Raw genomic sequence first — 72,089 nt, forward strand, 5'->3', positions numbered from 1 at the left:
ATCATCACGTCTTTCAAATAAACTTAATGCCTGTTTCCATTAGGAGTTTTGATGTGATTATCGGCATGGATTGGTTAAGCCCCCACCATGCTGAAATTATGTGTCACGAGAAGGCCGTTCGCCTTCATCTCCCAAATCACAAAACCCTAGTTATTTATGGAGACAAAACCAACACGAACCTTCGTCTTATTTCGTGCATTAAGGCGCAAAAGTACCTACGAAAGAAGGACTTGACGTTCCTAGCTCATATAGTGGATAAGTCCAAAGAAGAGATTAATATTCGAAACATCCCTGTGGCTTGTGATTTCCCGGATGTCTTTCCGGATGATCTTCCGGGGATACCCCCTGAAAGACAAGTCGAGTTCCGAATAGATCTAGTGCCAGGAGCTACTCCCATCGCCAAATCGCCCTACAGATTGGCTCCTGCGGAGATGCAAGAGTTGTCCAGTCAACTCAGCGAGCTTTTGGACAAAGGATTCATCCGACCCAGTTTCTCACCTTGGGGAGCTCCGGTTCTCTTTGTCAAGAAGAAAGACGGTACCTTCAGGATGTGTATCGACTACAGAGAACTTAATAAGCTTACCATCAAAAACCGCTATCCACTTCCACGAATTGACGATCTATTTGACCAGCTCCAAGGAGCTAGTTACTTCTCAAAGATAGATCTGCGGTCTGGTTACCACCAACTCAAGGTCCAGGAGGAGGATATTCCTAAAACCGCCTTCCGAACTCGTTACGGACATTATGAATTTGTCGTAATGCCCTTCGGTCTAACGAATGCTCCTGCCGCATTCATGGACGTAATGAATCGAATTTGCCGACCATTCCTCGATAACTTTGTCATCGTTGTCATCGACGATGTCCTCGTCTATTCTCGAAGCGAGGAAGAACACGGCCGACATCTCCGACAAATCCTGGAAACCCTGCGAACCGAGAAGTTATACGCAAAACTCTCTAAGTGCGAGTTTTGGCTCCGAAGTGTGAACTTTTTGGGACATGTTGTTAGTCAGGAAGGAATTCATGTGGATCCTTCTAAAATCCAAGCCATCGAAGGATGGGCAATTCCAACAACACCCACGAAAATTCGCCAATTTCTAGGCCTCGCAGGCTACTACAGGAGATTCATTCAAAACTTCTCCAAAACGGCAAAGCCACTCACCTCGCTTACACAAAAGGGCGTACCCTTCGTATGGACAGACAAGCAAGAAGCTGCATTTAGAACTCTGAAGCAAGCACTCTGCAATGCGCCGGTGCTATCGCTACCCGAAGGAACATAAGACTTTATAGTTTACTGCGATGCGTCAAATCAGGGTTTAGGCTGTGTACTCATGCAGCGTGGAAAGGTGATAGCTTACGCGTCCCGGCAACTAAAGACGCACGAGGTGAACTACACCACTCACGATCTGGAACTGGGAGCAGTGGTGTTCGCCCTGAAGATTTGGAGGCACTACCTTTATGGTACCAAGTGCACCATCTTCACCGACCACAAGAGTCTCCAGCACATTTTGAACCAAAAGGAGTTGAACATGAGATAACGAAGATGGGTTGAACTGCTGAATGATTACGAGTGCGAAATCAAGTACCACCCAGGCAAGGCTAACGTGGTAGCCGATGCCTTGAGTCGGAAAGAACACTCGAATCGTCGTTTGAAGACTCTTTCCATAACCATTCGATCCCACCTAACCTCTCAAATCAGGGCAGCCCAGTTCCATGCCATGAAGGCAGAAAACAAAACAAGCGAAGCGTTGCATGGAATGGAGAAGAACTTCGAAGTGAAGGAAGACGGAACGAATTACTTCATGAACCGTATTTGGGTCCCTAAACTCGGCGGATTCAGAGATGTAGTCATGAACGAAGCCCACAAAACGCGATACTCCATCCATCCAGGTTCAAACAAAATGTATGTGGATATTAACCAACGTTATTGGTGGCCTAACATGAAGGCAGAGATTGCTACTTACGTTAGCAAGTGCCTCACGTGTGCTAAAGTAAAGGTGGAATATCAGAAGCCCTCCGGATTATTACAGCAACCAGTAATTCCCGAGTGGAAATGGGAAAGGATTACCATGGATTTTGTGACCAAACTATCCAAGTCGACGGATGGTTTGGATACCATCTGGATAATAGTTAATAGATTAACGAAATCCGCCCATTTCCTACCAATAAAAAAATCGTACAAGATGGAGCGCCTGACAAGAATCTACATCAAAGAAATAGTGAGACTCCACGGAGTGCGCGTATCTATCATATCAAATAGAGATAGTAGATTTACTTCACGCTTTTGGCAATCGCTTCAGAAGGCCATGGGAACACAACTTGACATGAGCACTGCCTACCACCCACAAACAGATGGTCAAAGGGAGCGAACCATTCAAACGCTAGAAGATATGCTTCGCGCGTGTGTGATAGACTTTGGAAAATCGTGGGATACCCACTTGCCTTTGATCGAGTTCTCATATAACAACAGTTATCACTCGAGTATCAAAGTCGCTCCTTTCGAAGCATTATACGGGCGTAAATGTAGATCACCGTTGTGCTGGACTGAAGTAGGAGACACCCAACTAGCAAGAGGGCAAACGCCAAACAATTCCTTAACGGGACCGGAAATCATACGCGAGACGACCGAGAAGATAATTCAGATCAGGGCCCGACTGCAATCATCACGAGACAGACAAAAGAGCTACGCCGATAAATGACGAAAGCCCTTGGAATTCAGAGTCGGAGATAGGGTGTTACTAAAAGTCTCTCTTGGGAAAGGAGTGATTCGTTTTGGGAAGCGGGGAAAACTGAACCCTCGATACATTGGACCTTTCGAGATTCTTGCCCGAATCGGTCCAGTGGCATATAGACTGCACCTACCCGCTGAACTCTGCAGTGTACACCCTGTGTTCCACGTTTCCAATTTCAAAAAGTGCTTATCTGACGAGACTCTCGTCATTCCATTAGAGGAAATTGAAATCCACGAAAATCTTTTGTTCATCGAGGAACCAGTCGAAATCATGGACAGAGAGGTGAAGCGTACTAAGCAGAGCCGCATTCCGATTGTGAAGGTTCGATGGAACGCGCGGCGCGGACCAGAATTCATATGGGAACGCGAAGATCAAATGGAGCAGAAGTACCCTCACCTATTCTCGCATTCCCAAATCTACCTTTCAAAAGAATTTCGGGACGAAATTCCCTCTAACAGGGGGATGATGTCACAACTAGGAATTTTGATGCTTTGTAACTACAACAACTATATCAATTATCAACCAACAATGTGAAAGCATGTATGATGCTTATTCAATAACAACAAAACTTTCATCTAATACTTCATTCACGCACTACAAATAGTCAACAAAGAATTGGAAACCCTTGAAATCCTGGTTTAAGTCCATTTTGGACTAGGATTTCCTTATTGAGCCTAATGGACCAATAAGCTTCCAATTTAACTATTTTGAACATAGAACTCTCAAATGAGCCCTAATTGGACCCATATACATGAAACTTACTATTTTGGGCCTTATAAGCCTAAAATAAACTAAGTTAACTTTAATGAGCCTTATTGAGTCACAACAAATTTATATAGCCCTAATGAGCCATAAAAATCATACTTTGATTTAGTTGGGCCGAAAATCATCTAAGTAAATCACGAGATGGGCCTAAGGACAACAAGCCCAATTTTCTTCCTTTCCCCTCTCCTTTCTCGGCCCAACAACCCAAATGAGGGAGAGTTGACTTTAGTGTTGCCACCTCACATTTAACCATAGGTCCTCCATCCATGCAACCATCACTTCATCTACTCTCTCTTCTCCTCTCTCTTTTTCTCTCGGCCGAAACAACACAAACACACACACACTTCACTCGAACTCTCTCAAAGAAACTCTCTTCATCCTTCATCAAATTTTCGAGATTTAGGAGGCTTTTCAAGGAGATTATTCCACAAATTCATCATCTAAGGTAAGTTCATGCTTGGATCTATGATCTAGATTCTTTGTTTTATCAAAAACCTCCTTCTAATCTATTCAAACTCATGATCACCATCTTAGAAGCCTCTAAGTTCGAGATCTTCCAAGAACACTTGCTAGGATCGAAACTTTCTTCATTTCTCTCTTCAAAAACCGAACCCACAACTCAAGGTGAGCTTCATACCCCTCTCTTTTCGGTTTTTGTATGTTTTATGGGGGAGAATACAAGAAAATGTGTAGATCTATGTGTATGTGTATGCTATGTGTGATTTTATGCATGTATGTATGATTTTATGTGTTTTTTTATGAACATGCAACCAAAAAGGGGTGATATGTCGAGATCTATGACATGAGAAAGCAAACAAACATGATCTAAGTTATTTCACATCAAACAAGTCAAGAATAATAACTTATAAGATTGTGTTAAACATACTTCAACATAAAACCCATTTTTGGGCTTAAATTGTCAAAAATATAAAACTTGGGTTAAAAATTGCCAAGTCACGGTTTCTTAAGGGCCAAAAGAGTCAAAACAGTTTCAATAATTGTTTTTCTAAATTTTAAACTTTTCAAAGGACTTGAAATGTAATTTTTTAGCTTAATGGGCTAATTTTGGGCTTTTTGGCCCAATAAGCCCAAAATTGTGAAAAATGACAATTAAAGGGGCTGAAATGAAATTTTCTTCAAAACATGGGATAAAAAGTGTAACAAAACTGTTTCAAGGGTCAAAAATGCTTTTCATTTCCAAAAAGGATAAAAAATGTAAAGTTTTTGGATTTTGGGCCAAAACTGTAAAAATTGCGAAAAGTTGGGTTTCAATCAAGAAATACTATTCTGAAAGGGCTGAAACTGTTAACAAAATAACTTTTGAGTTAAAACTATCATTTTAATAAATCTATGATGCAAAAGTGTCAAGAAAATGTTTTAAGGGCTAAAAATGTCTTTTCTTTTATATGAAGGACTAAACTTGTTATTTTTATAAAAAGAAAGGTGTGAAAAGGGTCAAACCTCTACTTTTAAACAAATTATTTCACTGAGTATTAAATACAAAAACCACGGCTACCGAAAAATCAAAAGACGAATACACGTTTAACTCCAAATATTGTTACAAACGAATCGATCAGTCTCAACTCGATACCATTACAACAACCGTTAAATCAAACCCTTCAATAGATACGCGATACCTACGACGAATAAACTTACAAACTTTGGGCTTGAGAGTCTCAAATCATGCTTGTTGGACCTTGCAAGTCCATCAACCTGATATTTGGGCCCAAAGGGATAACGCTTATATGCTAGTGGGTCTCCTATGACCCAATTCCATGTAAAACGACTTTCAATGGCTTTTATGTGCTATTGGGCCCTAGCGGTCCATTAGTATTGCTAGTAAGGTCAAGTAATCAAATGCGGGTTGGGTCAACGTGTCCTTCGTATCCTCGACAGCCTAAGGTACTTACGATAAGTAGCAGGACTTCGTACTCCTCTTCTCTTCGTTCGCTAAGGCTTATGAGTAATCAAAGTAGACGAAATTTAGGACGTTATTCAACAGTAATCAAGGTGGTTTGGATTAAGTGAGTAACAAAGAACGACACCTCTATTGGACGTTCACAGTTGGCTGTTATAACTTGTCTTCACCGGACATCGTTACAACGACTCACTAGGTTTATCCAACACCATCCGAGTATTCAAGGATGAGTAATCAAAAGCCATTCGTGGTGGCGGTATAACAATTTGTAATCACGTATACCTTTCGACATCGGAAAACATCGGGTTTTCCGGGGAAATCAATACTACTCGCTCTGAATTTCTATAACTATAATACAAAACACCTTTATATATATATGTTTTGAAATCATTCATGCATCAACTTATGGATCTTCACACTTTGATAAACTATTGTCTTTTCAAAAAATATCGGATTTTCTGGGTTTTACAAACTACACAAATCATTTTATTCACAACTTTGCTTATGAACTCACCAACATTTCATATGTTGACGTTTTCCAAAATAACTTGTATTCTCAGGTAACAGGTAAGCGGAAGGCTAATACCAAGTATGTTAGAATGTTTTGTTTTGAAAACTCTGAAACAATTTGTGTCATGAATGTGTAATATTTAATTCAATGTACTGGATGTAAACAATATCAGTTGTAATGTATTGATGCATGGTGATGTTTATGTTATGATTCATGTATATTCATTGTGATTGTATTAAATTTAAGTCACGCGAGCCCCCGGACGTTTCCGCCGTCTGGTTTCGGGGGTGTGACACTACCCATCACACGCTGTCCTACCTCTCCCCAGCAGATGGGAATCCGACACCTCCTTCCGTACAACAACTCGAAGGGAGGCATACCAATGCTAGAATGGTGGCTGCTGTTGTAGCAAAATTCAGCCAACGGCAAGTACGTGTCCCAACTTCCTCCGAAGTCCAACACACATGCTCGAAGCATTTCCACGAGCGTCTGAATCGTCCGCTCACTCTGTCCGTCAGTCTGAGGGTGGTAAGCGGTACTGAAATGCAACCTCGTGCCCAACTCCTCGTGAAACTTCTTCCAGAACCTGGAAGTGAAACGTACATCTCGATCTGACACAATCGAGATCGGCACCCCATGTCGTGATACCACCTCCCTCACATATAACTCTGCCAGCCTCTCCACAGAAGAGCTCTCACTGATAGCAAGAAAATGCGCGCTCTTCGTCAGCCGGTCGACGATCACCCAAATTGCATCGACACCCCTCGCGGTCCTCGGCAATTTGGTGATGAAATCCATGGAAATATGTTCCCACTTCCGCTGGGGAACCTCAAGCGGCTGCAACTTGCCATGCGGACGCTGGTGCTCGGCCTTAACCTGGCGACAGGTCAAACACCTCTCGACAAACCACGCGACATCCCTCTTCATACAGGGCCACCAATAATCTTTCTTCGGGTCCAAATACATCTTCGTGGCCCCGGGATGGATCGAGAACCTCGATCTATGCCCCTCCTCCATCAGAATGGTACGTGCTCCTCCTGCATGCGGCACCAAATCCGACCCTGAAAGGTCATCAGCCCTCGACTATCGATAACGAACTCGGACACCTGTCCGATCACCCGCTCCCTCTTGCGGTTCTCCGGTATCACGGCCTCTGCATGGGCCTCCCGGATGGTGTCCAACACCGGGGTCATCACTGTCAATCTCATGCAAGTGCCTCGAATCGGGGCACTTTCCGCCCTACGACTCAGCGCATCAGCTACAACATTAGCTTTCCCCGGGTGGTACAGGATCTCACAATCGTAATCCTTCACCACGTCCAACCATCTCCTCTGACGCATATTCAGATTGGGCTGATCCATCAAATACTTCAAGCTCTTGTGGTCCGTGTATATGGTACACCGAACCCCATACAAATAGTGACGCCAGATCTTGAGGGCGAACACCACTGCCCCCAACTCCATATCGTGGGTGGAATATCTCGTCTCATGAGGCTTCAGCTGCCTCGATGCATATGCTATCGCATGCCCCCTCTGCATAAGTACTGCACCTAACCTCGATATCGATGCGTCACAATATACCACAAAATCCTCCATCCCTTCCGGGAGGGCTAACACAGGGGCTTCGCATAACTTCTGGCGAAACGTCTCAAACGAGGTCTGCTGCTCTGGACCCCATGAATAAGCAACACCCTTCCGGGTCAATCTGGTGAGAGGCACGACAATCTTGGAGAAATCCCTGATAAATCTCCAATAATAGCCGGCCAATCCTAGAAAACTCCTGATCTCGGTGGGAGATCTCGGCACCTCCCAACTCATCATTGTCTCGATCTTGGCCGGATCGACCAATATCCCCTTCTGATTGACGAGATGCCCCAAGAACTGGACCTCTCGCAACCAGAAATCGCACTTGGAGAATTTGGCATAAAGCCTCTCCGTCCTCAATACCCCGAGAATCTCTCTCAGATGCTCCTTGTGCTGCTCTCTAGATCTCGAATACACCAATATATCGTCGATGAACACGATCACCGAACGATCCAACATCGGTCTACACACCGTGTTCATGAGGTCCGTGAATGCTGCTGGTGCATTGATGAGCCCGAAAGGCATCACCACGAACTCGTAATGTCCATAACGAGTCCTGAACGCCGTCTTCTGGATATCCTCATCACGTACTCTCATCTGGTGATAACCAGACCTCAGATCAATCTTGGAGAACCAAGACGCTCCCTGCAACTGATCGAACAAATCGTCGATCCTCGGTAATGGGTAACGATTCTTGACCGTCAACTTGTTCAACTCCCGGTAATCAATACACATCCGGTGTGAACCATCCTTTTTCTTGACAAAAAGGATCGGCGCTCCCCATGGTGAGCTACTCGGTCGAATAAACCCCTTCCCCAGCAGCTCCTGAAGCTGCGAGGATAACTCCTGCATCTCCGGCGGCGCAAGGCGATAAGGCGCCTTGGCGATAGGCGCTGCCCCTAGAACCAAATCAATGCGGAACTCTACCTGCCTCTCGGGAGGCACTCCCGGCAACTCCTCGGGAAAAACATCCGGGAACTCACGCACTATCGGAACGTCATCCATCGAACTTGGCCTCCCAGCGGCCTCTCGTGTATCCATCACATAAGCTACGAACCCTTTGCAGCCCTGCTGCAAACTCTGCCTCGCTCTGGCAGCCGAACAGAATGGTGACCCGCCTCGGGTTCCTTCGCCATAAACTGTCAGCACTCCCCCACTAGGATCTCGAATCGTCACCAACTGTCGCTCGCAGTCTATCACAGCCCCAAATCGGCTCAGCCAATCCATACCCACGATAACACATACGTCCCCCATCGCAATCGGGACCACATCTATCAGAAACTCGACACCGAAGATCTCGAGTACACATCCTCGAATCACGTCCGTGGCATACACCGCTCGCTCGTCCGCTATGGAAACCCGCAGAGGTCGACTCAACGTCTCTCATCTGCTACTGATGTGCCGACTAAATGCTATCGACACAAATGATCGACTCGCACCCGAGTCAAATAACACTAAGGCAGGTACAGAACTCACAAGAAAAGTACCTACGCATATCATCATATAAGCACAATATCTCATAACTCAGCATAAATAAATGAAAGAATACGTACCAGCCACGACATCAGGCGCTGCGCAGACCTCCTCCGCTGTCAACTGAAAAGCTCTCCCACGAGCCCTCGGTGTTTCGGCCTTCGCTGGCCGGGTCTCAGTAGCTCGAGCAGCAGGTGCAGATCCCTGCGCTGATCCCTACAGTAGCTGTGGGCACTCGGCCTTCCAATGGCCGGTTTGGTTGCAATGAAAGCAAACCGTGAACCCCTTGGGGAAATCCCTCGCATAGTGCCCCTCCTTCCCGCATTTGTAACATACCCCAGCTCTGCACACTCCCTCGTGGCTCTTGCCGCACTTCCCGCAAGTGCGGCCCTTCGGACCCCCAGATCTCGAATCAGCGGGCTTTGCCCGCTTCGTTGCCGGCTGCGCCTGTGCCGGTCGCCTGTCCCTCCTTTGAGACTCGGCCTCCTCCCTGACCTGAGTCTCCAGCTCGATCTCTCTCTTCCGGGCATTTTCTTGGAGCTCGGCAAATGTCCGGTACGACGAGTTCGCCACGAACTCACAAATATCCCTCCTCAGAATGCTCAAGTACCGGCTCATACGTGCCTGCTCAGTCGACACGTGCTCAGGGCAAAACAACGCCCTCTCATGAAACATCCTCGTAATCACTGTCACAGACTCAGTTCCCTGCTTGAGGGACACGAACTCCTGGGCTAGACGTTCCCTCTTCACAGGGGGAACATACTCATCTCGAAACATCGTGGTGAACCTCTCCCAGGTCACCGCAGTCAGCTCTGCCGTAGTGAAGTCTGCTGTCACAAACTTCCACCAGTCCTTCGCTCCCAAGCGAAGCTGGTTCAGTGCAAACCGAACCCTCAAATGCTCTGGACACGAGCAGGTGTAGAAGCATCCCTCGATATCAGAAATCCACCTCATCGCAGCAATCGGGTCCTGCGTCCCATCAAACTCTGGTGGCTTCGTGTTGCTGAACTCTCGGTACAGCAACGAGTCACCTCTCTGCGGCCTGGCAGCAGCAACAGCTGTAGTGGCCGCAACAACAGCAGCCTCAGTAAGAGCGGCGTACCGCTCATCACAAGTCTCGATCAACATGGTCTCGATAGACCCGAACATCTCTGGTATCTCAGCTCGAATGGCCGCAGCCACCTCATCATGAATCAAGCTACAGATCTCCTCATCACTGGTACCACTGGTACCACTGCCTCCTGGGTGGTGGCGCGTCCCAACCATGATGTCTCTGAAATATAACACAAAAGAAATCAGAGATTCGCTCGAGTATACTCGTACTCGATACTCAACCCTACTTGCTCTTTAGTACCCTAAGGATTCTTACTTAGAGTGCGCACTGCTCCGGTGTCTTCTGTAGTACGGGCCCTATACTACCGTCCACACCGCATCAGTATTCACCCTAAGTCCTCCTCCTTGGGTCCCAGATCACAAGTACTCTATATCTCATTGGCATAGGCTACCCTTCGGTAGACCTCTCATCAGCTCCTCACTGCTACCTACTCGCTCCCAAGCATCACATAGCAGCAAAATCCTTCCTAGGCTAAGGCATCACAAATCAGGCCACTCTAGTCCTAATATGAACACCTAGCCTACTCTAGCATGCATATCATATCATAACATATCTCATAACATATAATGTAAGGGTATTTTGGGAAATCACCGTTCGGGCGCTGGCTGATCGTACACACTGCTTCCTTCTGCCTTTCTCAAAATCTTTTACTCTTTTTAGAAAAATTGTTTATTTTATGAAAACTTTCTCAATTCCTCAGTTTGAGTTCAGATTCATCCGAAGATGCACCCGAATCCCTCAAACCAAGGCTCTGATACCAACTTGTAACAATGTGAATTTTCAAAACAATTTTTCATTTTAAAACATACTTTCATTCGTACGATAATCATCAAAACATAATGTGTCCACTGTAACAAAACAAAACATGTCCCAAGATCTCATATACATAAATCCTCTCAGTGTGTATGAATCATGTCGGCGCCTTCCCGCAATCCTTGCTAGTACCTGAAACACATAACACAACAACTGTAAGCATAAATGCTTAGTGAGTTCCCCAAATACCACATACAACACATACGCCACTCGAGGCTATAATACGACCCTTCGGTCGATGTGTCTCAGCGGGACCCCCCCAGTCCCGTAGCTCGTCGGACCCTCTGGTCCATCGGTCCGGTCTGTATCGTTGGACCCTTCGGTCCGGTCTGTATCGTTGGACCCTCCGGTCCGGTCTGTACAACATATAGCATACATATATCATAATGCACATAATCTCGTACAACACATAGCACACAAGACCCTCCGGTCTACACATAGATACCACTCTAGGTAATGTATAGTGAGAAGACTCACCTCGTATGATGTCTAGTAACTCACGTGCTCGATATCCCTGAATCTCGAAACAACGACCTAGCCCCGCCTAATCACATAAAGTAATTATTTCAAATCATTAACGGCTCTCAAGGCTGGACTACATCCCTTTTCTACAATCCCACAGAAGGGTAAAAGACCATTTTACCCCTCCCTGACCCAAAGTCCAAATGTTGACCAAAACCCTAAAAGTCAACAAAAGTCAACTCTTCGGGTTACGCTGCGCGTACCAAACCTGTACGCTGGGCGTACCCGGCAACCTCACAGAATCGGGGAATGCAACCCCCTACGCCGCGCGTACTGGGATTACGCCCAGCGTAATTCCCAATTTCAGACTTCTTAGCTTTTAGGGTCTTAATCAATTAAGACTCACGTCCAACTTCTAGATCTGACATTTTCTAAACCTCTTAATCCATAAAGTTGGTGACTTTAAGCCTTTGTATGGCTGGACAAGTCACTAACACCCATAACATTCCATCTCCCAACTCTAGAAAGCTCATAACTCAAGCATGACTTCATAACAACGACCAAGATGGAAACTTTATGGATCTATAACTCATATATCACTGAAAAAGGGACAGATCTAGGTCTATGGAGTCTTTTATTCTCATAAAGTCTCCACCTTTGGGACTTTAACCCTAGAAATGGTCCATGATGCACAAATCAAAATAATAAGGAAAGCTTTGAGCTTTATACCTCCAAGTGAAGCTCTTCCCTCTGTAGAACTCAGATCCAAGGCTTGCACTCCAACTTCTAGCCTTCACAAGAATCTCCTCTTCTTCCTTACTAACACACAAAGGCACTTTAGCTCCAAAAACACTCACACAAGCTTAGAACGAAGGTTGGCTCTCTTTTAGGGTTTCACTCACTCAAATGGTGGCTGAGGATAAGGCCATAACCTTCTTTATATAGGGCTCAAGTCTAAATTAGGGTTTTGCATCAGGGCCGGTTACGCCCAGCGTAACCTTGGTACGCCCAACGTACCTCTAAGGGTCCGCGTCCATTTCAAGCGCATGAGTACGCGCAGCGTACTCTTGAGTACGCCCAGCGTACTCATTTGCTACAACTTTTCACTCAAGGGCTAACTTTGACAATTTGACAAAAGAGAAGGGTTAAATAGCTGTACCTGAATTTCGGGATGTTACGTATTGTGCCCTCAATTAAGTCGATGGCCGCCGGTAATGAGGGTAGGTCGCCGGTAAACAAGGTGGCGGCAAGTGTGTGGCAGCACCGACGTCTTTTGGTGGTCGGAATCGGCAACTGTGACGGCAGACGAAAGTTTTTGAGAGAAAGAAGCAGCAATAGAGGAAAGAACAAAGATTGAGGGGTTATCTGACGCAACTTAAATAGCGGCGATGTTTGCTCATTAGCGGCGACACCCCTAGAGGGGAAAGAAAGCACGTTTTTTTAGGAATTTACAACCGTAGGATTGAATAATGATCGAACAGACGGGAATTCTTTCACGCGGATCGCCACTGTGTCAGCAATAGCTGCGACGACAAGCAATAGTGGCGACATGTAACGCGTCAATTACATGTCGCCGCTATTGCTTGGCGTCGCCGCTATTGCCAACATTTCTTGTAGTGAACACATTGTTTTTGTTTTTTTGTTTTGTTTTGTTTTTTTTTTTGGTTCTTTTTGGTTTTTTTTTGTTGCAAATAATAATAGTTTTTTTTATGCGGCTATTTTGGTTTTAAATCTAATTTCTTAGGTAATTCAAATCAATAAAATCTTTCTTCAAGGTGATCCGATTTTCTCTTTCCGGTGGTGAAAGAGCACGAAACGCGGCTAAGCTTTCCAAATCTTCAATTTTGTTTGTGAACTCATTTGTTTCCTTGTTTTCGTTCTCCATAACATCCAATCTCCATCTTTTGATTGCATTTTTCACGTCTTTGAGCTTTTTGAGAAAGATCATATCTGGAGGCCATCAAATTAAAGGAATTATCATCCCAAGTATTAATCACGATATCATGTATGCCATCAATCACCAACCAGGAACTATAAAACGTGAAAGGTGGAGATCCGTAGTCTTTATGGTTCTTTTAATTTTCATGTTTCTTTTTATTTGACATATTGACATCGATCTCCTACTAAGTTTTTCTTTCTTAATTTTCTCATTAGCGCACCAGAGATTGATATGGCGGAACTTGAAGCACTCTTCTCAGCATCAAATCCAAATTCTGAAAAGCCCTAAAAAGCAAAATCTAAAGCAACTAATGAACCCGAAAAAATACAACTGGTATTAATTTATTTTCCTTCTTGATTGCATGCAAAATCTTTAACTGTACTTCAATTCACACATCTTTTTAAGAAAAATTAGTTGATATTTCACGCTTGTTGCAGATTGAGCAAAGGCGGGCATATAACCGTGAAATCATGCTTTCAAAGGTGAAGATACCATTACCTGAATTGTGTTGGGGTTAAAACACACTTTTATTCAGAACTAGAACAAAAGAGAAGAGCTTACACGCTTAATATTACAAGAAAAAGAAACAACCCTCTAATACTCACTCTAAGTATTACACACTACACTCTCTGTTTTGTGGTGTCTTACAACTGATATTACAACTTCTATTTATACTAAAGCTAGCCACTATAAGTACTGTGACAATTTATTGTGTTCACCGTGTGAAATAAAGAAGCTGCCAATTCTAGTTGTTATTGTCAACAAAGGAGGCATTCATTTGTCAACAAAAGAGGGTGGTGCAGCTACTCATGGCAGGTTCACACCCAAGTAGGTTTACACTCACATTCTCCCCCTTAAACCTAACTTGGCTCGAGATTCGTCACTCCGATCATGTTTTGCGTTTCACCATGTTTCACGTATGCTAAATCCTTTGTAAAGATGTCCGCCCGTTGATCCTTCGAGTTGACATATTCCACTATAATTTGCCCATGTTCAACACATTCTCGTATGAAGTGATAACGAATGTCAATGTGTTTGCTTCGACCATGAAACACAGGATTTTTCATCAATGCGATTGCTGACTTGTTATCGACATATAAGGTGATAGGCATAATATGATGTCCCGTGAGCTCCTTCACGAGATTAGCAAGCCAAATGGCTTGACATGCTGCTGTTGTAGCTGCCATGAACTCGGCTTCACACGTGGACAAAGCAACAGTCTTTTGCTTTTGGGATTGCCAAGTTATCGCATTCCTTCCCAGATAAAAAATCATTCCACTTGTGCTCTTGCTATCAACAGGGTCACCTCCAAGATCACTATCGGTAAAACCAACCAAATCTTCAATTTCACGACCTCTTCCATAGTTGATTCCATAATCAACAGTTTCTTTTACGTATCGCAAGATGTGTTTCACAACTTGGAAATGCAAAGTGGTTGGTTCCTCCATTAAACGACTTGCAATTCCAACTGAAAATGACAAGTCTGATCGAGTGTGAGTCAAGTACCTTAAACAACCTACCACTCGCCTATATTTAGTTGGATCAACTTTTTCACCATCTTCATCCTTCTTAACCTTCAACTTAGGTTCCATTGGTGACGTTGTCGGATTGCAATCTAGCAACCCAAATTGCTCTAAAATCTTCTTTGCATAAGCCGTTTGTCGCAAAGATATTCCCCACTTCTTTTGCGAAACTTCGATTCCAAGGTAGTAAGAAAGTAATCCCAAGTTGTCTTTCTTCACTTTAAACACCCATTTCAAACCGATTGCTTTGTGTCCGGATGGCAAATCTGTAAGTTGCCATGTCTTGTTCTTCTCGATTGCATCCAACTCTATTTGCATAGCCTCCTGCCATGCCTTAGAGGTTACCGCCTCTTTAAAATTCAAGGGTTGATCCGCTGCAATCATCAACAATTCTCCGGGTTCAAGGAACACATTTTCGGTTTCAGAATAAATATCGGTTAACGGACGCAATCCCCTTGGCCCAATCTCACTAGAAGGGCTTTCCATATGGGGCGAGGTTGAAGAAAACGGGGCTGAGACAGGAGTATGTGGAGCTGGTTCAGGCTCGTCAAATTCAGCATATGGTTGTCCAACTTGGATAGCATCGATTCCTGGGCTGTTTGGTTGTTCCGGATGGATTTCGGGGTCATTTTGAGGTGTTTCGAGGTGTATTTGGGGTTGTGGTTCAATTATGTTAAAGGTCTTAGGAGTCGCCATCTCTTCTTCTTTGTTTTTGTACCAATTCCATTCTTCTTTTTCGTCAAAAACAACATCGCGACTAACTCGCAACTTTCGGTCTTGCGGATCAAACAAACGGTTGCCTTTAGTTCCATCTTCCACACCTAAATACACCATCTTCTTACTTCGATCATCGAGCTTCTTCAGGTGACCACCTACAAGTTTAGCAAAAGCAACACAACCAAAAACTTTTAGATGTTCAAGGTTGGGCTTTTTGCCAAACCACGTTTCATAAGGCGGTTGAGAAGATAAACTGCATGTCTAACCGCTTCTCCCCAAAACTCTCCCGGAACATTTCTACCTTTGAGCAGACTTCTTGCCATGTCCATAACGGTCCGATTTCGCCTTTCTACAACTCCGTTCTGTTGAGGCGAATATGGTGTCGTAAGATGCCTTTGAATACCATTTTCTTTACAAAATAATGAGAATTCTTTTGAAGTGAACTCTCCCCCTCGGTCCGTTCGAAGTGTCTTTATTTTATAACCCGAATTCTTTTCAACCATCAACTTGAACCGTTTGAAAGCGCTCAAGGCTTGAGACTTCTCCGATAGCATGTAAACCCACATCCACCGGCTAAAATCGTCTACTAAAAGGAGAAAATATTTACTCCCTCCAACAGACGTAGGTGTGATCGGACCACATAAGTCCGCATGAACAAGTTGTAGAGGTTTTTGAGCCTGAAAAACTGCATGATCCGGGAAAGGAATTCGGGTTTGTTTGGAAAGAACGCACCCTTCACATACTTGGTTTGGGTGCTCAATCTTTGGGACTCCGATTGCCATATTCTTTTCGGACAACTTCTTTAAGGCGAGAAAGTTAACATGACCGAGTCTAGAATGCCATATCCAAGCTGGTTCGTCTTTTGTTGCTAAAAGACAAGTCGGTCTACCGGTCCTTAAAGGAGTTTTATATAACCGGTTTGGGGATCGTTTAACTCTCAAAAGTAGAGTTTTGCTTCTGTCAAACAATGTCAGATCCGACCCATCCATTATGACCCGACTCCCTTCCTCCGTCATTTGTCCAAAACTAATAATATTGTGTTTTAGACTTGGAATGAAATATACCTCATTAAGGAGTCTTTGGTCGCTATTTTTGCTATCGAATAAAATCGACCCTTTTCCCAAAATAACGACGGTCGAACCATCCCCAAATTTCACATGGCCCGTAACGTGCTCATCTAGTTCGCAAAACTTTGAGCGGTCTCCAGTCATGTGATTGCTAGCACCGTTGTCGAGATACCATACCTAAGACTCGACTCGACTTTCTCCCGATGCAAGAAGATTAACACAAATCTTCTCTCTTAGAGACACTTTTTTGTGTGCATATTCTTGTGAGGTTGCCATCATTAAAATAGGCTCTTCTCCGTTGGCTTGAGTGAGGTTTGCTGTCACACCCCGATCCTTGTCGGAATCGATCGAGGCGTGATATATTGTTCAAAGTCTCATGACAACTATGTTATAATATGATTAGATTCAATTAAGTACTAAGTATGCAAACAAGATCCACAACATACAAATACAAATACAAATCCAAATACGAACAACATTTATTACATCAAATATAAATAGTCTTGTGGATTTCTAAGGCACAACCTATTTTTCATCAACTTCATTCTTCAAATCTGCATCATGGGTAAAAACAGGTCAACTACGAGAGTTAGTGAGTAATCTAATTTTAGTAGAGAAAATTATGAAGTTGAAACCTTTATAATTGGAAATTTGTTTTCTTTTGAAGTCGGCAAACAATTGTATTTGAGATAACGGTTTATAAATCAAAAATTGATTAACAAATGATAACAACAACAATAAGTCCTCACCCTATATATACATATGTATATATATATAAATATATATAGGATGGAGCATCTAATTATCATACACACTCAACCACGTGCGATCAATCACCTTAGGGTCCCAAGGCGGGGTGGTCAACCCAATAGCGCTATTATTGTCCATAACGTACCTCAAGAATACAGGCATAGTCATGGAGATTAGACTAAAAATGGTAATGCACTACAAGTACATGTAGCGTAAACAAACAATAGTTATACAATTAATGACTCACGTATAAATGTCCCAACAATGTCTCAATTGTGATAAAACAATAAAATGAAGTTGGAATATATTAGAACCACATGATACACCCCAAAAGTATTGAAAATTATAAAGTATGGGGTAGATTACTCACATTAGTCCCAAAACGAAATGCGTGTGTCGTACGATAGACGGTTCGAGTCAAAATGGCGTAGAACCTAATATAATTAATAGTTTTGGTTTAGGAACTGCTAAACGAGAATAGAGTACTAATACAAATAATTAGACACATATTCTTATATTAGATGAATTAACAATAATTCATTTTGATTATAATATTAAGGTATTCATTTGTTAAATGAATTTTAAATTGAATTAATTACTTTGCATAATTAATTTATATTTTCAATTTAGGCCAGATTTTAATAATTTCTTATTAAAATAATAACTTGCCCAATTATAATTATTTACAGATTTTAACAATTATTTATATGAAATAATCATTAAAATGCATTTTTACATGCTTAAATACTTAGGAAAATGGTTTTAAATAGTACACAGTATTGAAAAATTATGAAATTATTAGAAAATCATTATTCCATACAATATTAATTACTATAAAATTTTTATATTTTTCTGAACTGTTTTAGTATTTATTTAATACTTTAATGATTAAACAACAACAAAATTCTGGAAAAATAATAAATGATTCCCAAAAATTCTGTAAAATTAACCATAGTTTTATAACATGATATAGAGCCCAGTGTATAAGTTTCGGATATTTGTGACTATGGGAAGTATTTTTTATATATTTCATTATTAATTAATCAATAAAATCATAAATAATAGTAAACAGTAATATAAATGCATGAAACTTCATAAATTATGTTTAATCAATATATTGGTCATCCCAGAATTTTCTCAGAATTTATAGAATGCAAAAAGTATTTTATGTGAATTATTGCCCTACTTTATTGCAATAATTATAGTAATTCAATAAAAATAAGTTATTTTCTGAAAATTTCCAGAACTTCTTATTTTATTGATGGGATTCTGAGAAAAATCAGGTTTATCCATAAAATGAGTTTTAGATATTTTGGTGGATTTAATTTGTTTCTTGTATGAATATGAAACTTTTAACAACATACCTTGATGATTGCTTCAAGAGGGATGAAGATTTGAGTATAATAGATTGTTCTTGGCTGGAATATGAGTATTTCTTGGATGAATTTCGAGATTTAGAGTGAGAGAAAGAATAGAGAAGGTTTAAGTGGTGAAGAGAATAATGTGTTGGGAGAAAAAGGAAAGGAAAGTGGATGGGAGGTGAGAGTGGGAGACCATGGGAATAATCTTTTTGCTTTTGGTGGTCTTCAATTTCCCACTAACACAAGCATCTTTTACATAATTAATATAAGAGTTTTATAAAATTTAAAGTAAAGTTTATAAAAATAGAGTTTTATAAAATTTAATGTAAAGTTTATAAAAATGGAGTTTTATAAAAGATAGGTTATGATTTGATTATAACAATCTACTTTGATTTGAAGTTTAATTATAACATTCAAGTTTGATTCTTTTAATTTAATTAGAGCATTATACTTTGATTTGATTTTAATATGGTATCATAATTTAATTTGATTATAGTTATAACGTTGTACTATACTATGTTGCTATTAACGTCAATTTATATCGTAGTGTATGGGTTTTGATCCTATTAGCGTCAAGTAATCTTGAGTAGGGTTTGAATGAGATTGAGAGAGGTTTCGTTTGTGATCTTTTTGAGTGTCCGGCTTCGCAACTCAAGGTCCATAGACCCCGTTAAGCTATGATTTAGTGTCCTACACAATCCCGATGATTGTGCAATAGTGTTTTATCGCTTTGGTTCATTGTTTAGCACTGTTAAGGCTAAGGAAAATCAAACACATGAACTTTCCAAATTATGTTTTCTCATTAAAATAGCGAATTGTACAGTGATTACATAACGTAAACCCTATCATACAAGGGTTAATGGAGTTGACCGGTTTGACTAGTTGACTTTGTTTGACTTTGACTTGACTGAAATTTGATGGTTGTCACATCATCCCCCCGTTAGAGGGAATTTCGTCCCGAAATTTGCATTTTGATTGGGACTTCAAGAGTTTGGAAAAAGATGTGGAAAACTTTTCGTAGTACAAGAAATTGATTATGGTGAGGAACAACCCTCCTGATGTCACATGACGACCTTGGAAATTTCTTATTGTAACTTGAACTGAGTCAATTTAAAAGGAGTTTATTGTTTTGGGATGATAGAGTATTCTATGTGTGCTTTTATACTCCCTGTTTTATCCTTGGTATTACCAGTATGAATATTTTATAACGTAGTTAGCGAGTTTCATCATTACGAATGTTTCAACAAATTTTGACGAAATTTGCATTATAAGTCCTACAAGTTCTTTTATAGTCGATTAACGTAAACTAGTCGTATATCATTAAGATTGCAAGGGCATTTTGGATGGGTGACCCCGCCTTAAGCCCACAACCAAACAAGTAACAGGGAATGAGGCGGAATCACACATTCTAAGTCCATAGAATCTTAATGATATATGACCATAATGTTTACACTAGCCCTCATAGATTCCAGGGGCGTAGTATTATTGGGCTAGAATTAGGAATTGTAGTTCAAAATAAAATAGTTATAAGCCTGCTATCTTCAAACTTGGGCTTTGGCCCCTCCCGATTCCTAATCAGAATGGTCCAATACTCCCAATTCTCCAAGCGACCAAGCGGTATCAAGAAATCAAAATCGATTCATCCCTATTTTCCCAATTCGCTGCCTATCTCGCCTGCTGTTCGTTTGTCGCTGTCTCGCCAAGTCAGTTGCCTGGTCTCACTCTCGCCAATCGCCATCGCCAAGTGCCCAAGTCCCCATTCACACTTCACAGAAATCAGGTATGTAATCCCGAGACCCAAATCCTGTTCAGATGTTCTTTCTTTTCTGATTGTAAGATTGTTGATTGTTGGTGTTGGCGTATTGCACTGTTGCTGCTGTTTTCTGTCAATCTGTTACCTATTTATGCGTTACTACTGTCTTACTGAGTTTCCTTTTAATTTGGCTGTCATTTGCGATTTGGCGATTTGCCAATTTGATTTATAAGTTATGAACTTATAGATTTGGTTATTGATTTGGTTATGCTTAACAGCTTGTCAGCTTCAAACAAAACTGAAAAGTGACAACAAAGATTGATTTGGTTATTGTTAAATGAGTTATTGGTTATTGTTCTAATTTTGAATTTGATTTTGTTTTGATTGGATCAATTGTTCCTTCATTTTGATTTTTTCTAGATATAATCATGGGAAAGATGAAAACATTGAAAGAGAAATTGTTGTCTGCTTACTAATATATCATTCATAATCTGTTTTTAAAGACATTAAAGGCTGTCGGGCTGAGTTGTAATTCTTTTTCTAGGTGTTTTTGGTTTTTATTTGTTGAAAACAATCTGTTTTTTATTAATGTTATTTCAGTTTATAATATTTTCGCCCCCCCCCCCCAAGTTAATTGTTCAAGCTCCGCCACTGATAGATTTAATAGTAAAAACCCTGAGTTTTTTTTACATAGATGATAAGACTTATTTGGGTTTTGCCGTGTTCTCAAGATTCATGGTTTATATACTTGAATCGATGCTAGTTTTAGTAATAAAAAGAAATTTAGAATTTAAACGTCGAGGTTAGAAGCTTGTACTGATATTTAAGGGGTTAAAAATAAAGTTTTATTAGTTATCTATAGCGACACACAAGTCATAATTTGCATGTGTGAAGACTTGGAGTACTTTCTAATTGGTTCGTGTGTGAAGACTTGGAGTACTTTCTAACTGGTTCATGTGTGAAGACTTGGAGTACTTTCTAATGAAAAGTGTGCTACTGGGGAAATTTGAAACCGGTACGTAGCTTCAAAGTCAAGAATATGTAGTAGGCATGTGATGTATTAAATGCATGAGGCACATAAGTCATAATTTGCGGCAACATATACGTATATGTGTGTGAATTGAAGAAGAAGGTTACAGTTCAAAGACCATATATATTCATTTCCTCTTTATTTGTTATTAATTACTTCTCCCACTTCACTTATATAAATCATCACATTCTTACCGCAACTTTTAACTTCTTCCTCACAAATGGATCCACCTGCAGATCATCAAAACCCCATAGATGACCTCGATTGGTTTCAGTACTTTGATAATCAAGATCTTTTCAGGTATATATAAACGTCACTCATTACCCCATCTTTCACACAGAAAAGTGATTTTGTCTATATTGATCAAAACATGGTTTGGATTTGTAGTGATCAAAAAGAGTCTTTCATCGTGTTGGATTTGATTATCTTGAGTTTTTTTTTTTTTTTTTTTCGATTTTTGCAGTGGTGACATGCTCGACCATCATGATTACGAGTTGTCGGAAAAATTGCATGAAGTGCTCGATCAGAACGTTTCCACAGTACTTAACAAAGATCAAAACATCATTTCTAGAAATGAGTTTCACGATTTGGATCCCCTTAAAGACATAAGCTTATGGGATTGTTGGGAGGATGGTAATTTACCATTGGTTAGTTTCAGTGAAGACTGTAAATCCGGTGGTGAGGCTACAGGTAGTTCTAGTGCTGCCACCACTGATCACGGTGGCCGGAAGGTGGCAAATAGATTGAGACCATTGGAGTTTGAAGAGATAGCGAAGTACTTTGAGATGCCGATAATCATGGCAGCAAAGGAACTAGGGATAGGGTTAACATTGTTGAAGAAAATATGCAGAGAGCTAAACATAAACAGATGGCCTCATAGAAAACTTAAGAGCCTTCAATCCCTCATTCAAAATGCCAAGGTAAACTACGATAATAACCTTCTATACATTACTCATGCATGTATGCATGCACTTGGTAACCAAAGTAGTTTTGGTATTTTCTAAAATTTTAATTATTAGTTTCTTTATAACATAAACATAGGCCCTAGGCATATGCCACATCGAATCAATTGTTTTACTACGATTTCTGATTTATATTTACATAAACTTAACTCATTGTAAATTTTATGAACTCACACGAAAAATATATTGCATCTACCTAAAAAAACTAGGAGTTGGGATTAAAGGAAGAGGTAGAGACGTTAGCAGGGCACAAGAAGATGATGGAGAAATTGCCAGGTATGGAATTGACAGAAAGAACAAAGAAGCTTAGGCAAGCTTGCTTCAAAGCTATTTATAAGAAGAGAGGACTTAACAATCCTTAGTCCTTACCTTTTCTTTTAGCCATTTTGTTATAATTAGTGGATTTTAATCTATATTGTATGTGTTTTTCTCTTGATAGATTGATACCCTTTTTAGTTTCATTGTGTTTGTCTATTGATTTTTAATGCAGAAAATTTTGTATAATTTGGGTATTATAGTTTGTATTATGTATTTAGCTATATTCTAGATTGCCGACACGACTACGCTGACGACTCTATACCAGAGGTCTATATAAATAGACTTATGAATTTAGTAGGAATAACTTGATTATAATCTTGTGATTTGTTCCATGTCTGATCCACTCCTAAGATTCACTCGACATGCCCCCAGTTATGTGTAATTAAAATTTTATTAGACTGTTGATCCTAATGAGTCTACCCTAAGTCCACAACCAAACAAGGAACATGTCAACTATGAGAAACACGCATATGGACTTGTGAGTTATTTGTAAATTGATTAGGGAAATAAAGTTTTTTTAGACATTGTTGGGTAAAATAATTGTAAAACACTTGTTGGGCCATGGTTAGGAGTGTTGGGCACCTTTTGGGCTTTCCATGGTTACTAAATGTGAAACATGTAGCACTTGCGTGGGCCCCCACAAAACTAAATTTTCACATTTCTTTCCCACTTCTAGGCCCATTAGGGAACTTAATAGTCCAATGAGTTGGCCATTTTGGAGTGTATTCTTTCGGATACGTTTGATAAGGTCGGGTATTTTGATGGCTCAAAAGTAATGTGAATGACGCGCTTTGGCCTATAGGTTTGGGAACTCTCGCCTTTGGTCCCCAGATAAGCAAACTGGTCCCTCGGTTGATTGGGATGTATACAAATGCTTACCTAGTCAGGACTTTCGGGCTACCGGCACCTCCCCCTTCCAGTTACTACGCGTCCATTACTATGATCCTACCCAACTAGAGTGGATGACTTTGAATTTCCTATGAGCTCTAAGGAATACATATATGTATATACATTTTGTTAAACAACTTGAGTATGTGTGTGATTTTCAGAGAAAGTGGAGAATATTCACAAGTGTATGCACACATATAAGTGTCAGGAGTAATACGTATGCACATAAGGGAGCAATTAACACACAAAGGTAGTCCTAGGATTTTCTAAGTGTGAATTGCATGCAGTTGTGTGTGCATTTTATAAACTAGCATACGAGAGGACCCTAGAGGCTATAGACTAGGTCAAGACAATTAACCTAATTCTCTATAGTCAAGGGCTCTGATACCAATCTGTCACACCCCGATCCTTGTCGGAATCGATCGAGGCGTGATATATTGTTCAAAGTCTCATGACAACTATGTTATAATATGATTAGATTCAATTAAGTACTAAGTATGCAAACAAGATCCACAACATACAAATACAAATCCAAATACGAACAACATTTATTACATCAAATTTAAATAGTCTTGTGGATTTCTAAGGCACAACCTATTTTTCATCAACTTCATTCTTCAAATCTGCATCATGGGTAAAAACAGGTCAACTACGAGAGTTAGTGAGTAATCTAATTTTAGTAGAGAAAATTATGAAGTTGAAACCTTTATAATTGGAAATTTGTTTTCTTTTGAAGTCGGCAAACAATTGTATTTGAGATAACGGTTTATAAATCAAAAATTGATTAACAAATGATAACAACAACAATAAGTCCTCACCCTATATATACATATGTATATATATATATATATATAAATATATATAGGATGGAGCATCTAATTATCATACACACTCAACCACGTGCGATCAATCACCTTAGCGTCCCAAGGCGGGGTGGTCAACCCAATAGCGCTATTATTGTCCATAACGTACCTCAAGAATACAGGCATAGTCATGGAGATTAGACTAAAAATGGTAATGTACTACAAGTACATGTAGCGTAAACAAACAATAGTTATACAATTAATGACTCACGTATAAATGTCCCAACAATGTCTCAATTGTGATAAAACAATAAAATGAAGTTGGAATATATTAGAACCACATGATACACCCCAAAAGTATTGAAAATTATAAAGTATGGGGTAGATTACTCACATTAGTCCCAAAACGAAATGCGTGTGTCGTACGATAGACGGTTCGAGTCAAAATGGCGTAGAACCTAATATAATTAATAGTTTTGGTTTAGGAACTGCTAAACGAGAATAGAGTACTAATACAAATAATTAGACACATATTCTTATATTAGATGAATTAACAATAATTCATTTTGATTATAATATTAAGGTATTCATTTGTTAAATGAATTAATTACTTTGCATAATTAATTTATATTTTCAATTTAGGCCAGATTTTAATAATTTCTTATTAAAATAATAACTTGCCCAATTATAATTATTTACAGATTTTAACAATTATTTATATGAAATAATCATTAAAATGCATTTTTACATGCTTAAATACTTAGGAAAATGGTTTTAAATAGTACACAGTATTGAAAAATTATGAAATTATTAGAAAATCATTATTCCATACAATATTAATTACTATAAAATTTTTATATTTTTCTGAACTGTTTTAGTATTTATTTAATACTTTAATGATTAAACAACAACAAAATTCTGGAAAAATAATAAATGATTCCCAAAAATTCTGTAAAATTAACCATAGTTTTATAACATGATATAGAGCCCAGTGTATAAGTTTCGGATATTTGTGACTATGGGAAGTATTTTTTATATATTTCATTATTAATTAATCAATAAAATCATAAATAATAGTAAACAGTAATATAAATGCATGAAACTTCATAAATTATGTTTAATCAATATATTGGTCATCCCAGAATTTTCTCAGAATTTATAGAATGCAAAAAGTATTTTATGTGAATTATTGCCCTACTTTATTGCAATAATTATAGTAATTCAATAAAAATAAGTTATTTTCTGAAAATTTCCAGAACTTCTTATTTTATTGATGGGATTCTGAGAAAAATCAGGTTTATCCATAAAATGAGTTTTAGATATTTTGGTGGATTTAATTTGTTTCTTGTATGAATATGAAACTTTTAACAACATACCTTGATGATTGCTTCAAGAGGGATGAAGATTTGAGTATAATAGATTGTTCTTGGCTGGAATATGAGTATTTCTTGGATGAATTTCGAGATTTAGAGTGAGAGAAAGAATAGAGAAGGTTTAAGTGGTGAAGAGAATAATGTGTTGGGAGAAAAAGGAAAGGAAAGTGGATGGGAGGTGAGAGTGGGAGACCATGGGAATAATCTTTTTGCTTTTGGTGGTCTTCAATTTCCCACTAACACAAGCATCTTTTACATAATTAATATAAGAGTTTTATAAAATTTAAAGTAAAGTTTATAAAAATAGAGTTTTATAAAATTTAATGTAAAGTTTATAAAAATGGAGTTTTATAAAGATAGGTTATGATTTGATTATAACAATCTACTTTGATTTGAAGTTTAATTATAACATTCAAGTTTGATTCTTTTAATTTAATTAGAGCATTATACGTTGATTTGATTTTAATATGGTATCATAATTTAATTTGATTATAGTTATAACGTTGTACTATACTATGTTGCTATTAACGTCAATTTATATCGTAGTGTATGGGTTTTGATCCTATTAGCGTCAAGTAATCTTGAGTAGGGTTTGAATGAGATTGAGAGAGGTTTCGTTTGTGATCTTTTTGAGTGTCCGGCTTCGCAACTCAAGGTCCATAGACCCCGTTAAGCCATGATTTAGTGTCCTACACAATCCAGATGATTGTGCAATAGTGTTTTATCGCTTTGGTTCATTGTTTAGCACTGTTAAGGCTAAGGAAAATCAAACACGTGAACTTTCCAAATGATGTTTTATCATTACAATAGCGAATTGTACAGTGATTACATAACGTAAACCCTATCATACAAGGGTTAATGAAGTTGACCGGTTTGACTAGTTGACTTTGTTTGACTTTGACTTGACCGAAATTTGATGGTTGTCACATTTGTCTCCTCACCTCGATTCTTGTTTGGACACTCCGAAGCATAATGACCAAATTGTTCACAAGTAAAGCATTTGATTTTACTTTTATCCTTTGGAGAAGGATTATGGTCATTCCGATTTGTATTGTACTTGCGACCACCTCCTTGGCCACGTCCACGACCTCGGCCTCGTCCCCGGCCTCGGTTACCATGTCCTCCTCGTCCTCTTGAAGTGTTTGACGAGTTTCTCTCACCAGTTTGCTTCGAACGAGATGCCCACTCGGCATGTGTAAGCAATAGAGAAGGTCCTTCTTCTTTTTCTCCATAGCTTCGAAGTCTCTCTTCATGGGTCTTAAGACGACCCACAACTTCTTCCACCGTCATATTCTTCAAATCTCCGAATTGCTCGATCGATGTTACGATTTGTATAAATCGTATCGGTACGGCTCGTAAAAACTTCTTCACAACCGTAATTTCTTCAATCTTTTCACCTAGAGATCGAATACCGGTTACGATAGTATTCAATCTCATGGAAAAATCATCTACCGATTCACTGTCTTTCATCCGGATCACCTCGAAGTCACTTCTCAAGGTTTGAGCTTTAGCCTCCTTGACCCGATCGGCTCCCATGTGCATCATCTTGAGCGTTTCCCATGCTTCTTTAGCTGTGTCCTTCTCAGCTAACATCAAAAGTACGTCCTCTGGAATTGCTTGATAAATAGCCGCAAGAGCCATCCGATCTTTACGTTCGTCCGTTTCTGCATTTTTAATTACATCCCATACTCCTTGTGCTTGTAAATTCACTCGCATTTTTATGGCCCACACCACGTAGTTCATCTTCGTGAGCATTGGATAGTGTAACGTAACGCTACCGTCTTTCCCGGTCCTTTGAAAACTTTCAACTCCGGCTTGAGAAGATGACGAGGTTGGTGTAGTCATTCTTGGCATATACTTGGGCATACACGAGTAAGAATATATATATATATATATATATATATATATATATATATATATATATATATATATATATATTTTGAAGTATGGGGACCAATATGAACTTTTCAGAAGTTCAGGGGGCAAACAAAACTTTTACAGAAGTAAAACAGGGGCTAAATTGAAATTTTTCTGAAAAACGGGACCAAAATTGCAATTTTTTTTGAAAAACAGGGGCCAAATTGCACTTTCCGGAAGAACAGGGGCTAAACTGCAATTTCCAGAACTTTGGTCAGCTGCTGAAGTCACTGCTGAGGTCACTGCTACAGTGCTTCCGGCGACTTTTCTGGCATATTTGACCAACTTTGACCGGTGATTTGGAGGCCTTCCGGTGGTCAAAAAATTCAAAAAAATATATTTTCGGAATCCTCAGAACGAGACCTTTCCAACGGTGTACTCCGAAATTGTTTTTGAGACAAAAAAAATTTCGACCAAAAAACAAAGAATGCTTCCCCCGGAGCTTAACCAAGCTCTGATACCACTTGTTGGGGTTGAAACACACTTTTATTCAGAACTAGAACAAAAGAGAAGAGCTTACACGCTCAATATTACAAGAAAAAGAAACAACCCTCTAATACTCACTCTAAGTATTACACACTACACTCTCTGTTTTGTGGTGTCTTACAACTGATATTACAACTTCTATTTATACTAAAGCTAGCCACTATAAGTACTGTGACAATTTATTGTGTTCACCGTGTGAAATAAAGAAGCTGCCAATTCTAGTTGTTATTGTCAACAAAGGAGGCATTCATTTGTCAACAAAAGAGGGTGGTGCAGCTACTCATGGCAGGTTCACACCCAAGTAGGTTTACACTCACAAATTGATGGTAAGCTAAAAACATTAAGCATCTAATAAAAAATTAGGTTTTCTGATAAATGTTTTAATGCTTTTCGTTTTAAAACTGAACATTGTTATGTCCTCGATTTGAACGATTCAGCAATGGATGTTGATAAGGTGGATAATATTCTAAAGTTCTTCCCTACAAAGGAGGAGATTGAACTAATTAAGCCGTATTTATATAAAGGGGAAAGGGAAAATTTTGGCAAATGTGAACAGGTATATAGTACTTATTCTCTGGATTTATATCATTAGCATGTTAATGAACTCGTCGACCGAAATTTAAAATAAAAATTCTGATTTCTTGTAACAGTTCTTTATAGAGCTAATGAGAATTCCACGTTCAGAAGCTAAGCTCACAGCTTTCTCTTATAAGTTACAATTTAGTACACTGGTCAGTAGATATTATTCTTTGCATTTCCTGCTTTCTTATATTTACCTTATTTTAACTTTACTGTTCTTTTTGCAAAGTTAGATTTCAGAACTTAGCGATAGCCTAAACGTTGTATATTTATCAGTAGAACAGGCAAGTTCTTAGTTATCTGTCACTTTAATTATGCTGTTATTCAGTAACAATAATATTCGATTAAATTTTACTTAATTTTATATATATGTTGATGGTGGTTATATCAGATTAGGAGTTCTGTAAAGCTAAAGAGAGTCATGCAGACAATTCTTTCTCTTGGAAATGCTTTGAATCAAGGAACTACAAGAGGTGAGTTACTGATGTTTGTCTTTTACTTTTTTTTTTTTTTTTTTTTTGAAGTTAGAGAAATTAGAACAACATGGTTTTGGTTTTAGGTGCTGCTGTTGGGTTCAGATTGGACAGCCTCCTAAAACTTAACAAAACGTGTGCCAGAAGCAATAAAATGACTCTCATGCATTATCTTTGTAAGGTAAGACTTTTTATTTATTTATTTGTTTGTGTTTCTTTCACTTTGTTTATGGTAACTGTTGTGTTGGATATGTTAGGTGATTGCAGACAAACTGCCTGAAGTCCTAGACTTTTCCAAGGAACTTGTCAGCTTGGAACCTGCATCAAAGGTGATCTTTGTGGCATTCACATTTTTTTAATTAAAGTTATGTTAGTTTTATTTTTGCTGATTAAAATGATATATCTATTCCAGATACAGCTAAAAAACTTGGCAGAAGAGATGCAAGCGATTACAAAAGGACTAGAGAAAGCAGTCGAAGAAAAGAAATTGTGTAAAAAAGATGGACATATGTCCAAAAAATTTCGGAAGGTATGCACATAAAGTTGATAAGAGCCATAAATGTAACCTGTCAAAGGAATTGGAATCCCAAGGAATTTCGGTTTATCATGCGTTTGGTTGCGAGGAAATGGAATGAAATTAAATAATAAATATTCAATATTAACTTCCATTTTCCTTAGGGTTCTCCCTCTTTCTTAAAATTATATTAACTTCCACCATGATTTTAAGTTCATCCATTGGTTATTGGACTAGTTTGTAACAGCGACTTGAACTTTAAGTTTAAGTGACTGCTTTATTTTTCTTTTCAATGTTCAGACTCTGAAAAAGTTTCTTGCTTCTGCAAAACCTGAAGTAAAGGCCCTGACTTCAATTTACTCTATGGTGGTACGTATCAAAAAAGCCTGTAGATTGCTATATGTTTCCCAATTTTTAAAACTGCACTTTTTTATAGTGTAAAACTGTGGATGCATTAATTGTTTACTTTGGAGAAGACCCTACTTGTTGCCCATATGAAAAAGGTAATCAATCATCGAACAACCACTTTCATTATAATATCTTCATGTTATCACTAATTGATCTCCAACTTCTACTTTTATGATAATGTTTACAGTTGTTGAAACTTTGCTTTTGTTTGTGAGAATGTTTAATCAAGCCCATGAGGAAAACTGCAAGCAAATAGAGGCTGAGTCTATATGGTTCTTTAATATTCCTATTTCACTTTATTTGATATATTGACATCGATCTCCAACTAAGTTTTTTTTTCTTAATTTTGTAATTAGGGCGCCAGAGATTGATATGTCTGAACTTGAAACGCTCTTTTCAGCATCAAATCCGAATTCTGACAAGGCCTCAGAAGGAAAATCTATAGCAGCTGTTGGGGTTGAAACACACTTTTATTCAGAACTAGAACAAAAGAGAAGAGCTTACACGCTCAATATTACAAGAAAAAGAAACAACCCTCTAATACTCACTCTAAGTATTACACAGTACACTCTCTGTTTTGTGGTGTCTTACAACTGAGGTTAGAGCCTCTATTTATACTTAAACAAGCCTACAATTACTACTGCTACCATTTATTGTGTTCATTATGTGAACATACGAAGTTGCCATTTGAGTTCTTATTGTCAACAAAGGAGGCATTCATTTGTCAACAAAAGAGGGTGGTACAGCTACTCATGGCAGGTTCACACCCAAGTAGGTTTACACTCACATTCTCCCCCTTAAACCTAACTTGGCTCGAGATTCGTCACTCCGATCATGTTTCGCATTTCACCATGTTTCACGTATGCTAAAGCCTTTGTAAAGATGTCCGCCCGTTGATCCTTCGAGTTGACATATTCCACTATAATTTGCCCACGTTCAACACATTCTCGTATGAAGTGATAACGAATGTCAATGTGTTTGCTTCGACCATGAAACACAGGATTTTTCATCAATGCGATTGCTGACTTGTTATCGACATATAAGGTGATAGGCATAATATGATGTCCCGTGAGCTCCTTCACGAGATTAGCAAGCCAAATGGCTTGACATGCTGTTGTTGTAGCTGCCATGAACTCGGCTTCACACGTGGACAAAGCAACAGTCTTTTGCTTTTGGGATTGCCAAGTTATCGCATTCCTTCCCAGATAGAAAATCATTCCACTTGTGCTCTTGCTATCAACAGGGTCACCTCCAAGATCACTATCGGTAAAACCAACCAAATCTTCAATTTCACGACCTCTTCCATAGTTGATTCCATAATCAACGGTTCCTTTTACGTATCGCAAGATGTGTTTCACAACTTGGAAATGCAAAGTGGTTGGTTCCTCCATGAAACGACTTGCAATTCCAACCGAAAATGACAGGTCTGGTCGAGTGTGAGTCAAGTACCTCAAACAACCTACCACTCGCCTATATTCAGTTGGATAAACTTTTTCACCATCTTCATCCTTCTTAACCTTCAACTTAGGTTCCATTGGTGACGTCGGATTGCAATCCAGCAACCCAAATTGCTCTAAAATCTTCTTTGCATAAGCCGTTTGTCGCAAAGATATTCCCCACTTCTTTTGCGAAACTTCGATTCCAAGGTAGTAAGAAAGTAATCCCAAGTCACTCATTTCAAATTCTTTCTTCATTTGTTCTTTGAATTCGACAACATCATTAGTGTTCGACCCGGTAATGATCAAGTCATCAACATAGACACCAACAATAAGAATTTTGTCTTTTGAGTTCCTTTTGTAAACAGCTGGGTCTTGTGAACTTTTTGTAAAACCAAGCCTTTTTAAGCTTTTATCCAAACGAATGTTCCAAGCTCGAGGAGCTTGTCGTAGACCATAAAGAGCTTTATAAAGCTTGAACACCTTGTGACTGTTTGCTTTATCAACATATCCTTATGGTTGGGTGACATAAACCTCCTCTTTGAGATCTCCATTGAGAAAAGCCGATTTGACATCGAGATGGTGGACAACCCACCCATGTTGAGCTGCTAAGGCAAGAATGAGCCTTACGGTGTCAACTCGTGCTACCGGTGCAAAAACTTCATCAAAGTCGACTCCTTCCTTTTGTACAAATCCTTTTGCTACAAGTCGAGCTTTATGCTTCACCACTTTTCCCAAGTTGTCTTTCTTCACTTTAAACACACATTTCAAACCGATTGCTTTGTGTCCGGGTGGCAAATCGGTAAGTTGCCATGTCTTGTTCTTCTCGATTGCATCCAACTCTGTTTGCATAGCCTCTTGCCATGCCTTAGAGGTTACCGCCTCTTTAAAATTCAAGGGTTGATCCGCTGCAATCATCAACAATTCTCCGGGTTCAAGGAACACATTTTCGGTTTCAGAATAAATATCGGTTAACGGACGCAATCCCCTTGGCCCAATCTCACTAGAAGGGCTTTCCATATGGGGCGAGGTTGAAGAAAACGGGGCTGAGACAGGAGTATGTGGAGCTGGTTCAGGCTCGTCAAATTCAGCATATGGTTGTCCAACTTGGATAGCATCGATTCCTGGGCTGTTTGGTTGTTCCGGATTGATTTCGGGGTCATTTTGAGGTGTTTCGAGGTGTATTTGGGGTTCTGGTTCAATTATGGTAAAGGTCTTAGGAGTCGCCATCTCTTCTTCTTTGTTTTTGTACCAATTCCATTCTTCTTTTTCGTCAAAAACAACATCGCGACTAACTCGCAACTTTCGGTCTTGCGGATCAAACAAACGGTTGCCTTTAGTTCCATCTTCCACACCTAAATACACCATCTTCTTACTTCGATCATCAAGCTTCTTCAGGTGACCACCTACAAGTTTAGCAAAAGCAACACAACCAAAAACTTTTAGATGTTCAAGGATGGGCTTTTTGCCAAACCACGTTTCATAAGGCGTCTTGTCGGGAAGTACTTTTGTTGGCAGGCGGTTGAGAAGATAAACTGCATGTCTAACCGCTTCTCCCCAAAACTCTCCCGGAACATTTCTACCTTTGAGCAGACTTCTTGCCATGTCCATAACGGTCCGATTTCGCCTTTCTACAACTCCGTTCTGTTGAGGCGAATATGGTGTCGTAAGATGCCTTTGAATACCATTTTCTTCACAAAATAATGAGAATTCTTTTGAAGTGAACTCTCCCCCTTGATCCGTTCGAAGTGTCTTTATTTGATAACCCGAATTCTTTTCAACCATCAACTTGAACCGTTTGAAAGCGCTCAAGGCTTGAGACTTCTCCGATAGCATGTAAACCCACATCCACCGGCTAAAATCGTCTACTAAAAGGAGAAAATATTTACTCCCTCCAACAGACGTAGGTGTGATCGGACCACATAAGTCCGCATGAACAAGTTGTAGAGGTTTTTGAGCTCGAAAAACTGCATGATCTGGGAAAGGAATTCGGGTTTGTTTGGAAAGAACGCACCCTTCACATACTTGGTTTGGGTGCTCAATCTTTGGGACTCCGATTGCCATATTCTTTTCGGACAACTTCTTTAAGGCGAGAAAGTTAGCATGACCGAGTCTAGAATGCCATATCCAAGCTGGTTCGTCTTTTGTTGCTAAAAGACAAGTCGGTCTACCGGTCCTTAAAGGAGTTTTATATAACCGGTTTGGGGATCGTTTAACTCTCAAAAGTAGAGTTTTGTTTCTGTCAAACAATGTCAGATCCGACCCATCCATTATGACCCGACTCCCTTCCTCCGTCATTTGTCCAAGACTAATAATATTGTTTTTTAGACTTGGAATGAAATATACCTCATTAAGGAGTCTTTGGTCGCCATTTTTGCTATCGAATAAAATCGACCCTTTTCCCAAAATAGCGACGGTCGAACCATCCCCAAATTTCACATGGCCTGTAACGTGCTCATCTAGTTCCCGAAACTTTGAGCGGTCTCCAGTCATGTGATTACTAGCACCGTTGTCGAGATACCATACCTCAGACTCGACTCGACTTTCTCCCGATGCAAGAAGATTAACACAAATCTTCTCTCTTAGAGACACTTTTTTGTGTGCATATTCTTGTGAGGTTGCCATCATTAAAATAGGCTCTTCTTCGTTGGCTTGAGTGAGGTTTGCCTCCTCACCTCGATTCTTGTTTGGACACTCCGAAGCATAATGACCAAATTGTTCACAAGTAAAGCATTTGATTTTACTTTTATCCTTTCGAGAAGGATTATGGTCATTCCGATTTGTATTGTACTCGCGACCACCTCCTTGGCCACATCCACGACCTCGGCCTCGTCCCCGGCCTCGGTTACCATGTCCTCCTCGTCCTCTTGAAGTGTTTGACGAGTTTCTCTCGCCAGTTTGCTTCGAACGAGATGCCCACTCGGCATGTGTAAGCAATAAAGAAGGTCCTTCTTCTTTTTCTCCATAGCTTCGAAGTCTCTCTTCATGGGTCTTAAGACGACCCACAACTTCTTCCACCGTCATATTCTTCAAATCTCCGAATTGCTCGATCGATGTTACGATTTGTATAAATCGTATCGGTACGGCTCGCAAAAACTTCTTCACAACCGTAATTTCTTCAATCTTTTCACCTAGAGATCGAATACCGGTTACGATAGTATTCAATCTCATGGAAAAATCATCTATCGATTCACTGTCTTTCATCCGGATCACCTCGAAGTCACTTCTCAAGGTTTGAGCTTTAGCCTCCTTGACCCGATCGGCTCCCATGTGCATCATCTTGAGCGTTTCCCATGCTTCTTTAGCTGTGTCCTTCTCAGCTAACATCAGAAGTACGTCCTCTGGAATTGCTTGATAAATAGCCGCAAGAGCCATCCGATCTTTACGTTCGTCTGTTTCTGCATTTTTAATTACATCCCATACTCCTTGTGCTTGTAAATTCACTCGCATTTTTATGGCCCACACCGCGTAGTTCATCTTCGTGAGCATTGGATAGTGTAACGTAACGCTACCGTCTTTCCCGGTCCTTTGAAAACTTTCAACTCCGGCTTGAGAAGATGACGAGGTTGGTGTAGTCATTCTTGGCATATACTTGGGCATACACGAGTAAGAATATTTTTTTTTTGAAGTACGGGGACCAATATGAACTTTTCAGAAGTTCAGGGGGCAAACAGAACTTTTACAGAAGTAAAACAGGGGCTAAATTGAAATTTTTCTGAAAAAGGGGACCAAAATTGCACTTTCCGGAAGAACAGGGGCTAAACTGCAATTTCCAGAACTTTGGTCAGCTGCTGACGTCACTGCTGATGTCACTGCTACAGTGCTGCTACAGTACCGTCTTCTCCGGCGAACCCTGGTTTTTCCGGCGACTTTTCCGGCAGATTTGACCAACTTTGACCGGTGATTTGGAGGCCTTCTGGTGGTCAAAAAATTCAAAAAAAATATATTTTTGGAATCCTCAGAACGAGACCTTTCCAACGGTGTACTCCGAAATTGTTTTTGAGACAAAAAAAGTTCGACCAAAAAACAGAGAATGCTTCCCCCGGAGCTTAACCAAGCTCTGATACCACTTGTTGGGGTTGAAACACACTTTTATTCAGAACTAGAACAAAAGAGAAGAGCTACACGCTCAATATTACAAGAAAAAGAAACAACCCTCTAATACTCACTCTAAGTATTACACAGTACACTCTCTATTTTGTGGTGTCTTACAACTGAGGTTAGAGCCTCTATTTATACTTAAACAAGCCTACAATTACTACTGCTACCATTTATTGTGTTCATTATGTGAACATACGAAGTTGCCATTTGAGTTCTTATTGTCAACAAAGGAGGCATTCATTTGTCAACAAAAGAGGGTGGTACAGCTACTCATGGCAGGTTCACACCCAAGTAGGTTTACACTCACAGCAGCTAATAAACCCAAAAAAGTACAAGTGGTAATAATTTATTTTCCTTCTTGATTGCATGAAAAATCTTAAACTGTACTTGTGGTTGACTTCACCTATCTATGTATGGAACATTCATTGATATTTCATACTTGTTGCAGATTTCGCATAGCCGGGCGTATAACTGTGAAATCATGCTTTCAAAGGCGAAGACATCATTCCCTGAATTGATGGTAAGCTCAAAACATTATGTACTTAATCAAAAATTACGTTTTCTGATAAATATTTTATTAACTGCTTTAGTCTTGAAACTTAACAGGAGCATGTCCTTAATTTGAATGAATTAGCAATGGATGTTGATAAGGTGGATAGCCTTATAAAGTTCTGTCCTACAAAGGAGGAGAGGGAACTACTTAAGGTGTATTTATAATTTACATTGTACATTAACTTATATATCCACATTTTTTTTCATAGTTTAACTAACATTTTGTAATTTGGATGCTTAGGGCTATAAAGGAGAATTCGAAAAATTTAGCAAATGTGAACTGGTATATATATAGTACCCATTTTCTGGATTCATATCATTTGCATGTTAATGAACTTGGGACCGAGATCTAAAAAATTAATTTCTGATTTTTTGTAACAGTTCTTTCTAGAGCTAATGAAAGTTCCACGTCCAGAAGCTAAGCTCACAGTTTTCTCTTATAAGTTACAGTATATGACACTGGTAAGGAGATATTATTCTTTGCATTTCCTGCTTTCTTACTTTTAGCGTATTTTAACTTCATTTTTTTTTTCAAATTTAGGTTACAGAACTTAGAGATAAGCTAAACGTTGTATATTTATCAGTAGAACAGGCAAGTTTTTAGTTATCTGTCACTTTAATTATTCAATTATCCAGTGACAATAAGATTGGATTAAATTTTACTTTTTTTATGTATGTTGGTTGTGGTTATATCAGATAAGGTGTTCTGTAAAGTTAAAGAGAGTCATGCAGACAATTCTTTCTCTTGGAAATGCTTTGAATAAGGGAAATAAAACAGGTGAGTTACTACTGTTCCTTCTTTTTGGAGTTACAGAAATCAGAATAACATGGTTTTGGTTTTAGGTTTTTCCATTGGGTTCAGATTGGATAGCCTCCTAAAACTTAACCAAACGCATGTGAGGAGCAATACAATGACTCCCATGCACTATCTTTGTAAGGTAAGATTTATTTATTTATATTATTTATTTTGTGTGTGTTTCTTTTACTTTGTTTATGGTAACTGCTGTGTTGGATATGTTAGGTGATTGCAGACAAACTGTCTGGAGTCCTAGACTTTTCCAAGGAACTTGGCAGTTTAGAACCTGCATCAAAGGTGATCCCTGTGGGATTTACGTTTTTCCTTAAATTAAAGTTATGTTAGTTTCGTTTTTGCTGATTAAAATGATATATCTATTCCAGATACAGTTAAAAATCATGGCAGAAGAGATGCAAGCGATTACAAAAGGACTAGAGAAAGTAGTCCAAGAAAAGAAATTGTGTAAAAGAGATGGACATGTGTCTAAAAAATTTCGGAAGGTACGCACATAATGTTGATAAGAGCCATAAATGTAACCTATTATAGGAATTGGAATCCGAGGGAGTTGGAATCCCAAGGAATTGCGGTTTATCATGCGTTTAGTTGGCAGAAAAAAAATGAAATCCTACCTAATAAATAAAGAGCTTTTTGACACATGTCACACTCTCATTGATTTGTCCACATGTCATTTTGTGGTTATTTTCAATTAATTTTTTTCCACATGGCATTTTGTGGTTTTTTTCATTTTATTAATTTCTACATAATAATTAAATGTAATAATTGCAATAAATGTAATACTAAATGCATATCAATTTCATTAATAGACTTTTCTTCTAATTTCAAAATTTCTAAATTAAAGTTTCATTAATTTTCTTTATTTATTTATCTAAATTATTTGTTTAATTTAAAAGAAAAACAAACAATTTAATTTTAATAATTCATTATTTTTCTATTTTTTCTTATAAATTCAAACTTCTCAAATGTTTAGAATTTCAAATTTTTTTTCTTTAAAATGAACCCATGTAATACATGGGTCTTACACCTAGTTAAATAATAAATATCGAATATCTTTTTTATTTTCACTTATATATATATATATATATATATATATATATATATATATATATATATATATATATATATATATATATATATATATATATGTTTATATGTGGGTATTTTGGTCCTTTAATAAAAAAGAATAGAGTGGGGTTCCTTCCACTCTCTACGAACGAAGAAATCCATCAAACATGGAATTAGAAGGATTCCGGCGGAATTGTATTCCATCCATTTGGCAACCAAACATGTAATGCAATGGAATATGAAATTCCAATTCGGTCAGGACTAGTAACCAAACTTGCCCTTCTTATATCAGGGCTACCATTAACTTGCATTTTTGTGAGGGTTCTCCCTCTTTCTTAAAAAAAAAAGAACATTAACTTCCACCATCGTTTTAAGTTGATACAGAGGTTATTTGAATAGCTTGTAATTGTAATTTTAACTTCAGGTGACTGTTTTATTTTTCCATGTTCAGATTCTGATAGAGTTTCTTGCTTCTGCGGAACCTGAAGTAAAGTCCCTGGCTTCACTTTACTCTGGGTTGGTATGTATCAAAAAATTCCATTAAATACAAATATTGCTATACGTTTCTCAGTACTTAAAACTGCACTTTTTTATAGTGTAAAAGTGTCGATTCATTAATTATTTACTTTGGAGAAAGACTTGATTCTTGCTCATATGAAAAAGGTAATCAATCATCGAACAACCACCTTCATGATAATATGATTAATATCTTCACGTGATCACTTATTGATCTCCAACTTCTACTTTTATGATAATGTTTACAGTTGTTGAAGTTTTGCTTAAGTTTGTGAGAATGTTTAATGAAGCCCATGAAGAAAACTGCAAGCAAATAAAGGAGGAGTCTATATGGTTCTTTAATATTCCTACATCTCTTTATTTGATATATTGATATCGATCTCCTACTAAGTTTTTCTTTCTTCATTTCCTCATTAGGGCACCAGAGATTGATATGTCGAAACTTGGAACACTCTTTTCAGCATCAAATCCAAATTCTGACAAGGCCTCAAAAGGAAAATTTAAAGCAGCTAATAAACCCAAAAAAGTACAACTGGTAATAATTTATTCTCCTTCTTGATTGTGTGCAAAATCTTTAACTGTACTTGTGGTTGACTTCACACATCTTTGTATGTAGCATACGTTGATATTTCACACTTGTTGCAGATTTCGCATAGCCGGGCATATACCTGTGAAATCATGCTTTCAAAGGTGAAGACACCATTCCCTGAATTGATGGTAAGCTCAAAACATTATGTATTTAATCGAAAATTAAGTTTTCTGATATATATTTTTAACGCTCTAGTTTTGAAAATTAACAGGAACAAGTCCTTAATTTGGATGAATTAGCAATGGATGTTGATCAGGTGGATATCCTTAAAAAGTTATGTCCTACAAAGGTGGAAATGGAACTACTTAAGGTGTATTTAAAATTTATATTTTACATTATATTTTATATCCACATTTTTTTTCGTAAAATAACTAATATTTTCTATGCTTAGGGCTATAAAGGAGAAAGGGAAAAACTGGGCAAATGTGAACAGGTATATAGTACTCATTTTCTGGATTTATATCATTAGTATGTTAATGAACTCGGGGACCGAAATTTAAAAACTTAAATTTCTGATTTCTTGTAACAGTTCTTTATAGAGCTAATGAGAATTCCACGTGCAGAAGCTAAGCTCACAGTTTTCTCTTATAAGTTACAGTTTAGTAAACTGGTCAGGAGATATTATTCTTTGCATTTCTTGCTTTCTTATATTTACCGTATTTTAACTTTACTGTTCTTTTTTTGCAAATTTAGGTTTCAGATCTTAAGAATTGTGTAAACAATGTATATTTATCAGCAGAACAGGCAAGTTATTAGTTATCTATCACTTTAATTAGGCCCTTATTCGGTGACCATAAGATTCGATTAAATTTTACTTTTCTATATATGTTGATGGTGGTTATATCAGCTTATTAGTTCTGTAAAGTTGAGGAGAGTCATGCAGACAATTCTTTCTCTTGGAAATGCTTTGAACCAGGGAACTACAAGAGGTGAGTTATTACTACTAGTTTTATTTTATTTATTTTATTTGGAGTCATAGAAAGTTGTTTTGGTTTTAGGAGCTGCTGTTAAGTTCAGACTGGACAGCTTCCTAAAACTCAACACAACGTGTGCCAGGAATAATAAAATAACTCTCATGCATTATCTTTGTAAGGTAAGATTTTTTATTTATTTGTTTGTGTTTCTTTCACTTTGTTTATGGTATCTGCTGTGCTGGATATGTTAGGTGCTTGCAGACAAACTGCCTGAACTTCTAGACTTTTCCAAGGAACTTGGCAGTTTGGAACCTGCATCAAAGGTGATCCTTGTGGGATTTACATTTTTCCTTAAATTGAAGTTATGTTAGTTTCGTTTTTGCTGATTAAATGATATATCTATTCCAGATACAGTTAAAAATCATGGCAGAAGAGATGCAGGCGATTACAAAAGGACTAGAGAAAGTAGTCCAAGAAAAGAAATTGTGTAAAAAAGACGGACATGTGTCTAATGGTTTTCGGAAGGTATGCACATAAAGTTGATAAGAGCCATAAATGGAATCTGTGGAAGGAATTGGAATTTGAGGGGATTGTGATCCCAAGGAACTGCAGTTTTTCATGCAATAATTGGTTGGCAGGAAATAAAATGGAGTTCAATAATAAATATTGAATATCTATTTCATTTTAACTTTTTTATTTGAATATATATATGATGAGGATATTTTGGTCCTTCAATAAAAAAAAAAGAATGGAAGTGGATTCCTTCCAATCTCTATGAATGATTAAATATATCAAACATGGAATTTGAAGGATACCGGCGGAATTGTATTCCATCTATTTCGCAACCAAACACATAATGGAATGGAATCTCAAATCATAATTCCATCAGAATTTCCAACCAAACTTGCTTTTCTTATATCATGGGCTACCATTAACTTCCACTGATAATAATTTTCCTTAGGGTGCTTCCTCTTTCTCAAAAAAAAAAAACCCATTAACTTCCACCATGGTTATAAGTTAATTCACAGGTTATTGGACTTGTTGTACCTGTGACTTTAACTTTATGTTTAAGTGACTGTTAACTGTTTTATTTTGTTTTCCATGTTCAGTCTCTTGAACAGTTTCTTGCTTTTGCGGAACCAGACGTAAAGTCCCTGGCCACACTTTACTCTCGGGTGGTATGTATCACAAATTCCTGTAAATACAAAGATTGCTATACATTTCCCCAATTTTTATAAACTTTATTTTTTTATAGCATAAAACTGTGGATACATTAATTATTTACTTTGGAGAAGATCCTGTTCGTTGCCCATATGAAAAAGGTAATCAATCATCAAAACGACCTACTTTCATGATAATATCTTCACATGATCACTAGTTGATTTCCAACTTCTGTTTTTATGATAATGTTTACAGTTGTTACAACTTTGCTCTTGTTTGTGAGAAATTTTAATCAAGCCCATGAGGACAACTGCAAGCAAATAGAGGCGGAGAAAAAGGCGACACAGAAATTTCTAAGTGCAGAATCACACCAAAATGGAGTCGGAACTGATAAGAAATAAAACACATAATAGAAAGTGTTTTTGAAGAAGAGGGGTTGTCATAGTGAGTTTCTGCAATGTAAAGTTGTATAATACCACAGTTTTTGCTGCAACTGATAGCCTTGGAGCATCACCAGACTGAAGGTTAGTTTTGATTATTGAAATTTTATCAAGAACTTGATAAGATTTTATGTAGATTTGTTTTTCCATTTTATGATGAATTTGATGTATTTCGCACTAAAGAGAAATGGGTGAGAGTAATTTTTTGCAGTTGGCAGCTGTAAATATGTAGGAAACTTAATTAGTGTTGCAGCTGAAATGGTAGGATGTAGAAAATTTGGTAATGTTTTAGTGTGATTGCATATTAGGTCTCACCGATTTTGTAGAAATTTGAGTTAAATCTATTCGATTTTCTAGTTCTTTAGGGAGGAGTTTGGTGGTTGTACAGTACTGGGCAAAAATATACATCAGGTGTTTGGCATTAAAGTAGCACCTTAATATATATATATATATATATATATATATATATATATATATATATATATATATATATATATATATATGGGAAAAGGGAATATATGTGGCTAAGATTACGTATAAAACCATAATATATATATATATATATATATATATATATATATATAGGGGATGTTTCCCTTGAGATTAATAAAAAATTAGAGATTGTGAAATTAAATATCAGTCAATGGAACTTAACGTCAACTGTTAAATGATTAAGGGGTATAACAGTAAACTTCAAATTAATGTTCAGAAAACGGACACCTTCCTTCTCTAAAAATCATCATATCGCTAAATCATCGATTTTCAGTATCAGTCACGTAATCATATCATCCAATCTTCAACAAATCATTCAATATAATAAAAAAGATCCTATTTTTACTGAATCTGTTATCAAATTATTCGCAATCTTCAAATCGAAAAAAACGATCGAAACAGAGCATCAGTTCATATCCTCATAAATACGAGATACAAACCTCAAATCGAAGAAACAAGCACCTCGCAATCATAAACAAAGCATTTGAAAATTGAATCAAAATGAATTTTCATAAATGAGGTCGAATCCAAAAGAAATTGACAAGTCGATCACAACTAATACTATTATAGCTGAAATCAATTCATCCCGTAACGACGAACAAATCGATTCAATTTCTTTCACTTCTGAAGAACTTCAAAATACGATTTGTATTGAAGGTACAACTAATTCGTTTTAATACTACATATTACATTACAGTTTCTACACTTCATTCTGATTCTTTTATTATACATTATAAATTATGAATAATCATATATGATTATACAATACAATATGTGATTTAATCATATAAGGATGAATAATCATATATGATTGTTCATATCTATGATTAATCATATGTATTTATAGTTTGTAATTATGATTTATCATATATGTTTTCAAATTGAAATCTATATTAATATTACATTTGGATGAATAATCATATATGGTTATACATCATAAAATAGGATTAATCATATATTACAACCTACAAATACATATGATTAATCATACATGATTAAACAATATCAAGTATGATTATTTATAAATTAATACGTATAATCATTTATGATTACACAGTATGTTATATGAGCAATCATATAATACAATGTACATATAAATATGATTTAACATCTAATAATATATTAATATCTAAAATCATATATGATTTTTTATACTAAAATATATATACATATCGTTAATCACATATGATTATTACAACATAAAATTATATAATAACATATTTGTCATTCCCTTCTTTTATCAGGTGAAAGTTCCAATTCAACAAATGAATCATATTGCAGTAACATAATTGAAGAATCTGAATATAAACCAGATGTCCCTACAGAATTTGTACCAGTTGTAAACAGTGTTTTCAAATCACTAAATTTCGCAGTAAAAATGTATACGGATTATGCAGAAATGGCAGGTTTTCATACAAGACTGAGTAGCCAATCAAAATACAATAGCCAAATAATAAACGAAAAATATGTTATACGCAATAGGGGTGGCAAGGATAAACCAAAACCTTGTGATACATTGGCTACAAGTTCTGTCAAGAGGAAACCAAATTCAAACAAGATAATTACTGGGTGTACAGCAAAGATTATATTTGAAAATGTTTATGGAACAACAGATTACAAAGTTAAGAAATTATTTGAAATGCACAACCACCCACTGGAAAGTATTGAGGAAAGACCTTATACGAAAAAGCCAAGAAAGATGTGATATTCTGAAAAAGAGTTTGTAGTACGTGCATCAAAAGCTAAAATTGGTCCCACAATGGCTCACAAAATAGGAGCAGTTTTGAAAGGAGGATATGAATATGTAGGGGCGAAAGTAACAGACTACAAAAACTTGAGGAGAGGAGTAAATAGAATCTTATGTTATAAGGATGCTCAAATAATGATAAACAAAGTGAATGATCGTAGAGATCATTACCCAAATTATTCATTTGAGTTCCTACATGATGGAGATCTGTTGGCTGCTATGTTTTGGGCAGATGAAAGAGAAAAGGCTTTTTATGCAGAGTTTGGAGAAGTTATATCTTTTGATGCAACTTTTAGAACAAACAAGTAAGTTAATGTATATAAATTCAAACATACTATTAATCAAATATGATTGTACTAAACACATTTTCTTTATATATGTATAAAATGGTATTTGTTCCATTCACAGCAGTTGACCACCACAAGAAATCAGTTACTGTTGGTGTTGGGTTGCTGAGTAGAGAGACAATTGAGTCGTATGAATGGCTGCTTAAAGCTTTTCTTAGAGCTCATGAAGGGAAAACACCAAAAATTGTTCTAACTGATCAAGATGCAGCAATAAAACAAGCAGTGGAATCTGTCTTACCAAATTCAAGGCACAGACTATGCATGTGGCACATAATGAAAAAACTGCAAGCAAAGGTATAATAAAAATACATTATATAATCATATATGATTATATAGTATTATGACAGATGATTCATATATGACTTATCACATATCATACTATATAATCATATATGATTAATCATATATGATTAACTATTCTAGTAATATGAATTATCAGATACCATACTGTATAAACATATATGATTACATAGTATGTAATATGATAATACAATATATAATCATATATGATTATATAATCATATTATTAAAATACTTAATCATATATGATTGATATAATGATATATAATTAAGTATTTTAATAATATGATTATATATCCATATATGATTATATATGATTAATCATATATGATTATAATAATATAAGTTATCATATATCATACTATGATTATGATGATACAGTATATAATCATATATAATCATATATGATTATATAATACGATTATATAATCATATATGATTAATCATATATGATCAATCCTACATTACAATACATATATGATATATGATTAATCATACATTTATAATATATGATTAATCATACATATATGATATATGATGAATCATATATGATTATATAATAATATATGATTATATAATCATATATGATTACAGTACATATATAATATATGATTAATCATACATGATATATCCTACATTACAGTAATCATATATGATTAATCATATATGATTACTCGTATATGATTAATCCTATATGATTACTCATATATGATATATGATTAATCATATATGATTATATAATCATACTAGCCGTTTACCCGCGCCAAGCGACGGGTTCGAATATATTTTTTTTTCAGAAATTAGTTTTTAGAGACGATTAGTTCTTTTGCCAAATAGTTTTCTATATCTAAACAATTATCAATAAGAGTGTTGCTAGCAGAAACGAAATCAATAAAATTAAAAATGAAAAGTTGGGATTCTTTATAAATGTACATGAACGCATGATTGATTGTGCATTATTAATCGTGCAACACTCTTTATACACCACATTTGATGTATAGACTTCAATTTCGTTGAATTGTTCATCAGATTTTACTAATAAATTTGTATTGGCACGTGATATCCCTCTGAATAGTGTCAAATAAAGTTGGTCATGTGAGAAAACCGATTCTGGAAGATAAATACATACATTTTGAATTGTTTGTCCCTAAGCTTTATTTGTTGTCGTCGCAAAACATAGTAGAATTGGAAATTGTTTTCTCTTTAGCTTGAATGAAAACATGTCATCTTTAGACAAACATAGAAGAATCCCTGGCAAAAATATCATCTTTCCAGCATGTTGAGAAACATCTATTTCTGTATCAATGACATTGTGTTGAATTCTTTTACATATCAATCGGATGCTATTACACAATCCATTCATAGGTCAAGATTTCGCAACAATATTATCAGACATCCAACTTTCAGCCAAAGGTAATGAGGGGGTAAACCATTAACAATGAGAAAATTTTCCTTTGGAGCCTAGATGACCGTGAACTTTTCAATAGCCTGCATGATCATTCATTCTAATTTTTTAACATCATCGTCGCTTTATTCTTCGTTGAACATGATCTTCTTCCAGATTATGTTCTAGCGTATTCATTCGCGTGTGAACCTATCAAAATAAAGACCAAATGAGTGATAAACTGTTGTATAAACTTGTATATAAATGATTACATATAATAATATGGCGGACGGCAATTAATTTCATTTTTTCCGAATAATTTCAGGTCAACGATTAATTTGTATTCAATTGTTTCATTTCGGAAACTTGCCATATTACAAACACTCGATTTGTATAGTAAGTATATACTTGGTTTAGCGTATATTTTGTAACCAGTTAGATATAAACTGTAAGTTTATATTTTGTATAAGATCCAATTATAAATCTTAATATGAATGCACGTCAAATCGATCGAATTTTAATCCTATTGTTTCATTTCAGAAACTTGTAATATTACAAAAACATGATTGTATCTTAAGTATATACTTGGTTTAGCGTCTATTTTGGAACCAATTAGATATAACCCACAAGTTTATATTTTGTATAAAATCCAATTATAAATTGTAAAAAGAATGCACTAATTATTTTAGTTCTTGCCAAATCCCAAAATCGAACCAAAAACTTATTTTTTATCTAACGAAAACACAAACAATCGATAACATCTTTATGAACTTTTAATCATCAAATGATTAAATTTATATAGAAAAAGAAAAACATGAAATGTTACGTAAAATTTAAGTGTAGAATAAATTATAATTTATAAATATATTTGTATCTTATTTAATAAAACACAATTATAATTAAAATAAACTCTTACTTTAATGGGTTTGGGGATCCCGATCAATAGTAAATAAAGAAAAAACAAAAATTGATAAACCTGAAAATTATTAAGAAAACATAAACATTGGTTACGATAAATTTTTTTATATATATACATGTTTAATGATGTTGTGTATTTAACTGTTAACATAGACGGTTCAACAATTAATAATCAGGAAATTACTCCTCCTCAATTGACGCTTCGTATTCAATGAAATTTTGATTTCCCCATAAAATATGTGTAAACGTCCATTCATTTAGTAACTAAGTTTTTTAATATAGAGAAAAAAAACTATTATAACCAAGTTTATAATCAATACAAAAAAAATAAAAAAGGCATTGCATCTGAAATCAATATGAATTTCATATTCAAGATATCCTGAGTCATTCTCGTTTAGTCCAATTTTGGGCATCCAACTGTGACTATTATTTGCACCCAATTTCCTATCACTCTGCCAGCCAAAAAGCTTATTAAAATAAAAGTCCAGTAACCAAAAAGGTTAAAATTATAAAAAAAAAAGTTGTCCAAGCATAAGGATTCCATAGGAACTAACAAGATTACCATTAACAAAGCCTTCTTTTTTTCCCTCCTCCACTGCCGAACCTGCATAAAGATACACATACATGTCTTAATTAATACACATACTTTCATTTCCTTTAAAAAAGATAAAACAATGAAAGTATATTGTTATTTTCACACAAAGCCACATACACAACAATACACATAACAAAATTAAATTTCTATTCCACACAGACATAGTACTTTTCACACAAAGCCACATACACAACAATACACATAACAAAATTAAATTTCTACTTTCACACAGATAAAGTCACATACATAACAACAGACACATACATCAACACAAACAACGAAAGTAGATTGATATTTCCACACAGACCCCATGAAATAGAATTGTGTTAATGTTTGTTTGATAATTTTAGTATGCTCCTTTCATTTCTTTTAAATAGACAAAATAATGAAATTAATTGGTATAATAAGTTCAAAATTATCGGGTGGTCTTACAAAGGATGTTAAGAGGACATAAACACACCTACAAATATAAATACACCCACATACATACAAATACATCAACATTTCTTATAAAATAATGTGTATGAGAGACAGATCCAGATGGAAACTCTCATCCAATTCACAATTTTCTCTAAAATTCTATGTTAAAATATTATAAAAAGAACTCCATTTTAGACCAAACGGATTTTGATACCTGACTAAATGTGGTTTTGGATGATTTGTGATTTTTTAAGATAAAGATGATCAACGTCTGTGAGCCTGCAACCCCCTGGCACTTTTCGATACATGATTAGCATTGCTTTTTCTTTTGCTTCCAAACTGAAAGAAAGATGATCACTTCAAACAATCTTGTGATAATTATAGCACAAACTGGAAGAAATAGCAATGTAATACTTGCTACAATACCAGTTAACTCTAGATTAAAACTGTCCACATACTTTTCTTTTTCTTCCAACCTAATAGGCCAAATAAAGGGCAAATGTGTCACTTCAACAACAAAACAAAGGGTAAATTGGTAAATTTAGACGATTAAATACAACATACCGACATGATAGGCCAAATTGGTTGTTAGGACGATAAAATGAAGGGAAAATTGGTCACCATGGCCTATAAAAGAATCATGGGATAAATTAGAACAAAAATAAAATTCAAATAAGTTTATACTAAAAAAATATAAAGAAAACAGATGAGTTTACACTGTTACCTTCATTTCCCGCAAGCATCCTTGATGTAGATAGGGAGAAAGAGAGGCACGATGTTCAACAAGCCCTAATCATAAAAATAAAAATAAATTAAAGCCCTTGCATAGGAAAGATACATGGAAGGGAACAGAACGACATTGTTGATGTAGAGAGAGGGGGAACATAGAAACATTTGTACCTGCATAAAGGAGAATAACATTTGTAAAATGGTGGCTTATTCTTCAATGAACATAAATCATTCTTGATAATGTCCAAAAATCAGATATCTTAATTTACGTTGAATATAATCGGGTAAGACAAAGAATATATCATTCTTGATAAACAAATTTTGAAAACATCAAGAAACGGATAATCATTAGAAATGGAGAATATACAAATCATTATTCTTGTTGGGTGTTGGGTTAATCTTCCAACACAATAAATCAACAAATCAACATATACATCCATTTTCAATGGCTATGAACAAAAAACTAATAAATAGAAGCTTGGGTACAATGATACACCAACCCACCTTCATGCATTCGTCTTCTCGGTTCGCACTAAGCAGCTTCTAGATGTGACAATTACACTTTGTTTCAGATTAACCCAAATTGAGGGAAGACTTACGAAACTCAACAAGAATCTGATGACCTGAGGCAAATAAGACCATGGCCTTAACCGTGCTTTCCCATGAAAATCTCGTCGCATCTATACCTGCAAGCCAAGTTAAAACCTAAATCAGAAAAAAAAAATCCATGATGTTGGTAAGCAGATCTAGATCCAGATACACAAATCAAAACCATGGAGAAGAGTGATGGTGGCGGGTTGAGAGATGAGTTTAAGGTTCTGAATACTTAGAGAGAGAGAGAGAGAGAGAGAGAGATGGTAAATAGAACGCGTTCAACAGAGAAGATGATTTATAAAGTGAATACCTGAGAGAGGATGTAGCCTGAAGCACCATGGGACAATTCAGTAAAATTCTGCAAGTTTATGAAAGATAGAAGATAAAAGTTTCTATTTAAGTTTATGAAAGATAGAAGATAAAAGTTAAAAGTTGGAGGATTGAATTCGAAAAATTCCAAAAGATATGCATGAGTAATAGTTTTATGCTTAAAATTGAACATTTTTTTTTTATCTAAAATGAAGGTTTATGTTCAAAAATATCACTGAGAGTCTGAGATAACTAAACTTACAACTTACTAACCATGTAATATGTGCTCATGAGTTCAGATACATATCTAGCTCAAGAGTACTTATATACCTAAAATAGAGATAGAAAAGTGAAGTCATAATGCATGTCTAATGAAAAAAGTAATAATAACTTTGAGATCGGATGGCAATTACTGACTACTACCAATATTTTGGGGCTAATATGATTTCACTTATTCCATATTTTCTTGTGATTTTTTGATGATAACTTTTAGCCTCATGGTAGTCATCGTCTTTTTTTCTTGATATGTTTCTTGTGGGATTTGACTATTTTTAGGATGGTCAACGTTAGCATCTGAAATAAAAGTGTACCATATGTTTGACATAAAGAAGCTTTGTACATCAAGTAGATCTTTTAGTTGTTCTGTAGCTATAGAACCTGTAAATATCTTCTGTTGCAAAACCAAGAAAAAGTAGAAGGATAATACATTTGAATTAGAATAAAAATGGAGAAATCAAATACATAGTTCAAAAAGTTCATAATCTTCAACTTACCATTTTTCCCATAGTTCAAGATGTACCTGTTGGCTAAAATGCCAATAAACATCACACTAAAAATTTATTAGTAGAAATTCAACTAAAGCTTTAAAACACCCAATTTGGGCACAACTTGTTTGTAGGTTTTGAAGAGGGGGACCACTCACACATAAGGTTTCCCATTTAAGAGGGCACTAAGTGTTGACTGTATGGATGGACAAAGAAACATCTGATGTGTAATTCCAAGTTTATGTAGAGCATCGTAGCTAACACCATAGTTATGCAACACAAATTAGGTTACCAAATGATGGGTACAATAAAGTTATTCACTATGACTTCATACCTATGAAAAGAAGAACTTCACATATTCCCTTTAAGCAATAACAAACACCTGTATGGTGTAATTACCTAATTATGTTACCAAGAGTGGTGTTTTTTCTGTTTTTAGGTTTCCAATGGTATATGAGAGACAGGAGATGGTGAAGTTTGGAACATAGGGTGAGGTTAACGATATCAGACATGGAGGGCGAGGCAATAGAAGGGGTGGCGGACGCTAGTGGCGATACAGGTGGACTTCTAGGTTGTAGAGGCGATTGAAGATGGTAGCAGCGTGTCGATCATCCAGTAGAGAGGGAAAAACATATAAGTGAGCACGTGAGGATTGGTGGGGTAAGGGATGGACGATGACTCTCTTCTAGCTTGTAGAGTCGATTGAATATGGTAGCAGATAGAGGAGATACAAGTTCAGTTGGCAGTCAGTGGTGCAAGGGCGGAGAGTAATGGGCGGAGGAGATCTAGGGTTTAGAGAGGAAGAGGGGCTTCAATAGGAGGAGCGTGTTTGAGTTTTTTTATATATCGGAGACGTTACACAAATTGCAATAGTCATTAAGCTTAAAAGGGTTGTATATAATGGAGTAATATTTGTACCTCTTAAATTTCAAGAAAAGTTGAATATCCTTAATAATATAGTTAAGATATGATTAATCATATATGATTACAGTACACATATGATATATGATTAATCATACATGATATATCCTACATTACAGTAATCGTATATGATTACGCATATATGATATATGATTAATCATATATGATTATATAATCATATATGATTAATCATATATGATTATATAATCATATATGATTAATCATATATGATTATATAATCATATATGATTAATCATATATGATTCCAGTACATATATGATATATGATTAATCATACATGATATATCCTACATTACAGTAATCATATATGATTAATCATATATGATTACTCATATATGATATATCCAAATAGGTATATAATTTATACTTATATAAGCAACATTGTTCATTCATAGGTTACTGGCGATTTATTTAAAAACAAAGACTTCAAGAAAAGATTTAACAAGCTTGTTTGGAACATACATATCAAACCTGATGAATTTGAAAAGAAGTGGGATTTGATTATTAACGAATTCAATCTGGAAGATAAAAGATGGTTCAATGATATGTTTGAATTACGTGACAAATGGATACCTGCATACTTCAGTGACACAAGAATGTCTGGATTGATGAAAACCACTTCAAGATCAGAAAGCATGAATTCCTTCTTCAACACTTACTCTCAATCTGGAAATTTACTTTTACATTTCATGATGAACTATGACACAACAATTCAAAAACAAAGAAATACACAACAAGAGCTTGATCATCAAACAAAGAAGGCGGTATATAAATTTATTTCACCACGACCTATAGAAAAACATGCTGCACAAGTTTATACAAGTACATTGTTTTATAAAGTACCGAAAGAAATCTATAAAGGTTCCTGGTACTGCCAATACGAACATCTTGGAACAAAAAATGGATGGGAGTTATACAAAGTGGAACAACTGAACAAAAACAGTGATCTAAAAACAGAATTTGAGGTAATATATTCTTATTTTAAATTCTGTTGAATCAGCACATAATATAAAAAAAATATTCAGTTATGATTATAAAACACTTAAGGCTTTAATTTTATTTTGAACAGGTAGAAATAAAACTTCCAACAAATGATGTAAAATGTACTTGTGAACACTTCAACCGCTTTGGGACTTTATGCAGACATGCATTCAACATACTCATGAAACATGGAATTAAGGAGATACCTGAACAGTACATTGAGAATCGTTGGAGAAAGGATGTGATATCAAGGCATTATAATTTTGGTAGACATGTATATGATACATGAGACAGTGAAATTAACAGATCTGTCAATCAAGCATACTACAACTTTGAAGCATGTTTGGAATACGTAAGAAAAAATAAAGAAAAAATGGATTTGTTTGTTAAGAAAACAGAAAGCATGCTGAAGGAATATGAAAACGATCCTACAAATGAATTGCAGAAGAATAGGACAGATGTTGAAGAGGTAGGAAAGCTTATGGGCATATCTATTCCAAAAGACATTGACATCAATGTTCCAAATGTTCAAAGCAATAAAGGATGCGGAAAGAAAAGTAGAATTCAAAGTGCAGCACAAATAGCGTATACAAATTCAAACAAGCAAACAAGAAGATGCTCATGATGTGGAGAAAGGGCTCCTCATAACTTGCGGACATGCACAATCAAACTTGCAGCAGAACAATCATCAAAAGCTACATAGATATTTACTGCTTTAATCAGTAATGAATAAGTCATGATTTTTTTTCAAAATAATATACTTTTTGTTTAGTACACTTTACTCTTTTATAAAACAGAATTAACTATGATTTTGTCTACTGAATTTAATCTACTTTGATAATTCTTTCTTTGATTTGTTAATATATTCATTCATGATTAAACTTCTATTAAATGTTACTACAAGCATTTAAGATTACATATAAACTATTATTCAATACATGTAATCATTACACATAACCATATACAATATTCATCTGAATAATCATAAAATATTATATAATACTACTTCATATGTTTTGTTTAATCATAAGTGATTAAAAATATGGTTACACATAAAAAAATCTAACCATTACATATAACCATATACAACACCATTGTTCCTAAAAAATATACAACACTGCTCATAAAAAATCTAAAGATAACAATATTCATATTCCTATTCCTATTTCACAAGTCTTCAATAACAAACAATTTCACAAGTCTCAAATATCACGTTCCCCATTTTCCAAGATTCTTGTTCTTCATATTCCTAGCTAGATTTTCATACAGATTGTAGCTGACTCCAAGAACTCTTCCACCATTACTTAGAAAGATTATCTCCATTGAACATAACAAATCTTTACTACATATCTGATGTAGAGAAATGTTGTTCATTAAAAAGAAATCTTCTTTAAATGAACAACATTCCTCTACTTCAAAGACATCTAGTAAAGATCTGATATGTTCAATGAAGATAAACTTTTTAAGTAATGGTCGCAGAGGCGTTCTTAGAGTCAGCTACAATCTGTATGAAAATCTAGCTACAAATAAAAGAACAAGAATGTTGAAAAAATGGGGAACATGTTATTAGATACAGCAAAATTAGTTCTTTTAGACTTATAGACTCCATATTTTACCTGAAACAAAATCGAAGTTGTTTACATCATAAATAAATAATGGTGATATATAAAAATTGAAGAAATTAATAAACAAAACTAACCATTTGGAAGTATAAGGACTCATCTTTGAAGAAATATAAGGGGTAGCACGAGGCTACCCCCTTTATAGAAACATAATCACTTATCAAAAATACAATATATGGCTGTACCAATCAGTTTTCATTTATAAAGAAAAGATTCTTCAATACAAACACTAAAAAACAAAACTAAAATCTTACAAAGATAAGATTCTGCATGGTGGTGTATTCCATGCAGTAAAGATAAGCTCACTTATCAAGAAAAAGATATAATAAATTATAATGTGTTGTAGAACAAATATAATCATCTATGATTACAAAAACAGAAAAAAAAATCGATACAATCACTAATGATTACATATAAGCAACATATAATCAATACTAAAAACATAAATTACATATAAAAATATAGCATAATCACTTATGATTAACATTCAATAACATAATTCACACAAACAAACTTGCATAATAAAATCCACCAAAATACATATTAACTTGTTTTCCATCACCATGTTTTCCATCATCATAAAAACAAACATTCTTCACAATATCCATAACATACACAACATAAACAAACTTGTTCTTATAACATCATCAATAAGAAAATATTCAATCAAAAAACATTTGACAACCTTCTTTCTATATTCCATTGACCATGATATGCATGCTTACCATGAATCTTTTGATCAACTTTTTGATACTCATATGCAGCTTTCAACACATCATCACGCTTTGTATTAATCTCAGAAGTTAAAGTTGCTGGTGCATATTTCATTCTCAACTTTTACATAATTTTTTCTTGAGAACCACCTTCTTTTGGAAGACCACATTTCCATTTAGAACCTTTTTCTCCAAAATAACTCTCCATATGTCTCATAGCAAAAACTCCACAATCCACTTTGTTATAAACTGTCCTCCATGGCATTGTCAATCTTACTGGAGTAAGATTTTTATCAGCCATTTCATTTGCTTTAACATGATCGATCTCTTTTAGGTACTTCAAAAAAGACTTTTTCTGAAAATCATATATGATTTCAAGTCAGAAAAATATAAGTATAATAATTATAAAACATATCATATATGATTTCAAATCTAAAGAATAAATATCTTTTGAAACTTACAAGAGGTTTAAAAACTGCACCATACTTATCATCGAAATCAGCATCATCTGCACCATTATGGATAACCTCAAAAGCACGTTTCTTCAGATTCATAACAATAAGATATATGTGCTTATGCCTCAAAACCGGGAAAAATAGCTAACATCAACATGTATAATATTAGAAATAATATATATATATATATATATATATATATATATATATATATATATATATATATATATATAAATGTATAAAAAAATAAATATGCCATATCAACATCCTTCAAAACCTTCAAGTCTCTATCACCAGAAACATTGCGAGAGAAGCTGTCCGTGAAAACTTTATATTTTGCAGTTTCATTCAAATGAGTATATTCAAATGACAAAGTCTGTAATATAAGAAAATCATAAATGATTATATAATAACATGTAAATATTTAATAAAAAAATTATTAATGATTATCAACATATGAAAAGCAAAGAATAAAATAAAAACTTACACTCTCAGAATTCATGAACAATCTGAGTGGAGAATTAACAACATCTCTGAATTTCTCCTTATGATTTAGTATACGAGACCATGAATCAAGAACACTAACATGCAAATGGGTTTTTTTATAAAGACTTTCATAATTAGCTCTAAAACCAATAACATCTGTTTCCATAAGCAATACAATATCCCTGTATATATTTAATTAAATGTTATTTAAAATAAAAAATTATAATTATAAAAATAAAAAATTATATTAAAAAAATTACTCTGGATTTCCTTGAAGATTGAAAATCCATTCAAAAACAACATTTTCTACTTGTGACAAACTAGGTTTAAAATCAATTAACCTTTCCTTAAATGGTGACTTATAAACATAAGAAAACTTCATTTGTCTCTTTCCTTTGACACTCACTACTGATGTTGCTTCTTCATTTATATCTTTAGGTTTGCCAGAAACAGGTTTTGATGGTCCTTCTAATGTACCCAAAGGGGGTGCAAAAGAAACTGGACTAGCATCAATAACATCAACATTTGGAATAACACACTCTGGACCAGCACTTGGTTTTCCCAAAATAACTCTATCCTTAATCTTTTTCTTTGTCATCCGTTCAGAAGAAATTTGACTTTGAGATGACTTCTTGGAACCTTCAAAATCTTGACTAAATCCAAGACTAAAACTTGGAACAATATCATTTTTCAATGATCGAGTCTCATTTGAATCCTTGTTTTTATTTGAACAATCTTCAACATTTTCTACCCAATAAAATTATAAAAATCATATATGATAAAACAATAATTATAAACACAATTATATATGAATAAACAGTAATTATAAACAAAATACCTCCATATTTATTTTTATTTGAACAATCTTCAACATCTTCACCTTCTCCATCCTTCTTTGCTACAATAACTTTATCAACAGTATGATCTGAAATTACTTTATTCTTATGATCATCCTCACCCAAATTTACAGTCCCTAAATTATTAAAATCATAAATGAATCATCTATATAACATATATATATATATATATATATATATATATATATATATATATATATATATATATATATATATATTATGTATTAAAAATACATAAATAAATACTTACCATCATCAATACCAGTCAAATTCAAATTCACATCATCTTCAACTAATTTCATATTTAAACAACCATCAGTACCTATAAAATTCAAATATAAAAAATTAAAATCATACATGATTAAACTATATATAATAATAAAATATGCCTACCTTGATCCAAAGTTTTAAGAAAACTTTCAACAACTGGATCGCAAATAAATTGACTAAAAGATACACCTTCCTGGCTATCAATTAGACCCACACTCTTAGTAACATTTTCGACAACAGAATTTAAATTCATGGCCTCTTCTTTATTACATCCACTTCCATTTCCTTGTTCATCATCTTCATCATCATCACCTTTACCTTCAACATGATTTTTACCAATATTGCCCTCATGTGGACCACTTCCATCCCCTGACCAGCAGAACATTTCCCTTGATCATAATCTTCAATATTTTCATCATCATTAAGAAAATCATTCCCATAATCTTAATCATTAACTTGAACAAAACCAGGTGTTAATATCGGTTCTTTATATTTTTGTGAAACATAATGGAAATCAAAACTTTCTGTGCTTAAATATTCAACAGGAAATAATAATTTTCAATTTTTCAAATTTTGACTTTGAGGAAACTTCAACACTCCCTCATCTATCTTTACAACAAGATCCTTTTTCAAATCCTCCATCTTCTGATACATACATGAAATTTTACTTTCATACACCTACATAAGAAAAAAGATACTTACAACTAAAATACTTAAACATAAAAAGTCATAAATGAATAAACTAATTAAATCATAAATGAATAAAACTATAGAATTACCTCCACGTCACTAACTTTATTAACATCAAAATCTTCTTCATCCTCATCACATAAATCCTCTTCACCATCAGATTCAACCTCATCACCACCAGATTCCTCCTCATTATACTCAGATTCTTGAAATTCTTCTTCAACATATTCTTCATTAACATGTCCATATCTAAATCCTCCACTCTCTTGTAAAATATCCTCAAGAAACCTTATCTTCTCTGACGTCCAATAAAAAATAGTTGGACGTTTACGTGTGACTTGCAAATGATCAAACTTGAAAGTATCCACATACAACAACTACAAAAAACATATATAACATCATAACATATATAACATCATATATGATTTTGATGTGTAATATATAATTAAACAAAAATTATACTACATAATCATATATGATTATATGTAATAAAATCATATATGATTTATTATAAAAACAAACATATTTTTACAACTAACAAGAATAATAAATATCAAAAAATAACTCACGTACCATAAGATATGCTGCTGGTCCATAAAAGAAAGAAGATTCTTTCTCTGGATTGTAAACCTTCTTCGTCCTTACCAAACAATCCACAATGTAATCGCACCAGTCAATGCTACTTAAATCAGTATCTCTTCTGATTAAATACAATGGATTCAGATTACATTTACCCATGCTTGTAGACTCACAGAAAGTATTAATAAAAAGAACCAAAAAATTGATTTTGAAGTTGTCATCCGCAACACTAGTTTGAACAAGTTCATTCTTTAGCTGTTTCATTCTCAATTTATCAATATTTTCATACTGTTTCTTCCAGTCAAACATACAACTCTCTTCATTATTCTCCGAAATGTAATCCATGTTTGAAAGTAATGAGCCACCAGATGGTAATCCTAACATCTCTTGAACATACTAACTATCAACACTAACTTCACAATTTTAAACTCCACCTTCAAAGATTCAAAATTAAAATGATCAAGAACATAATAAACAATCTTCAACGGTACGTCAATCATCTTCATCCCTAACAAACTCCCAAATCCCATAGCCCTAACACAATCCTTCTGTTCTCTACTTAAACCTTGAATAACACCCAACAATGACCCGGGTGAACATATATTCTTCAATGAAGGAAATTCTTTTATAACAACAACTTTTTCATCTTTCTTCAAAACTTTAGTTTCTCTCTTTGGTTTCTTTGAAGATCCTGGACGACTCTGAAAATCTGAATCATCTTCATCAGATAGTTCACGTTTCTTACTTACAGTTTTGACCTTAACCCTCAGCTTCACTTTTGGTTGTTCAATAACTGTTTTTTTTAGATGTCTTTGAACGTGTTTGCGACACCTCATTCACCTTTTCTCTTTTGGAAGATGACAGTGTCTTCCTTGAGCTATCTACATTCCCTTTTTTAAGTACAATTTTCATTACAAACATAGTGTTAGTAAAAAATAAAACATACATTTATCATTACTATTCAAAGATAGGATTTATGTTTGATACAACTAAATGTTATATACAATCCAGTTAAAAGAACCATAAAATCAGTTATGAGTACAAAAATAACTTTATATTCATGTTTGATACATAAAAATACATTTATCATTACTATTTACCAATGCTTATAAACAACCGTATAAAATCATCTATGATTAGAAGTAGAAATAAACATATAACTAAATGTTATGTTCAATACACTGAAAAAATAAAAAAATCAGTTATGATTACAACAAATAACTTCAAACATTAAGTTATATGTTTATTTCTACTTCTAATCATATATGATTTTTTTGAACTGTATCTTCGGAAATAACAACACTTCTACCGCATTCGATATTTTTTTGATTTCTGAATTTTTTTCGAACATAGTTTCTTTTGAAATCCTTATCTGTGAAAATATAAACAAAACCTTACATCAAAACCCACCACAAACAAACATAATGTGACATCCCCTAATTTCTCGGCCAGAAAAGACCAATTTAATTTATGCTTTTTAAAATAAAATCAGAGAAATCTTTTTAAAAGATGTTTCGGAATTGGTCCCCAAAACAAAACATGATAAAAGTTTGTCAAAATCTTTCTTTAAGAAATATATAATTTCCTTTTATATCAACAGTTATTTATAACTACTGACCTATAATCCAAAATCACTCATCATCATCATCCGACTATGCTCGGGGTCCACTACCTGTAATTATAAAAAGCTGAGTGGGTCAGGCTTGGAAGCCTGGTGAGCATATAGGGTTTTCAACCCACAATCAATAAATTTATTATACTTAAACATCAATCAATCAACCAAATTACCCCAACCCCATTATCTTATTTATTTCTTAAGGATTTACCCTAAGATTCAACTATCACTCCTTCCTAAGGATTCATCCTAAGGAATAGATACAAGGTCACACCATCGCCAGGGTTTATACAACAGGTGCTAAGTCCATAGCTCTCATTTGTCGACAGTATTATTGACAGTATTCGCCCCTGTCATACATGGCAATGGGTTTTTAGAGTACGCCTGATGAACGTATAGTTCACACACCTACAGGTTGCAAGCCTGCTAGTGTTCCACATACCGTCTAGAATAGTCCATGATTGTCATCCATACTCTGTTGAATGACGGGGGTCAACGTTTGGGTAAGTGATTCTCTCAAATTTCACCACTCACCCTCAACTTATGATCTCCTTTCACCACTCACCCTCAACTTATGATCTCCTTTCACCACTCACCCTCAACTTATGATCTATATCACTGATAATCTCATTTATCCAACTCACCTTTCATCACACACCCACTATTTCATCTACCCATGTTTTACCCAACATTTTTGTAGATAAAAATACATATACAGTTTAAATTATTTAAAAACATGTATAAATCATTCCTTCAACATCCAGCTCAAATAAACAAACACTAATTATTCACACATCACGTATTTTATATAAAATACTTCATATCTATGTGTAAGGTGAAAGTAACTACACACTCACCTGATTTAATGAAAATCGGGCAGTAATTCGTTTCCTAAAACGATCGTTCTAATAAAACCGGGAGTTTTATTGAGAAACCGGGCTCTGCGAGGGTCGGGCTTCGAAACCGAAAAGATAAATTTTCTAGGCTTTCGGGCACTTCGGGACGTGTTCCGGGGGTTATAATCGATAACGGGGCTTCGGGGGATGATAAAATGAAAGAAATATGGGTTTAGGGGCTAAAAGTGACAATTTTCCAAAGTATACCCGGGAGGTCTCGCACCCTCCTATTTATAGGGGCGAGCCTCCTGATCCAACGGCTGAGAAGGCTCTAGGTGGTGCAGATCCGAGGGCTCGCAGGGAAGGCTCGCACGTGGCTGCGCATGTGAAGGGTCTGCTGGAGGCTTTTGATTGGACCACTTCGGACAGCTCTATGGTTCGAACACGCTGCTGCTGACACACCGAGATCGGACACGGGGCAGCCTCCTATTGGACCGAACCTCGGACTCGAGAAGGACATGACACGCCTCGCCAGGTGGCTTCGGTGACTCAGCCATTCCCGGACAAGCGTCGGATGCGAAGCGAGGACACGTGGCCGAAATCCACGTGTGCGAAATTCCTCGGTTTTGGGGATTTTTCTCGATTTTCGCGCCAAATCTTATAAAATCCATAACTTTCGCATACGAGCTCCGTTTTTGACGTTCTTTATATGCACGCGTAGGTAAAATTACGCTATACAACTTTTGTTTAGACTTCGTCGGCTAATTTTGACTTTGATTTTTATATTATTATTTTTAACAGACCGGGACAGGAAATCCGTTAAAAATTCATAACTTCTTCATCCGACGTCCGTTTTCGTCAGACTTTTTACCGTTGTGCTACTATTTACGAGACCTTCGATTCTCGTTTAGGTCGTATCGGCTAAAAATCACTCGATATAAAATTCGAGTTTTTAGCTGTCTACTACTAAGCTGAAACTTCGAAAAATCATAACTTCCTCATACGAATTCAGATTTGGGCGTTCTTTTTATACCTACTCTCGGTTTAACGAACACTACAAGTTTCGTTTAGATCATTAAGGCTAAAAAGTAGTTTATCAAAAACTCACTTTTTACGACATTCAGCATTGTGCCGGTTTTGTCGTGAAACTTCGACAGGTCATAACTTCTTCGTTATAACTTGGATTTCGGCATTCTTTATATATCCGTAATCCTTGTCACGACCACTACAACTTTATTAATAGATATAGGCTTTATCTAATATTTATTTTCGACGCTCATTTTTAGTCTTAATTAATTAAACCCTAATAATTAAGCATATAACACATAAAACACATAATATTCACATAATTCCTTTTTATTTCTTCAAAATGAGTCACAAAGGTTAACCTAGACTATCATGTCAATATTAATGTCTAGCCTAGAAACACGGACATTACAATTCTCTCCCCCTTAGGATGATTCCGTCCCCGGAATCACACATCGTCAAACAACTACGGGTAGCGACTCATCATGTCACTCTCCGTTTCCCAAGTGAGATTTGGCCCATTCGTATGTTTCCAACACACAAGCACTAAGTCGACCATCTTACGTTACAACTTCTTAGTCTTACGGTCAACGATTGCCTCAGGTTCTCCAATTAACCTCTTGTTCTCATCCAACCTTAATTCAGAAATGGGAATTATGTCGGGCACACCTCCCGTGACCTTCTCAAATAACACACATGAAAGGTATTATTAATACCCTCTAGTTCTTCCGGTAATTCTAGATTGTAAGCTTGATTCCCGATCCTCTGAAGAACTTTTAAATGGTCAAATAAACCTTGGACTCAACTTTCCCCTTCTACCAAACCTTATAAGTCCCTTCCACGACGAGACTTTAAGTAAAACCGAATCTCCAACTTCGAATGATATCGGTTGTCTTTTCTTGTCAGCATAGCTCTTTTGAGCAACTAACATCCTTTCCCTAATCACTTTCAACTTTTCAGCAGTCTGATGGACTATTTCAAGTCCCATAAACTGCTTTTCCTCAGCTTCCATCCAACATGACGGAGTTCGACACTTTTCCCCATACAAAGCGTGATAAGGTGCCATCTTGATGCTTGAGTGGAAACTATTACCATAGAAAAATTATACTAAAGGTAAATGTTCATCCCAGTTACCTTGGAATTCCAGGGTACATGCTCTCAGCATATCCTCCAACGTTTGAATCGTTTATTCGCTCTGACCATCGGTTTGCGGATGGTAAGCTGTATTCAAACACAACTTGGTACCCAATTCCTCTTACAGATTCCTCCAAAACCTTGAGGTAAACGGCTGTCATGATCGGATACAATCGTTAACGGAACACCGTGAAGCCTCACAATTTCCTTCACGTAAGAATTCGCAAGTTTATCCATAGACCATTTCTCGTTGGCTGCTATGAAATGCGCACTCTTAGTGAAGCGATCAACGACCACCTAAATCATGTCGTGACCGTTCCTTGTTATGGGCAGTTTAGTCACAAAATCCATAGTGATGTCTTCCCATTTGCCCATGGGTATAGGCAAAGGTTCTAAACTCCCATACAGTTTCTGATGTTGTGCCTTAACCCTAGCACAAGTTACACACTCAGCCACATACTTAGCAACATCGAGCTTCATCGTCGGCCACCAGTAATAGGGTTTTAGATCCCTATACATTTTCGTACTGCCGGGATGAATCGAGTACATGGTTTTGTGAGCTTCTTCCATCAAAAGATCTCTTACTCCTCCCGCCTTAGGTACCCAAATCCTATCTTTGAATACCTTCAGTCCTTGACCGTTTGTATCAAACACCAACGTTTTGCCCAAACGTTCCTCTTTTCGGTCATTTCTCTCTAAAGCATCCTCTTGAGCTTTCTTAATACTTTCCACAACTGTCAAGACAACTTCAATTCTCAACGCTCTTGGCCTTTTCTTTTCAAGATTTACCTTCTGACTGAGAGCATCAGCATTAACATTTGCTTTACCAGGGTGGTAAAGTATCTCACAGTCGTAGTTCTTGAGTAACTCTAGCCAGCGCCGTTGCCTCATGTTCAATTCCTTCTGATTAAAGAGATATTGAAGACTCTTATGATCAGTGAGAAGTTTGCACTTAGTACCGTAAAGATTATACCTCCATATCTTTAAGGCAAATACTACCGCTGCCAACTCCAGACCATGAGTGGGGTAGTTCTTTTCATGCTCCTTCAATTGCCTCGATGCATTCGCTATCATTTTATCCCTTTGGGTCAGAACACAACCTAACCCAACTCCAGAGGCATCACCATAAACTGTGAAGTCATCAACTCCTTCAGGTAACGAAAGAATCGGTGCTTCACACAACTTCTTCTTTAACTTCTCAAAGCTTCCTATGCTTCTCATTCCAAGTATAGACAGCTCCTTTGTGGGTCAAAGCTGTCAATGGAGTCGCGATCGAAGAAAAGCCTTGGATAAATCAACGATAATATCCAGCTAATCCTAAAAAGCTTCAGATCTCCATAGGACTTTCAATCGTAACCTTCGAGTTACAAAATAAATCCTTATTGAGGATTCCTTCTTCTTCTTGGAATAAGTACTTTCCTTCATTTATTGTAACTGACCGATGGGTAATATTCTAATGATCTCTCATTATATACTGCACTACTTAGACTCAGATCTCCTAGGAACAAATTTCGGAGCAAACTATACCTTCCTTCATGTTCTAATGTGATACAATCACACTTCAACATGTATCATTTCTAACTACCAACTTCTTTAACAATGAGTGCGATACTTCTATTGATCGCTTTGATCATCTTTCACTTCAATCTTCTGGGTTAAGTCAAATGCTACATCGAACTTGGTTCTCTGAACCACATAATAAACTCATCTTAGTCGGACTCGATTCGATATGACCTCTAAGTTCGGAATAACAATCATCTTCTTAGTCATTACCGAAAGCATGGTAACGACAGCCTATAATAAGACGGAATCAATTACTAGTTCCTTGGTAACCTTGTGACTTTCCCTGATCCAAGTGTGAGTCCTGTGCTTCCAGTAGTATAGATCTCTACTACTATTCACACCTACTCATACTCGTCCCAAGTACTGTCTCGCAGTCCCCAAGTCCTAAAATCACAAAACAATTTAACACATACGAATGTGTCCAATTAATCATAGAATTTTCCTAGACTATACTAGGACTTCTTCCATGCGTATCTTCAACCATCAATTCTACTTCAACTTGGTTGGTGATGGAAATTCCAGACGATGGGACAACTTCAAGAATTACACCAACCATTCCATCATCCTGCCAATCGAAGGTGTACTTCAGACGTACCGTACCCCTCTAAACATTCCGTTATTTTATTAGACGTATTCTAAAGGCAAGATACCACTCTTACGATATCTTCTTATAGATATCATTCACTATCATAAGCTTTTCATTTCCTCCATCTACTCAATTCTCTACGAGTCTTCACCATAACGTTTTGTACACCCAAACAGACGTTCGGTGTACTGGGCGAGAATTTAAGATAGGAAAGCTTTATTTACGATAGACGTATAAATCTCCTTATCACTTCGAAACGTTTACATGCTAGTTCTAATATCGTAATCATACGCTTAGAATCCTAAACACATAAAGTTTCCAGATCCGGTCGGCAACAGATCATAGATCCGAACAAATAATAGCATATAAGGCATCCTTATAGCTATAACATAAAATATTTAACACATAAATCATTTTGGGCATCTTTCCTATGATAGACTAGTGCTCGTGTCTAAAATATCGTAGACACTCATCTCACAATCATCACTTAGCATTCTAAGTTTAAGTCTAGAAATCCTACAATTTCTTAGTTCGCTTAAACTAATGCTCTGATACCAACTGTGACATCCCCTAATTTCTCGGCCAGCAAAAACCGATTTAATTTATGCTTTTTAAAATAAAATCAGAGAAATCTTTTTAAAAGATGTTGCGGAATTGGTCCCCAAAACAAAACATGATAAAAGTTTGTCAAAATCTTTCTTTAAGAAATATATAATTTCCTTTTATATCAAAACCTCGGGATGTCATGTTCCGATACAGATCAAAAGCATAAATAAGACATTATAAGCCTTACAACAGTTATTTATAACTACTGGCCTATAAGCCAAAATCACTCATCATCATCATCCAACTATACTCGGGGTCCACTAACTGTAATCATAAAAAACTGAGTGGGTCAGGCTTGGAAGCCTGGTGAGCATATAGGGTTTTCAACCCACAATAAATAAATTTATTATACTTAAACATCAATCAATCAACCAAATTACCCCAACCCCATTATCTTATTTATTTCTTAAGGATTTACCCTAAGATTCAACTATCACTCCTTCCTAAGGATTCATCCTAAGGAATAGACACAAGGTCACACCATCGCCAGGGTTTATACAACAGGTGCTAAGTCCATAGCTCTCATTTATCGACAGTATTATTGACAGTATTCGCCCCTGTCATACATGTCAATGGGTTTTTAGAGTACGCCTGATGAACGTATAGTTCACACACCTACAGGTTGCAAGCCTGCTAGTGTTCCACAGACCGTCTAGAATAGTCCATGGTTGTCATCCATACTCTGTTGAATGACGGGGGTCAACGTTTGGGTAAGTGATTCTCTCAAATTTCACCACTCACCCTCAACTTATGATCTCCTTTCACCACTCACCCTCAACTTATGATCTATATCACTGATCATCTCATTTATCCAACTCACCTTTCATCACACACCCACTATTTCATCTACCTATGTTTTACCCAACATTTTTGTAGATAAAAATACATATACAGTTTAAATTATTTAAAAACATGTATAAATCATTCCTTCAACATCCAGCTCAAATAAACAAACAATAATTATTCACACATCACGTATTTTATATAAACTACTTCATATCTATGTGTACGGTGAAAGTAACTACATACTCACCTGATTTAATGAAAATCGGGCAGCAATTTGTTTCCTAAAACGATCGTTTCTAATAAAACCGGGAGTTTTATTGAGAAACCGGGCTCTGCGAGGGTCGGGCTTCGAAACCGAAAAGATAAATTTTCCAGGCTTTCGGGCACTTCGGGACGTGTTCCGGGGGTTATAATCGATACCGGGGCTTCGGGGGATGATAAAATGAAAGAAATACGGGTTTAGGGGCTAAAAGTGACAATTTTCCAAAGTATACCCAGGAGGTCTCGCACCCTCCTATTTATAGGGGCGAGCCTCCTGATCCAACGGCTGAGAAGGCTCCAGGTGATGCAGATCCGAGGGCTCGCAGGGAAGGCTCGTACGTGGGCTCGCACGTGGATGCGTATGCGAAGGGTCTGCTGGAGGCTTCTGATTGGACCACTTCGGACAGCTCTATGGTTCGGACACGCTGCTGCTGACACACCGAGATCGGACACGGGGCAGCCTCCTATTGGACCGAACCTCGGAATCGAGAAGGACATGACACGCCTCGCCAGGTGGCTTCGGTGACTCAGGCATTCCTGGACACGCGTCGGATGCGAAGCGAGGACACGTGGCCGAAGTCCACGTGTGCGAAATTCCTCGGTTTTGGGGATTTTCTCGATTTTCGCGCCAAATCTTATAAAATCCATAACTTTCGCATACGAGCTCCGTTTTTGACGTTCTTTATGTGCACGCGTAGGTAAAATTACGCTCTACAACTTTCGTTTAGACTTCGTCGCCTAATTTTGACTTTGATTTTTATATTATTATTTTTAACAGACCGGGACAGGAAATCCGTTAAAAATTCATAACTTCTTCATCCGACGTCCGTTTTCGTCAGACTTTTTACCGTTGTGCTACTATTTACGAGACCTTCGATTCTCGTTTAGGTCGTGTCGGCTAAAAATCACTCGATCTAAAATTCGAGTTTTTAGCTGTCTACTACTAAGCTGAAACTTTGAAAAATCATAACTACGAAGTCAGATTTGGGCGTTCTTTTTATACCTACTCTCGGTTTAACGAACACTACAAGTTTTGTTTAGATCATTAAGGCTAAAAAGTAGCTTATCAAAAACTCACTTTTTACGACATTCAGCAGTGTGCCGGTTTTGTCGTGAAACTTCGACAGGTCATAATTTCTTTGTTATAACTCGGATTTCGGCATTCTTTATATATCCGTAATCCTTGTCACGACCACTACAACTTTCTTAATAGATATTGACTTTATCTAATATTTATTTTTGACGCTCATTTTTAGTCTTAATTAATTAAACCCTAATAATTAAGCATATAACACATAAAACACATAATATTCACATAATTCCTTTTCATTTCTTCAAAATGAGTCACAAAGGTTAACCTAGACTATCATGTCAATATTAATGCCTAGCCTAGAAACACGGGCATTACACATAATAAAAAACATATCAACTCTAAACGAGACAATCATCAAAATCAAGTTAAAATGCCGAAAAACCTACTGAATCAAAACAAAAAAACACGATTATCAACATAAAACGATAGTTAACTAATTAATAAAAACATGCATTATCAATAAAATGAAAAATAACTCGCATTCTAACCTTTCATTTCGATTAACGAAGATGCGACTTCGTTTATATTTTCTCCTGAAGACATTTACTGATTTCTCAATAACAGGTAAGAAACGAAAACTAGGGAAAATGAGATAAAGAAAGAAAAAGAGGGTTTCCTGAGAGTTCGAAGTGAGACTTTGATCGAGAAAGAAAAGAAAACAATAGGCGGTTACAGTATCGTAGCCTGCAAAATTCATATCAATCTTTGTAAAATTACAACAATAGTCCCACAATCGTAAATTAACGGTGTTAGTTTAATAAGTTACCAATATAATTACAAATATGCCACCGCATAGTTTCAGAAACAAACATAAGCACATCAAACGGTTATACACATATCTCACAATCTCTAATTTTTTTTATCTCAAGGGAACCAATATATATATATATATATATATATATATATATATATATATATATATATATATATATATATATATATATATATATATATATATATATATATATATATATATATATATATATATATATATATATATATATAGGGAAAAGAGAATATACATTACAGCCCCACCTAAGCTTAGGTACTAAACCTCTTGAAAATACATTGTTTTACTATATAAAGATTACGGTTAATGGATTCACGATTAATACTTCAAGATGTAAATATAAGATCGACACAATAGGGTTTAGGGTTTAGGGTTTAGGGTTTAGATTTAGGGTTTAGGGTTTAGGTTTAGGTTTAGGGTTTAGGGTTTAGGGTTTAGGGTTTAGATTTAGGGTTTAGTGTTTAGGTTTAGGGTTTAGGGTTTAGGGTTTAGATTTAAGGTTTAGGGTTTAGATTTAGGGTTTAGGGTTTAGGTTTAGGGTTTATGGTTTAAATTTAGGGTTTAGGGTTTAGTAATGTTCACTTGGGTGAAGTAATAAACGATAATTGAGGAAAGAAAACAGAGATGGTAAAACGATAATGAAAGAAAGAAATGTTATGGAGGATGATATATTTACCAAGTGAAACCAAATCGGGTATATTTAGCACGTTAAAACGACATATTTTAGAAGTTTAGTACCTAAGCTTAGGTGGGGTTGTAATGTATATTCCCTATCCCCATATATATATATATATATATATATATATATATATATATATATATATATATATGGGAAAAGGGAATATGTGGCTGTCATGTATATAAGATTACGTATAGAACCATAAAAACGACGTCGTTTTAACTTAAAACTACATAGTTTTGATAAAATCCTTGTAGCTTTTAAAATTTTAATTTCCTACTTTTACCCCTTATTATCCGACATTTACTCATTCGCAATACTGGACTACCCCCTTTTCTTTCCCCGATTTGTATTATATTATCTCATCTCCTATTTGTGATTTCTTTCTATTGCATTCTTCTACAGCTACTTTAAAGCATTAAAACTAAAACAGACTTCCTATCTTTAATAAAAATGTCAACGTCATTATCATTCAAAATGGGTATTAAGAAAATTAAATATTTTGATAAAGATGAAATGTTTATTCTTTTACCACAAGAAGGTTCACAAAACCAGGTATCCACAAAAAATTAATGCAAACCTTTGTTAAATTAAAAATCTAAAAGATGATGAGTTGGAGACATAACTAAACCAACCATAACGTCTCACACCAAAGTCACATGATCATAAGCATAAAATAATAAAAGCATGAATGAATCAAATATGATACATACCTGCAACATCATCTCTTGGAACTCGGGTCTCCTCGACCTTCAACCGAAATATTCAGCTCCTCACCAACGGAGCCTCCGCCCTGTCCTCGCGGACATCAGTAATCCTCAATGTAGCTGGAGTAGGTTCCCTCACTACTCCACTAGTTAACCTCGGACAGTCGGTCTTCTTGTTGCCCACCTGATTGTAGTGAAAACAAATCGATCTCAAACCACGATGAAAATCCCTGCTAAAATGATATGCATGGCCGCAATGGAAGTAACCCATTCCCTTCTCATGACATCTCCCCTCGTGAGTCCTCCCACACTTGGCGCAACGGCCCCGACCCTGATGGACTCCTGATCAGGAATCTTGAGTCTTAGGCCTCTTCGACTGGCCTCCTGTGGTCTTAACCTGTTCTAGCCTGTGCTTCGTCCGAAGCTGCAACTCAACCTCCCGCTCACAAGCTCTAGCAATCATATCATCCAAAGTCTTTCTGCTCGGCAGGCTTACAAACTCCCGAATATTATCCTGCAACATATCATGGTACCTCGTCTTCTTCATCTCCTCATCTACAGCGTACTGAGGAACCAGCAAGGCTCTCTCCTTGAACTTGGTGGTGATCTCCGCCACAGTCCTATTCGCCTAGCGAAGATCCTAAAATTCTCTCACCAACTGTTTCACCTTAATAATCGGTGCAAAATTTTCCCCGAATCTCGACACAAACTCTAACCAAGACACGGTCGCTACAGCCTCATCTCCCAAAAAGTGACCAAACTCCTCCCACCAGTCACAGGCTCCATCCTTCAGAAGGAAATATATAAACCCCACCTTTGATCCCTCATGACAGAAACTAGTTCGCTGAGCATTCTCCATGTCAGCAATCCATAGCCTACTCGCAGTAGGGTCCTTTTTCCCGAAGAACGTTGCGGCTCCGCAAGACTTGAACTACCGAAAAGAGAGAGTATGTGCCTAAATCTGATAAGCTGTAATCTCTACACGAAAAGCCTCAAGCCGCCTGTCCAGTAGCTTCACAATCCCCTTGTTGATGGTACCAAACATCACAGGAGTCGCATCCAAAATGTCGCGAGTGATCGCAGACGAAACAAACTCGCGGATCCTCTCACCAATCGGCTCAACACCAGAGCCTGAACTAGAACCAGAACCTCCTCCACGAGTGCATGTCAGCATACTAAAAAGTAACCATAAAAATGATCAGAACATACCCAAAGAATTTCTCATCCTGCAGGCTTCCTAGAATCTTCATAACTTTTCTTAATTCAAGTACGGATCCTGTGGTTTCAGTAGTACGAGCCGAATACTATCTTCCACACCTATCCATACTTTCCTCAATAATCATCCTGACTACTCTAAGTTATCTTCTCAAACTGGTATTCCAAAAATCCACTAAGCAACGTACCATTCCCACTAAAGCACTTACTAGACTCTCCTAGTATCCCCACCTCACCCTACCATCAGCTGCTGAAGAACTCCTACTTATGTTAGCTAAGTACTTCATGAATTCAATTACATGCAACAAAACTTAAATAATCTTTCGAATGAAAGACCCAACCCTACAATGGTTAGACTCAAACAGGAGCTGCACAATAGGGCCAAATCAATCATTCTAGAATTATTTAACCTTTGCAGCATGTAACTTAACGTATTCATTTAACAGTTAGCTCACATCAATATGGGTCCCACAAAGCACAAAGCAAGCAGAATTTGGGCAGTAACACTCTACAGGACACAAAACATAAAAGGCATCCTCTTCACTTGCTTCTGAAATACTAAGAACTTCTACCAACACTGTTGGTTGCCTTATGTATGCAAATTATACATAATACAAGATCAAATAGACTGTCGAATAAATGATTCTACCCTAAGCCCACAACCAAACGAGGAAAAAGAAATAATGCTAACTCGGTCATTCTAGGGGTATATGATCCTAACCGTATACAATTATTAAACATACACTTGGCAATAAATTCCACCCACATACATTCCAAATAAGACATAACATCCAATTCCTCCTAGGCTACAAGGCATCACGAATTAGGCCATTCTATCATGAAATTCCTTAACATATACTTAGCCCTATCCTATCATTCAAACATTCCATAACGTATAGCATATCAACATGTATGGGTATTTTGGGAATCACTTACTTGAGCTCGGCTGATTACATGTATTGCACCCCTTTCTTTGTAAAAGTCTTTCTAGAAAAAATTATTTTCTTTCAGAAATATTATCAATTTCTTATATTGAGTTTAAACACACTCGAGACTGTGCTTGAATCTCTCAAACCAAGGTTCTGATACCAACTTGTAACGTCCCAAAAATAGTAGTAAAATTTTTATTTTTGAAACATCAAATCAGTACAACTATTTGTTTAAAACCAATCAAAGTAAAAT

General features: G+C 36.2%; 4 protein-coding genes across 4 annotated transcripts; all 4 read left to right on the forward strand.

Moving 5' to 3' along the window:
* The first annotated feature begins 12,569 nt into the window (after nucleotides 1-12,569).
* Nucleotides 12,570-30,541, forward strand: LOC145130982 (formin-like protein 17). Its single transcript, XM_079065723.1, has 13 exons — nucleotides 12,570-12,618; nucleotides 13,612-13,640; nucleotides 13,745-13,809; nucleotides 28,658-28,811; nucleotides 28,906-28,986; nucleotides 29,068-29,118; nucleotides 29,226-29,307; nucleotides 29,394-29,488; nucleotides 29,565-29,636; nucleotides 29,720-29,836; nucleotides 30,122-30,190; nucleotides 30,258-30,324; nucleotides 30,417-30,541. Exons 1-13 carry the CDS (start codon nucleotides 12,570-12,572, stop codon nucleotides 30,539-30,541), a joined length of 1,056 nt encoding a protein of 351 aa, XP_078921849.1.
* Nucleotides 30,542-36,038: 5,497 nt separating this feature from the next.
* LOC145130983 (formin-like protein 13) lies at nucleotides 36,039-38,916 on the forward strand. Its single transcript, XM_079065725.1, has 12 exons — nucleotides 36,039-36,104; nucleotides 36,215-36,286; nucleotides 36,373-36,471; nucleotides 36,560-36,601; nucleotides 36,700-36,780; nucleotides 36,860-36,910; nucleotides 37,015-37,096; nucleotides 37,162-37,256; nucleotides 37,340-37,411; nucleotides 37,498-37,614; nucleotides 38,622-38,717; nucleotides 38,794-38,916. Exons 1-12 carry the CDS (start codon nucleotides 36,039-36,041, stop codon nucleotides 38,914-38,916), a joined length of 996 nt encoding a protein of 331 aa, XP_078921851.1.
* A 35-nt stretch (nucleotides 38,917-38,951) lies between these two features.
* Nucleotides 38,952-41,952, forward strand: LOC145132740 (formin-like protein 13). Its single transcript, XM_079067639.1, has 14 exons — nucleotides 38,952-39,046; nucleotides 39,131-39,248; nucleotides 39,359-39,430; nucleotides 39,514-39,612; nucleotides 39,694-39,735; nucleotides 39,832-39,912; nucleotides 39,996-40,046; nucleotides 40,150-40,231; nucleotides 40,301-40,395; nucleotides 40,468-40,539; nucleotides 40,625-40,741; nucleotides 41,326-41,394; nucleotides 41,472-41,538; nucleotides 41,633-41,952. The coding sequence occupies exons 1-14, from the start codon at nucleotides 38,952-38,954 to the stop codon at nucleotides 41,776-41,778; spliced, it is 1,206 nt and encodes a 401-aa protein (XP_078923765.1). The 3' UTR covers nucleotides 41,779-41,952.
* Nucleotides 41,953-44,442: 2,490 nt separating this feature from the next.
* On the forward strand, nucleotides 44,443-52,963 carry LOC145130984 (protein FAR-RED IMPAIRED RESPONSE 1-like). The gene is made up of 4 exons (XM_079065726.1): nucleotides 44,443-44,697; nucleotides 51,753-52,322; nucleotides 52,427-52,551; nucleotides 52,633-52,963. Exons 1-4 carry the CDS (start codon nucleotides 44,443-44,445, stop codon nucleotides 52,961-52,963), a joined length of 1,281 nt encoding a protein of 426 aa, XP_078921852.1.
* The last annotated feature ends 19,126 nt before the right edge of the window (nucleotides 52,964-72,089 follow it).

This window comes from Lactuca virosa, chromosome 8 (genome assembly GCF_052849685.1).
Source record: "Lactuca virosa cultivar CGN04683 chromosome 8, Lactuca_virosa_CGN04683_v6, whole genome shotgun sequence".
Classification (NCBI taxonomy): domain Eukaryota; kingdom Viridiplantae; phylum Streptophyta; class Magnoliopsida; order Asterales; family Asteraceae; genus Lactuca; species Lactuca virosa.

Coding starts and splice junctions, on each gene's coding strand:
- LOC145130984 (XM_079065726.1), top strand. CDS start 44,443: ATGGTATTTGTTCCATTCACAGCAGTTGACCACCACAAGAAATCAGTT. Junction 44,698..51,752: donor TGAAAAAACTGCAAGCAAAG/GTATAATAAAAA, acceptor GTTCATTCATAG/GTTACTGGCGATTTATTTAA. Junction 52,552..52,632: donor ATTAAGGAGATACCTGAACA/GTACATTGAGAA, acceptor TACATGAGACAG/TGAAATTAACAGATCTGTCA.
- LOC145132740 (XM_079067639.1), top strand. CDS start 38,952: ATGTTTACAGTTGTTGAAGTTTTGCTTAAGTTTGTGAGAATGTTTAAT. Junction 39,047..39,130: donor ATAAAGGAGGAGTCTATATG/GTTCTTTAATAT, acceptor TTTCCTCATTAG/GGCACCAGAGATTGATATGT. Junction 39,613..39,693: donor TGGAAATGGAACTACTTAAG/GTGTATTTAAAA, acceptor TTCTATGCTTAG/GGCTATAAAGGAGAAAGGGA.
- LOC145130983 (XM_079065725.1), top strand. CDS start 36,039: ATGGCAGGTTCACACCCAAGTAGGTTTACACTCACAGCAGCTAATAAA. Junction 36,781..36,859: donor AGTTACAGTATATGACACTG/GTAAGGAGATAT, acceptor TTTCAAATTTAG/GTTACAGAACTTAGAGATAA. Junction 37,615..38,621: donor TGTCTAAAAAATTTCGGAAG/GTACGCACATAA, acceptor TTTTAACTTCAG/GTGACTGTTTTATTTTTCCA.
- LOC145130982 (XM_079065723.1), top strand. CDS start 12,570: ATGGCCGCCGGTAATGAGGGTAGGTCGCCGGTAAACAAGGTGGCGGCA. Junction 12,619..13,611: donor GGTAAACAAGGTGGCGGCAA/GTGTGTGGCAGC, acceptor CAAAATCTAAAG/CAACTAATGAACCCGAAAAA. Junction 13,810..28,657: donor GTGAAGATACCATTACCTGA/ATTGTGTTGGGG, acceptor TCGTTTTAAAAC/TGAACATTGTTATGTCCTCG.